We start from the raw sequence: 72,089 nt of genomic DNA, 5'->3' as shown, positions 1-72,089 counted from the left end.
AATTATGGATAATTACCAATTTAACAACTGTAAATATGGATAATATCAAATATAACAACTTTTGCAAGATTTGATTTTATCCCAAAACAAAAGATTTTATCTAAAATAAAATCGATTTTATCCCAAAACAATTTTGTAATTATCTTGAAATATTTTTCCAAAAAAAGAATTTTTTTTTTTTTGAAAACCGTACTGCACGGCTGCTGGCCACCGTGGCAGGCTAGCCACGGTGGCTGGCTGCTTCGCAGCAGCCACTGCCGCAAGGCAGCAGCACCCCGTAGCAGTGGCAGCTACGGCAGCAGCGTGCAACGCTTGCACAGCTGCTGCCGCAGCCACCTTGGACCGCCGCCCTCCCCTCCCCTCCCTCTTGGACTGCCACCAGGTCGGCAGCCGCCGTGGCTGCGCCACCCAGCCACGCTGCCGACCTTAAAACTATTTTTTTTTAAAACCGCAAGCCACCACTCCCGGCCACCGTGGTTGGCTAGCCGAAGCTAGCTACGGTGGCTGGCTACCATAACAGCGGCCACTGCAGCAAGGGCAGCAGCGTGGCAGCAGCTATGCAACGCTTGCACGCTGCTGCCCACAGCCACCACGGACTTCCTGCCCTCCCTCTCTCCCTCTGGACTGACAACCAGGTCGGCAGCCGCCGTGGCTGCACCACCCAGCCACGGTTGCCGACCTAAAAACCTTTTTTTTTTTAAATTTAAGTAAAATAACTTTTATAAAAATTAAATCAAATCAGTTCAAAAATTAAAATTAAATCACATTCAACTTTAAAATTAGGGTTCGTCATAAAATTAATCCCATTTAATTCTAACACTTAAAATTAAATCAATGATCATACACAAAACATTTTTATGCATAAATCAATCCGATTAAAATTACGAATCATAAAACAAATCGAATTAAATCAAAATCAAGCACAAAATCACATTTTAGGCTTTGAATTTTCGAAAAATTCGAAAACTAGGGTTAGGGATTTTCGAAAATCCGAAACTAGGGTTCTAGGGTTCGAAATTTTCGAATAATTTACCTTAATTCGGTCCTTTTCATGGCTATTTTGAGCGTAATTAAATCGCATTTAATCGATTCCAAAAGTTTAATTACATTAAATATAACAATTGAACCATAATTAAATTAATTTCTCCCTCTTAATTGATTATAAAATTAACATGGACTTCAAATTAATCGTATTAATATGATCAAGTGCGTTTATGCAAGAGGCTAACTGATACCACTGTAGGAGTTTATAGGTACTACGCAGCGGAAAAATATGAATCATATTCAATCAAGTACCTAATCCCAAGATCACATGCATAACACACAAGACACATAATCATACCTTTGAACCGTGAATCCCACGTAGAAATTTGATTGACAAATCAGGGAGAGAATAGAGCCCCAAGCGTTGCTTCTCTACTTAGTCCACGAGCTTCGAACGAGCCGTCCACCAATACTAGATTGGTCGAGTGATTGAGGAAAACCGCGATCACCACCTTTAATGGACTAAGCTGACCACCAAGATCCACCACCACCACGAACCACCACACTGGCGCCGAGGATGAGAGAGAGAGCCTTGAGATAGAGAAGAGTATGAGAGGGGTTGGTCTCGTGTTTGCTAATTAAGGTTTGATCTCACTGATCAGTAAATTGCATACATCAAACCCTAGGCACCTAGTCTATTTATAATCATATTATAACTAGACTAGGGTTAGGAAGCCCAAAACCCTTCAATCCACTCCATGTAGCTGGGCATACTAAAGGATGAGGCCCATCATGGGCCTCGTCCTCTTGTGCCCGATCTAGACCCTTTGTGTGACCTTATAGGATTCGTCCAATTGGGCTTTGGGCTATTTTACTAGCCCAAAGATCGTTAGTACCTCTACCTATGATAAAACGACAACCCAAATGTCCGAACTTAATTATCTCCATAATTTGATCCATTTATACATCTAGTAATTGCACATGACGAAGACATAAATCCTTCAAATGGTAACTTTATTTTCGGGAAGTTCCGGGAACATTAGGTTGTTGTCGTTAGTTGAAGACATGATTCTACAATTGGAAGAATTTGAAATGAAAAACCATTCATAATACTTAAATAAGATTGAAATCATGCATATTTATCAAACTTATGTAAACGTCTTATTCACACATTAAATTATCCCCATTTGGTGATAATAAGTAGATTCCAAGATCCAAAGAATCAATGAGTAGTTAAGCATGCTTTGGCTTGTCTTAACACTTAATATTCTAAGGTAAGCAACTTTTTGCTAATGGCTCCAAGCCACTCATCGCATCTAATGCTCTCTCAACAATTTATCCACTTTTCCAGGACATGTTAGGACTCCATCACTCATATCGTTGAGCATAACCAAAACCAATATGCATACCCGGTATGCCATACGTATCCTAGGAGTAATAGTGATGCCTCGCTTTGGCGTAGCCCATCACTACTCTCAATAGGTCGGTAAGTGTTGTTTTGGAATGGAAAATTTTACTCAATATTTTAGGAACCTAAGGTTTCTATGTTGGTTGATTTAAGTGAACTTAATTAATCATCGCAACATTCAAAATCCTAAACATGCATCTAACATATTATGCATATATATAATCATAAATATATATCAAAAACATAAGTAAATGATGCATTTGGAAACTAGCATGACCCTTTGAGTCTTCAAGTCTTCAAGGGTCTTCTTTTGCAACTTCATGGCTTCGTCTTCCAAGAACCTCCGTCTTCAAGACATGACCAAAATAATGCAAATACTAGTATCTACAATTAGGACTAATCTAAATATTAAGGTACAAAAATATTCAATGGTTCGCACACCGTATTTAGATTTACAAAAACACATGACGAAACGCAGTCCGTATTTTCTATCCTGATCGGGCCCCACTAGTTGCCATTTTATAAAACCTATGAGAGAATATACATTCCATTCATCCATTCACTATTTGTGAATGGTCCATGCATTTTACAATGATAATCAAGTAACAATGCACAAACACGTGTAAACTAGTAACTAACTTAGGTGGTTAATCTGATTAATGCGCCTAACTAAAATAGTCAAAGTTGTTTAACCGATTATGTAATTAAGCGCAATTAAAAATTGAAGCTCCCACTAAATTCTGCATTCATCTTAATTAAGCCAGTAAACCCAAAATTTTGCCAAAATAAAATTTTGCAGGTGCCGCTCAAAACCGAGGCCTAGCCTCCAAAATTTTAATTAAAATTAATAAACATAATTAAAATAAATAAAACGGATAAAACGCAAAATATAGCCCAACGCTTTCGTGTGCCTAGCACCAAGCAACAATGCTTGGTTTGCTAGGCACCAAGCCTCGGTTAGGGGGGGTGCGAGGCTCCTAGTGTTGGCACTAGCATTGCTGCTGTGCTGGGCTTGTGCTGCCTAGCAGCCACGCCCGCACAGCCCTCGCTCACTGTCCTCCCTGATGCACCAAGCAGCGCACACGCACGAAGCAGCAACGCACGCACAGCCGCAGCATGCTACTGCCTCGCTGCTGCTGCCTTGCTGCGCACCAGCCACGCACTTAAGTGGGGCACGCACCAAGCGCAGCCATCGCTTGGCAGCTACAAGCTGCTGTGCAACCCGGCTAGCCGAGGGTGGTCTAGCCTTGGTTTGTGTGCCATACTCTCGGGATTAATTCCGAATATTTTGCATGACTTAATTAATTAATTCCAAATTAATTTTAGAATTAATTTAATGAGCAAAATGAAAAATAACAAGTCCAACTTAATAAATTCATTCAAGTGCACAAAACCAAAATTATTTCCAAGAACTATTATTTAATAAAATTTGTTCAACTTGATGCAATAAAATGAATAGGGCTATTTTCAACATTAATTTAACCAACATAAATTAATTATGAGATTTGACAAAATTAAAGAGAGAGTTGGAATTATGAACACAAATATTTAAATAAAGATTCCAACTTTAACTTGTGAATCCTTGAAAATTATATCTTCCAATATAAAGATAAATTAAAATTCTATCACAAGATTGAAACTTTTGATTCCAATCAACTTAATAAATGATTAAATCAAAAAGTTCAACAAAAATTCATGGACTTTAGTAACTCAAAGTTCTAACCACTTAAAACAATTAAAGATTGGATCTTTAGTACTTAGAAGCCCCAAATAATAAATTTTTCACACTTAATGCAATGGATTTGCAATTATGTGAAAATTTAACCAATCTTTCAAGCACTAATTAGTACAAAGTAACCATGCTTAAAGAGGTCCAAAAATGCAGAAACATTAAGTAAAGAACCAAATACATAATCACCATAAATATGCCATTAAGATTCAAGGTTAAAAGATTTAAAAAATTTCGTAAAAAACGAAAAACCCTCGAAAAAATGCATTTTTGGTTAGATTTTGGCTTTTTCACAGCCCATAAAGGGTTGAAAACTTTCCAAAACGCTGTTTTCACTCAAAATTAACTATTTTTGGTCGAAAATCTAGGTTCGGGGCCAAAAAATCTCATAAAACAGGATTACAATTAATAAAACCGAGCTACTAATCTAATCGGTAACATAAAACCAGAAAAATAAAGGCATAAAAACACCTTGAAAATTTTTAATTATAAAAATAAATGAACCTGGCTCTGATACCACTATTGGGTTTCGATGAGTCCAACTCACCGCGGAAATAAAATTTGAGCCCAAGGAAAAACTCACAATTAATATAACCAAAAGACATAAATAACAAGATTAGAGAAAATACTAAATTACCCTTGTAGCGTGCTTTGCTCGACCAACGGAGCTCTTACTTGAGATATCCACAAGCGCAACGGCCTCCGAGGATATCCACGCATAACACGACCCCGACCGGTCTCTTAATTGGAGGTTAGCCAAGTTGGACCAAAACACTACACGAGTAATTAATGAGCTTAAAGGTTTTCTCTCAAGTGGAGATGCCTTATTGAGCTCTTACTCAAGTTAGTTTTCCCAATTTCTAAGTGGGATATTTATAGGGAAATTCAAGTGAGAAATCCACTCTCCCATCAATGAGGGAGAGTTGGTAAAATCAATTTTCCCCTTTTTATTTTTAAATCAAAAATAAAAGAAAATAGCCAACAACTAATTAATCAACAAGTGGCATTCATAGGAGGGAAGGTTAGGTAAGGATCACAAGGGGAGGGGACCATGCCTTCCTCCCCAAGCTTCCCAATTTCGGCTGCCCTCACAACTCGCCACGTGTCACCCCAGCCTTGGGCACCAAGGCGCGCCTAGTTGGCGGCCTTGTGCTAGGCTGGCTGTTGCCCCGTGCGTGCTAGCTAGCGATGGGCTACTGCTGCCCTTGGCCCAGCAAGCCACGCACGCTTGCGGGCTGCTAGCACTTTGCTAGCTGCTAGCTGCTAGTCGCTGCTAGCATGGTGCGCACCAAGCACGCACATCCGCGCAGCACGCCACGCACCAATGCGGACTGCTGCTTGCAAGCGTGTGACTGATGCTGCTAGCTAGGCTAGCTATGCGCCAGCATCTAGCTAGCCATGCGCAGCTAGCACCATTGGCCCCTAGCACTCGGTTTGCTCGGGGCATTCCGATGCTATGGGTTTTTTGGTAACTTGTTGATGTATTATTAATTTTACCGTCTCGTCTTTTATTTATTCGACTCGACTTACGACGCTCGGTCTCGTCGCTCCTAGCTACATTTCCAACGTCTAAATTTATATTACTCGAGCGACTCATTAATTCCTTCCGGATTAATTCGTCGTGTCGGATCGTTAGTAGCTTAGGTGTGACCTGAAGGGTTCAGTCAAGATTAACCTGTAATATTAATTATTCATTAATATTACTGATCGGAAGTGGCCTCCACCTAGGCATTCCGATCACTTGACCTTACTGAATAATTAGCTTTCTAATAGCTCCGAACCCTCTATCGGAATAATATACTTGTTTGAAGGACACCATTCCTTTCAAAATCAAGCAAGATAAAGAATTTGGTTCAAAGGAAATGAAAGCCCAATCCCAAGATATCAGTTGCTGGCCGTGAATAAGCGGGCCCGATCGAGCGGATCAAAGCCCGATCGGGTGAGCTTGTATTTGGGCAGTTAGGATACGCTTCAAATTTATTGGGCTGCTTCTTGGTTTCTTCCATTTTATTGGATTTGGGTTTGTTGTTTTTAAAACCCAAGTAATCAATTTGGTGGGGTAGTTGGCAGAATTTGTTTTTAGTTAGGATTTCTTGTCTTTATGCCTATTTATTAGGCTTAGTTTTAGTTTTACGGGGAGGTTAGCTTTTAATTATTTTGATTAGTTTTCGTTTTGCTTTTCTTAGTTAGTAATGAGTACTCCGTATTCTTTTAGCTTAGTTTTTAGGAGAGCTTTTCACTAGATTATTTCTTTAGTTTTTGTTCCCTTTTTCCTTACGTTCTTTTAGCTTGAGATTCTAGTTTATATTGCTTTCTTGTTTTGTTATTATTAGTTTAATTTTCATATGTTTATTTGTTTTCATTTTTCTTTCATATTCTTCCGATATTCGTTATTTCTCCATATTATTTTAGTCTTATTTTATTAATTTTAATTATGTTTACTTTAATTGTTTTGAGTAGTTTAGATTTAATTATGTGTGAGTAGTTTAATTCTAGGGTTCTTGGGGATCCATGATTAATATAAAGGGATTATTTATTATTATTGATTGTTAATGTGTTGGGTTAATTTCCTATTGATTGTTATAATGCTATGCAATTAGATTAGCGTTGGTTTAATTGTATGAGTTATGCAATATTGATTTGAGATGAGAATTGATGTTTAGGATTAATTTCAATAGGCAGGTTAGTTTATAAATTAAATGGTTAAGTCAAGATTCGAGAGATGCGATTTAATACCGATAGATTAATTCTGTGATTATAATACGTAGCGAAAGCCATTTATAATCTGGTTAATTTTTGCATTGATTATTGATTGTTATGTTTTATCCCGGAGTATTAATTATTGGTGAACCTATGACCCTAGATCTCTTTATTATTGCTTATTCCCTTAGTTTAATTATTGTCATAATATAATTCTCACAATTCTTGTTACTTGATAATTTTGATTATAATAATTTATTAGGATTAAAAGAATATTGTTTCCCCGTGGATTCGACCCTACTTCCCTATCTATTTTAGTTAGTGGTTTTAAGAATTACTTTTGATTAGGTGATATGAATTTAGCCTGTCAGCTCTATTATCTTAGCAAACCGGATGTGGTGCAACGTGTGTCTGTTGTTGAAGCGACATCGGAGTTGGATCTTTGCCATAGACGGATGGGACACCCTTCGGAGAGAGTAGTTAAGTTGCTTCCTCACATTAGCAATAATAAACGTAGTTTAGCAAAAGGATGTGAAGTTTGTTTTCGTGCTCAACATTCTAGAGAAAAATTTCCATTACGTGACAATAAAGCTTCTAGAATTTTTGAAAAAATTCATTGTGATTTGTGGGGTCCATATCGACATGTTTCGTCGTGTGGAGCTCGTTATTTTTTGACAATTTTTGACGATTATTCCCGGGCCGTTTGGATTTATTTGATGATTGATAAAACTGAGGTTTTTCAAATGTTTATGGCTTTTGTTGCTATGGTCGATAGACAATTTAATCAGACAATTAAATTTGTGCAAAGTGATAACGGGACTGAGTTTAATTGTTTGAAAGATTATTTTGCTGCAACTGACATTCTATTTCAAACCTCATGTGTGGGAACCCCTCAACAAAACAAGAGAGTGGAGAAAAAACACAAACATATTCTCAATGTTGGGAGGGCCTTGAGATTTCAAGCCAAATTAACAATTTATTTTTGGGGAGAGTGTGTGTTAGCCGCTGCTCACTTAATAAATCGCACCCCTACTTCTCTTCTACAATATAAAACCCCTTTTGAAATGTTATTTAATAAATGTCCTTCATTTGATGCCATTCGCACCTTCGGTTGTTTGTGTTTTTCTCACAATAAAAAAAAACCAAGGGGGATAAATTTGCTAGTAGAAGTAGGAAATGTGTTTTCCTAGGATATCCGTTTGGTAAAACGGGGTGGAAGCTTTTTGATCTCAAAACAAAGGAATTTTTTTTCTCTCGTGATATAAAATTTATTGAAGATGTGTTCCCATGAAATATTCCCTACAAACGCCTCAAATCTCGTTTTTGTGTTTGGCAATAATTAGAAAGCAGGTATTGATTATGATGAGACTTTTGCTCCGGTGGCCAAAATGACAACATTTCGTACATTTCTTGCTAATGTCGCCTCTAAAAATTGGGAGCTTCATTAGATGGATGTACATAATGCATTCTTATATGGTGATCTAGCTGAGGAGGTTTATATGAAACTTCCTCCCGGGTTTGAAAGTTCTAATCCTTACTTGGTGTGCAGATTGCGCAAGTCTTTATATGGCTTGAAACAAGATCCCAGATGTTGGTTTGCCAAACTTACCAAGGCTTTGAAACAGTATGGTTTTAAACAATCTTACCCTAATTATTCTTTATTTACAAATACTAAGAACAGTGTTCAAATTAACGTCTTAGTTTATGTTGATGATCTCATTATCTTTGGGAATGATTCCGCTGCTCTTACTATTTTTAAAGCCTATCTCATTGATTGCTTTAAGATGAAGGACCTTGATCCTTTGAAATATTTTTTGGGCATCGAAGTTGCTCGTAGCTCTGCAGGTTTGTTTCTATGTCAGTGTAAATATAAGTTGGATATCATTTCAGAGGCGGGGTTGCTGGGTGCTAAGCCTAGTGGATTTTCAATAGAGCAGAATCACAAATTGGGTACGGCTACGGGTGACTTTCTGCCATATCCTGAGCTGTATCATAGGCTAGTAGGGAGATTGATATACCTTGCTATCACTCGACCCAATCTTGCTTATTCAGTTCATATACTATTTCAATTTATGCAGGCTCCTCATACCGAGCGTTGGGATGCCACTTTAAGAGTGGTACGTTATTTGAAAGGCACCCCGGGACAGGGTATTCTCTTGACTTCCGCTTGTGACTTGACTTTGCAGGAGTGGTGTGACTCTAATTAGGCCGCTTGTCCCTTAACTCGGCATTCTCTCTTAGGTTGGCTAGTATTTCTTGGAAAGTCTCCTATTTCATGGGAAACGAAGAAGCAACCTACAGTTTCTCTCTCTTCGTCTGAGGCCGAATATAGGTCCATGGAAGGTGTCACTTGTGAGCTCAAATGGCTAAAGGCCTTGTTGTTAAGTATGGGTTTCCAACATCCAAAGGCAATCAAATTATTTTGCGATAATCAGTCTTCTTTGCATATTGCAAAGAATCCAGTTTTTCATGAACGAACGAAGCACATTGAGGTTGATTGTCACTTCGTCCGTGATGCAATTAATGAAGGCTTGATCTCTCCATCTCATGTTTCTACAAAGACACAGTTAGCTGATATTTTTACTAAAGCCTTCGACAAGTCACAGTTTGATTGTCTTCTTTCCAAGTTGGGCATTTCAGATCCGCATGCTCCAACTTGAGGGGGGTATTAGGATATATCGTATAATATATTTTGGGAAGATATTGTTTAGCAAAGATTATCTTTTGTATTATAGTTAACTTCCTAGAATTCTAGGATATCTTGGATTCTAGGTTAAGGAAAGTGTAACAATTATATATTGTGTGCCATATTTAATGAGAAAGCTAAGCCATTCAATTATATTTCTCTCTAATTTATCACTTAATCTCATTTAATATTAATATGCATTCGTAATATTTTATTACTAGACCAGGTATTGGTCATGAGATTTAGTCTTTTTGCTGTTCGATTTTCTTTTTGTAGTATCAAATTTTTAATCACAATTTTAATTAACTCTACCTCTTATCCCTGCCCTACTACCATCTGCATGCTTGATGATAGAAGATTGAGCTGTTGACTCAAGGTTTGGACCGCGGAACTAGCCATACAATTCTGGTACTTTCTCTCTTCTTTTGTTTTGCTCTCTAACATTTTGAAATTATGTGTAGATACGTTAGTTTCAAGCTGGAAATAAATAAGTAAAATGATGTAATCAGGGTCGGCTAAGGGCCTGTACAAACAGACTCTTAATATAGGGCCCAAGTTTTGAGGGGCCCAATTTAAAGAGGAGCCCATATGTTAATAGTTCGTATAAAAAATTGCTGCTTTGTGTCTGACTTTTCATCTTCCTCCCTTATTTACTCTAACTAGAGTGTATCCGTCGTAACGCACGGTATATACGTAACATGTGTATTAAGAAAGAAAAAACAATAGGAGATGTGGAAGTTATTAGAAAAAATGGAGAAGTTGATGTTATTAAAAAAAATGGAGAAGAGAAAATTATTATATTGGAGGTTATAGCCAAAAAAAAAAAAAAAAACCAATGCATGAGATTTGAGAATTTGGCTTTTGGAGGATTTTAGTTAACTGACTGTGCAATTATATAAAAGATTTAATGCCCATCTTCTCCGTAAATTACTCTAAACTTTCTTAAAATTTCTAAAACTTTCCATCATCATTTATTAATAATTTGTCATTAATTTTCTTACTTTACCCAAATTTCTAAATTTTTTCAATTAAACTTTTTTGCCTTCCTCCATCGATTACGTATTTCGGCATGAAAAGGATTTTCTCACCTTTGATTGCTTCTAATGGAGGCATAAACTTGGTGTTTTTCACAAATATATCCCTTAATTTTCATACAAAATATTTTTACGGCTAAATTTTTACCCCCTATAAATTTCCTTTCAATTTCATTTCTTCTTCCGTAACGAATGATAGAGTAATTATTTAAACTATACGAAGTATCATACTCAAATTAATTTTGAGATTAAAATATATACTCCATAGAATTTATAAGAATTGAAAGAGTTGAAGTTCAATTTTCAAGGAATTTGCTCAATCAACGAACTGATCAAGTATTGCGTAGTACTGTACTTATTTTCATATGGTGTTATTCAGATGCTATTTTTATTAATACTATATTATTTTTTTTTTTTTTTTTTTTTTTTTGTTCTATTTTAGTTTGCTACTATAGCTTATTATTGCCAATTTACTGTTTTTAAGGTAGAAATTTAAAGGCTCAAAGCAATGCTGAAATGTGTTTTTTTTTTTTTTTTTTTTTTTTTTTTGACAAGGCTGAAATGGGTAGCTTGGGTACTACATAATTGATTAATTGTGTGTACAAATATTTTTCTTTTAATTAGGGCCCAATTACTAAGATTAGAACAAGGCCCCAAAAATGTTTAAGACGGCCCTGGATGTAATATGACTAATTCGTTAAATTTAATGTATTTTATTATTTTTGGAAAATTGGATTTGAATGAGGTAAGTTGAGTTGCGTTAGTCGATCAGTGGTAAGAGTTGTGCGTTAGCTGGAAATCGATGTTCAGAGAATGACTGAAGTATATTGATAATAATGTTTGTCATAGAGAAGTGAACATTGTGGCTGACTGGTTGGCTAACTATAGGGTGAATGCGGAGTGCTCGGGTGTTCCCTCTGAAGCGGTTCCAAAGGATCTTAAGACGGTTTTATTGGAGGACTTGAGCGGGGTGGCTTGGCCAAGGCTAGTTACGGAGAGTGGAAATAATAGGCTTTGAGCTGCTATCGTTTGGGGAGGCAGCAGACTTGGTGTTTTTTTTAGTTTCTTAGTTTTTGTTTTTTATATTTGTTGTTTCTGTGCTTTTTTTGTTAGTGTGTTTTATTCTGTTTTGGGGCTCTGACCCACTATTTCACCAGAAAAAAAAAAAAGAGTTAAGGTAATAATTAGGGACTAAAGTTTTATACTTTTCACCTTTTGAGACCTGAACTTTTTTCTTTCACCGTTTGGGACCTGTGGTTAAATTTCAAGCCATTTAACCCATCTGAAAAATTTACTAACCAATTTGAGCATTGATTAGAGTTCAAAAATTATATATATATATATATATATATATATATATATATATATATATATATATATATATATATATATATATATATATATATATATATATATATATATATATATATATATATATATATATATATATATATATATATATATATATATATATAATTCCAAAGCAAAACAACATTGTGAACATCAGTTATACATTTTTTTTAAGAAAAAAAAAAATTCTACTTCAAAAATTAGCCTTCTATGTTCCAGTTTTTTTCCTAAAACTAAAATAGCATACTACAATGCAAAATTCCAAAACAAAAACAACAGCATCTAGCTTCCAACATCCAAAAACAGCAACAAGCCTTCTTCATATCATCCCCAAATACAAGCACCTAAAAGATCCACCTTACATAGCTAATAGCAGCACCTTGCATTGGCCTACAACTATGGGTAATTCCCTGTTTCTCTTCTTGATAAACATAGAATGTATCTCATAGGGTTAAATTTGTCTTTTCAACTAATAAAACTAAGATAGAAATGTAATTTTCTATTTTTCATTTTCTTTTGCACAATTTATAGTACTTTCTAGTTGTACGGTTGAAGCAGCTTCTCTCCTCCATTGAAGCACCTTTCTCTCTACCATTGAAGCAGCTTTTGAGGTTAAATTAAAAAACGAATAACACCTACCATCTAGGGTTAACAATGCCCTTTATTTCTCCACTTTTTTCTTAGGGTTTTCGTAGAATTCGGCGGCGAAGCCGTCGGAAACTGCCAGAAATGGCTGTCGGGATGGTGGGTTGGGGTTGGTTTATGCCGTGGTGTTGGGTTGTTGTCTAAAATCTTGGTAAAGATTTCACCATTTTCACGTTGAGAAGCCATGGGAAGCTAGAAGAAGGAAGTAGGAGAAAGAAGGGAAGGAGAGAGAGGGGTGAGTCAGCACCCAAAAAATAAATAAAATATTGATAAAGTTGTTTTTATTTACATTTCTTGCCATTTGAGAAACACTAAATGTTTCTCAAGAAGAGAAACTGGGGCTCACCCTACAACTATCACAACAATATCTCCAACATTAGCATTCCTCTTCATTAGATGGTGAGCATTATCTATTCAGCCATTATAATCCTTCAAACACAATTCTAAAGTAAGATTTAATTTAAAGAATAACATCGAAATTTCACAATTTCTTTAGAAATTTATTTTCAGAATAACATCAGATTTTAATTATTTCTTCTTAAATTTCATTATCAGAATATAATCAAAATTCCAGAATTTCTTGTCATTTTCGAATGGATACATTAAAATTCCAAAAGTTATGTTCTATTTCTCATTAGTTAGTATGGTTCGGTAACTAAAACCATGCATCGATGTATGATCATTTGATTTAGTTTGGAATGGTTAAGTAGTTGATCATCTGATCATTGAACTATATAATTGAAATTAAATGTTAGAATGTAGTAAACTAGCTGCCTAACTTTCAACCTTTCGTTGCAAAACTATATACTTGGTAATTCTACTAGTGGTGTGGATGCTATCTTGCCAAACTATATAATTGATAATTCTACTAGTATTGTGTCATCTAGCAAGACGAGAATTGCAGAGCATAAATTGACTGGGCATACATTGACCCCAAACTAAAATTCACCATTCTAAAATACATGAACAAACAAATAAATTCAACACTATAGCAATACTAATCATTAATCTTGCAACATAATTCATGAATACCCATAATTTTATTTTTTTTTATTTTTTTTATTTTTACAAAACATCCCTAAACCCAGCGAAAATTTATGAGAATATGAGATAAAACAAAATTGAAGTAAAAAATTTGTACAAGATTCATAGACAACTTACTTGTGTTAACATGCTTAACACACCGCTAATAATTTGCACCAAAATCAGCATCAAAGCTTTAATTTTTCTTCAAAGTGAGGTTGATGATGAACAGGAGTGCTCTGATGAACAATAAGAGTTGAAAAGGTTTTTTTTTTTTTTTTTGGGTAAACACGGCTTACTCTATTTTTTTGGAGAAACCAGTAAAAATTCTATTTTGCAAATAAATTAAAACCTAAAACAATTAGTGGATCCCAACGCTTAACCATAGTTAATTTATTTGTTTGAAATTCTCTTTTAGGTCCCATACGGTGAAAAAATAAATTTCAGGTCCCAAAAGGTGAAAAGTATAAAACTTTAGGCCCTAATTATTATCTTAACTCAAAAAACATATATATAATAATGTTTGTCATTTACTAAGTCAGAAATCTATTAATAACTTGTACGTATTTTAAGGTTATAATAAGTCACTTTGATTAAGGAGTCAAGATTTTGTCTCAAAAAAAAAAAAAAAAAAAAAAAAAAAAAAAAAAAAAAGGAGTCAAGATTTCTCTAATGTTAATCATTAAAAATGAAATTATTCTTGTTGATTTATCATTTATCAACGTAATAAGAAATTAAAGTGAAAAGGAAATAACTTGAAAAAATACTAATGTAAACAAGATATAAATAGACGATGCAATAATTATGCGACTTTGTCATTTTATGTATTTATATCAGGCCCTCAATTTTTTAGCAACTCTATTAAGTTAAGCATCAGGAGTAAATATATAAAGCAACTAATTAAGCATTAGTTGGACACAAAGATAAGACCTCGTATATGCTTGGTAAGGGCTGCGATTTTGATTTATTTCACCAAGCTTGGGTGGATTTATGGGGTTTGAAGCCTCACCGAAGGTACGACATTTCCTATGGAGAATGTGCACCTTCATGCTCCCAACAAAGCTGCTGCTCTTCTCCCGGCATATTATTGATTCAGCTTTGTGTCCATGGTGTGGCATTGGTGAAGAATCTGCTTACCATGCTATATTTTTCTGTGATCATGTGTGTGAGTTGTGGGATGAATGTGGTTGTGCTGCAGCAAGACCGAAAGAAGATGAGGGGGTGTGTGACATGCTGGTTAGATGGGGTCAGCTTGGGGATAGAGTGAAACAAAAGGCGGCTTATCTTGCTTGGGTTATATGGACCGAAAGAAACAACAAGGTGCACTCTGATCTTGTGACACCGAATGACATTTTGTTTGCCCGAGTCCGAAGACTAGATGATGAATATGGCGCCTATAGCAAGAAGGTGTATGCAGTCCCTAAACACAAGACTCGTTCTAGTTCGAGCAGGTGGGTGGCTCCTCCTGTAGGCGTGGTAAAGGTAAATGCTGATGCTTCACTGTACGATGAAGGGTGGGTGGGAATGGGCGTGGTTGCTCGTAACCATGAAGGCAAGGTTCTGTTTTTAGCGACAAGGAAAGTTAGAGCTTGGTGGCCCCCTGAAATAGCAGAAGGGAGAGCTTTGCTGCTGGCTGTGAAGCTTGCTCAATGTTTTGGGGTGGACGAGGTGATCCTTGAATCGGATTGTCAAGTGTTAATCAATAGGCTCTCAAAGGCTGCAGTAATTTTTACCGATTTTGATGGTGTGTTGGAGGGCATTCTGTCGAGTAGTTGTGATTTTAAGTCTTTTTCTTGGTCTCATGTACGAAGGGATGGGAATTATGTTGTCCATCATCTTGCTAAGCTAATGCCTTTTGGTGTCGAACAAGTATGGATTAACCATTGCCATGAAATGGTTATCCCTTATGTACTCTCGGACACTTTGTCCCTTGATTAATAATATGCATTAGCTCGCTTTCTCTCAAAAAAAAAAAAAAAAAAAAAAAAAAAAAAAAAAAACCAGAGTCAAGATTTCTCTAATGTTAATCATTAAAAATGAAATTATTCTTGTTGATTTATCAACGTAATAAGAAATTAAAGTGAAAAAGAATGAACTTTAAAAAATACTAATGTAAACAAGATATAAATAGACGATGCAATAATTATGCGACTTTGTCATTTTTTTTTTTTTTGACAGATGGGAAATAAAGTAAGCCAGGAATGTAACTCCTATCCCCATTTCCTAGCTTTTACCGCCAGGTCATGGGCTCTAGAAGTAACAGTCCTGGGAACATAACAAAAGAAAAAGTAAGAAAGATTAGAGGTTAAACACAGGATATCCAAGATTAGATTCTGTAATTCCTTGGGAGCCTGATTCGGGTTCCTGATGGCTTGTACATTGAGCTTGATGTCTGTCCTTATTTCCAGCTGACTGAAGAGTTGATTCGCGATAACAATACCTTCCTTTATAGCTAACAGCTCACATTGGGCCGAAGTACCTATCACACACCTACCCCCCTCCCGTATTACCGCTCCCCCTTTCGAAAGGACCCAACCTACTGCCGCATGGTCCAGCCTTCCACAAGCCTTCTTCCATGCCCCATCCACAGTTACTTCCGCGACTTTGTCATTTTATGTATTTGTATCAGGCCCTCAATTTTTTAGCAACTCTATTAAGTTAAGCATCAGGAGTAAATATATAAAGCAACTAATTAAGCATTAGTTGGACACAAAGATAAGAAAAGGTCGACCATATCGATCTATCAACATGGGAGAGACCATGGGAGAGCTTAAGGAGAGTCTTCCATTCTTAGTTGTGTTATTCGTCGGTTTCTTAGCTGCTGGTCTTGCTATTGCCGCAGAGTCCACAAGGATTAAGGTAAGATTTTGCAATCTACTCCCTTAGTATCTAAATACTTGCTACATTTCATTTTTTATGATTTTCAAGACACAACTTCGAACTTTTATATCTTGAGTTAACTTAAATGTAAGAAAAAATTACTTAATTTAAATTTCTTTTATTTTTTAGATGTTACACTTTCCTTATAAGAAGTTTGGAATTAGGCCCTGTTCTCTTCACCTTACAAAAATAATATTAAGTAAAAATAATTTCAGTTCAGTAAAAATAAGTTCAGTTCAGTAAAATTAATTTCACTTCAATAAAAATAATTTCAGTTCGGTAAAAATAAGTTCAGTTCAGTAAAATTCAGTTTTCTTAAAGAAGAATTATAATAGAAAATCAGTAAAAATAATTTCAGTTCAGCAAAAATAAGTTCATTTCAGCAAAAATAATTTCAGTTCAGTAAAATTAATTTAAGTTCAGTAAAAATAATTTAAGTCCAGCAAATATAATTTTGTTTCACTAAAAATAATTTCAGTTCAGCAAAAATAAGGTGAAGAGAACGGGGCCTTAGATGTAGGAAAATTTGCCCAGAATAACACCACCTTTGGACAGTTTTCCAATAATAGCACGACCTTTTGATTATTCCAAAATAACACCACCTTTCACATGCATCTGCCAAAAATGATACAAAACCAGTTGTTAACCTGGTTTACAGGTACCTGAGACACGTGTCACAATCTCATTGGTTAATTTTTTTTAATTTTGATTTAAAAAATAAAGGAAAAACATAAAAAAATAATTTTAAAAACCTTAAAAATAAAAAAATAGAAAAAAAAAACCCAACCCAACCCATCCCTCCCCCCTACCTCCACTACCCAGCCCCCTAATTCACCGGAAAACACTAGCCTCCCAACCAGAAAACAAGGGAGGGGGCTAACATCGGGAACAAATTAGGGAAGGGGATGAAATCGGGAAAAGGGAATAGAGGGGCATCGAAAAAGGGTCGGGAAGGGGAGGGGGGCCGAAAACGGTGTTAGGAAGGGGAGGGGGTGCTGCAAAGGGGTCGAGAAGGGGAGCAGGGTGCCGGAAATGGGTCGGGAAGGGGGGGGTACCGGAAACAAACAAGGGGGTCGAGGAAAGGGTGGTTTCAGGTTGGTGGTCTTGGTGGGGGTGGTGGATGCCAGTGAAAGGGGGTGAGCAGGGGGGTTATTTTTATTTATATATTTTATTTTAGGTTTTTTTAAATCAAAAATTTAAAAAAAAAAATTGACCAATCAGACTGGGACATGTAGGGCATATTGACTATCACAGAACAACTTGATCACCTTAGGGTGTTGAACCCCCAAACTCAATATCAAAGCTTTTAACCATTTCAATTCATTTGTGATTGACGCCATGGATCAATACTCGGCCTCAGTAGAAGATGTAGATAATGTAGGTTATTTCTTGGCTTTCCAAGAAATAGGAGAATGACCAAGAAACACAAGCCAACCTGTCAACGAACGACGAGTAAGAAGACACGCCGCCCAATCTAAATCACACCAACCCTGCAAAGTCAGGTCACTATCTACACTCAACAAAATACCATGTCCTAGGGTGCCCTTCAAATAACAAACTACCCTCAAAGCCGCCTCCTAGTGCTCAGATCGAGGCTCTTGCATATATTACGGGAGAATATGAACAGAATACGCCTAATTTGGTCTAGTAACCAAGAGATAAATTAACCGCCCTACAAGTCTGTGATAAAACTCAGGATTTGCAAGTAACTCACCACTAGCAAGGCTAAGCTTGTGATTTTGCTCAATCAAAAATCCGCTTGGCTTTGCCACTAATAACCCTGCTTCTGAAATAATATCCAATGTGTATTTTTGTTGACACAAAAATAAACTGGATTTACTACGAGCAACCTCGATGCCCAAAAAGTACTTCAAAGGACCAAGATCCTTCATCTTGAAACAATCACAAAGATAAGCCTTGAATACAGTCATTGCAGCGGAATCATTCCCAGAAATAATAAGATCATCAACATAAACTAAGACATTAAGCAGAACATTGCCATTAGTGTATGTGAAAAGAGAATAATCATAGTAAGACTAAATAAAATTGTACCCTTTCAAAGCCGTAGTCAGTTTTGCAAACCAATACCTCGGAGCTTGTTTCAATTTATACAAAGACTTTCTCAAACAACACACCAAACTCGGATCCGAGCTCTCAAAACCAGGAGGTAATTTCATGTACACCTCCTCATCTAGATCACCATGTAAAAAGGCATTATGAACATCCATCTAATGAAGCACCCAATTTTAAGAAGTGGTTATAGCGAGAAAAGCCTAAATTGAAGTCATTTTTGCAACCGGAGCGAAAGTCTCACTATGATCTATACCTTCTTGCTGATGGTTACCAAATACAACCAAGCGAGACTTGAGACATTCAACATCACCATTAGACAAAAATTTTGTCTTTTACACCCATTGACTGCCTAGAGCCTTCTTGCCGGGAGGAAGGTGCACTAAGGTCCAAGTCCCGTTATTTTCTAATGCCCTTATTTCTTCTTTCATAGAATGTTGCCAACCTTCAGATTTCATAGCTTCTTTAAAGGATTTTGGATCCTTTCTCAGAACAACAGCTGTAAGAAACTTGCGATAATTCACAGAAAACATGTCACAATTTATATAGTGTGCTAAAGGATAAGGCGTACCTGAAGGAATGATGGGAGACGGAGAGGACGGAGACGGACTATTAGCAAAAATGGAACGCGTCACATAATCACGGAGTTCGACCGACGAAATCTTTTCACGAAACCTCCTACCCTAGGGTTCGACACTCGATTACTGATCGGCGGTAGCTGGACTAGTGATGTTCTCGCCAGTAGGGGTGTTGCTGCTTTGTTGTTCACTGAACCCTACGCCCGATGGAAATCCATCAGGGGAAGAAGAATCAAAGGCCTATTGCTGCGAAGGGGAACCCGCGCCCGCGGGATTACCAGCGGAAGATGCAGGTGCTGGGCGAGCAATCTGCCCAGTCGCGGTTCACCTACGCCCTCAGGTTGCTGCGTGTGTTAAGTTGTATGCTCGACGTTCGGGGGAGCTGCTCATTGGTCTAAAATAACACCCTCATCTCCAATAGTCACCTCATTGTCATCAAAAACCTCATACTCCACAAAATCCTCATGAACATCATTATTTTAATAAAAAACCATGGGATCTATATTCACAACATTCGGACTACCACAAGGATACACTCCCTCCACAAACTTGACATCACGAGAGAACAAAAAAACTTTTAAATCAAGATCATATGATTTCTATCCCTTATTTCCAAAGGGATATCCCACAAAAACACAATTTCTACTCCGACTAGCAAATTTATCCCCGTTTATTTTATGGTTATGAGCGAAACAAAGGCATCTAAAGGTACGAATTGCATCAAAAGATGGAGTTTTATTGAACAAAATTTCAAACGATGTTTTATTTTGTAACAAAGGAGTGGATGTTCTATTAATTAGATGAGCAGCAGCAAGGACACACTCCCCCTAAAAATAGATAGGCAATTTGGCTTGAAACCTCAAGGCTCTCCTAACCTCAAAATTGTGTTTGTGTTTTCTCTCAACGCTCTCATTTTGTTACGGAGTTCCCACACAAGAGGTTTGGAAAATAATACCAGTAGCACCAAAATAGTCAAGCAAGCAATTAAATTCAATATCATTATCACTTTGCACAACTTTAATGGTTTGAGAAAATTGCCTTGCAACAAAAGTCAAAAACATTCGAAAAACTTCACTTTTATCAACCAACAAATAAATCCAAACTGCCCGAGAATAATCATCCACAATAGTAAAAAAATAATGAGCTCCACATGATGACACATGTCGATATGGACCCCATAAATCACAATGTATTTTCTCAAAAATCCTAGAAGCCCTACTATCACTTAATAGAAATTTATCTCTAGGATATTTAGCACGCATACATACTTCACACCCCTTAATAAGTGTAAGGAAGGTATGCCCATTGTAGGGGGTCCTTTTCCTTATATGCCCATGGCCCTTTAAAATCCTAGGATTTTACACTTGTTAAGGTGTATTAGGATTTGAATTCCTGGCTATTTGGGGGACCTTGAATTAGAGTTGATCCTATCATTATGTTTTTTTGTAAGAAACTAGTAAGGATTCGCCAATGAGTTTTAGGAAAACTCATAAACCTCGTTCATGCCTTTCTCCCAAGTAGAGTTCAAAGGATATTTAGCACAAATCGTAAGTTTACCCATGCCCAAATTGGTCTACTTATACCAAAAATGAGTTCGGGAGCGAGGGTTCTAAAATAACGTTCCCTTTAGGGGGGAATCGTTATTCTAGCCCTAGTGCGGCCTCTACTAGCTCTTCCTTTTTCACAATTTCATCACCAAACAATATATGCAACGTGATACCTAAAAACTAAGTTAGTTGATTTTATTTACAAACATTTAATCACATAGGAATTACATTGCTTATTCTTTATTTAATTAATATTCGTGAAAAGAACGATAAATAAACAATATTCGCCTTGTCTTAAGGGATCAAACAACAATTAATTATTTAATTCTATTCTTTATTTAACGCAAGATAATATGTGAAATCAATTAATTAAAGTTTGTTTAAAGTGATCAAACAACACTAATTAATCAATTAAAGGTTCGTTTAAACAAAAAAGGAAAAGATGATTGATCTATGTGCTTGGGAATTTACCACTTTTCCTTGCTAGATCTTCGTTTAGAACACTTACGGAATCCTTCTTGTTCGGGAACCTCCACCGTAGTAATAAAGGGTTGAGTGTTTAGGACAAGAGGGTTAAGACTTACAAGTTCACAAAGTTTCTGCCAGAGTTTCGGGTTATTTTCTATGTGTTTTGAGCCTCACATTATGCCTCTATTTATAGGGAATGGGTGCGTTTAGGGTTTCGAGGGTTCTGCCGCAGCAGGTGTCGCGGTCATCTGAATGGGTTGCGCTCGACTGCCCAGTGCAAATGATTTGGATGCACTGCTAAGGGCAACGCAACTGAATGTCTTGCGTGCGGTATTATTGTAAGATTCAATTTTATATTTTTATGAAATTATGAATCTTCCGCGAGCACATCACTAGAGGTTGCACTGGGTGTCATGCGCAACCTTGTGAGTTGCGCTGCCAGACCAGCACAACTCATTGAGATGCGCGCGGATTTTTCTGCGACAGTTTTAATTTTTAACCAAGGCACCTCTAAATCTCAAAATTAGGTTTTAAGCTCAGGCTTAAGCCTAATTATGATCGGGCTTAGTTAATTTGGACTTTAATTCATTTTGTTTAGGGTTAAGCTAGTCATTTTGTATTCTTGTGATTTAATCTGTTGTCCATAAGTATTCTTCACATTGATCCAACACAAAGATGGTTTTATTTATCGTCATAGCACTTCCTGTCGAGATAGGAGGCCAAAAGTAGATGTCTATAGTTAGCCCCCACTTTGATCGAGTCTTGGATAGACGAGGATCAAAGTAGCCAAGGAAATAAATTCGAGGCTCATTCTGCGAAGTTCCCTAAGAATAGAGAATCTTCCAGTAATGTTAAGGATGTCGAAATGAACCTTGATTCACTAAGTGTTTGAGACAAGTAGCCATTAAGGCTAGAAAAAGTATTTTCTAGTCTTAACGCGCTAAAGAATCTAGATTGATCCTTTGCAAATGTAGAACACTTTTACAAGTAAAGGCTGTCCTAAATGATGTCACGTCATGAGAAGATATCGGTTTAAAAAAGAGTAAAGAAGATGATATCTTCTCAATTATGGCATCGTTGATCTAAAGTCCCTCGATATGTCATTGAAAGTTTAGTCTATGATTTTAACAAGTTTAAAAGATGATAAAATAAAGGTGTTTCGGCATTCGTAGCCTAACACATGAATAGAGGTTTTGACACTCGCTTGCCAAAATGCAGTATTCAGGGTCGACAAGATAGAAATACATGTCTCAAGACTGGAGGCATATATCCAATTCAAGGGAGAGAAAAGAAAATTGGCAACTCTCTCAGCAGTTTTGTCCACAAGATGAAAACACGCGTCTCTGGGGGCACGTGTCTAAATAGGTGCTACTTCGGTATGTCGCTCTTTATACAGGGGGTTGACGAACACCCTAACTGTCCGATAAGCCAGTAACTCACTAACTACTGTATTTGCTTCCAATCGAGAAGTGTCTGTTCTCGATGGTTCGGCACGCCAGTCGACTCGTTTTAGCTAACGCCTAAAGTTTGTAAAGAAATTCTATCGTTTTCGTTACGGGAGGTAGATCACGTTGCTGGTAAGAGGTGAAATTTTACGCAACACCTACGCCATACAATTTTACGCTGTACGATATGCCAGTCTTTTTGTTGTGGACGCCAAAAAGAAAGAAAAGAACGTGACATTTCTAAAGTTAGTACAGTAAAATGACAAACCTGTTTATGGGAGCTTTTACGCAAAGCACCACTACGGAACGTTTTAAGACACGCTCACGAAAAATTCCAAAACGTATGCTTGAGGCAGGCACAAAGCACGGCGTGCATGCAGGATGATGCAAAAAACTATCAAAGAAGAAAATAAACTACAAGATGCAAAGCAATTAAAATATTTCGATAATTTGTGCCCCATTACGTCTAATAATGAGCAAGAACCGTTAGAAATAAATCAAACGGATCGAAATCAAAGTACCCGTCTTTTAAGTGACTAGTATCCGCGTGCAACTCAGTGGGTAGTGCTGGTCAGGCGTGAGCATCGTTCTGAGTTGCGCTGGGCTGTCACGTGCAACAGATTCAGTTGCGCGCGACATTAAAGTCAGCAAAAGGAAATTGCTGAACGCGATTTTCATTTCGCTCTCTCTCTCTCTCTCCTTCCTTCGCCATTTTCGACTCTTTGTCTCTCTACAAAGCTCGAACTTTTTTGTTTTTTGAAGCTAAAGGAAGTTGATCTCGCCCCCTATTCATATTTGCCACAATCCAATGTAAGTTTTTGCTTGTTCCACTTCGTTTTTTAGCGGAATTTGTGGAAAATCGAACCATAAAACTCTAATTTTCGAATTTGGGGGTTTTTGATTCGGTTCATTATTCTTGAAATTGTTTGTTCCATGTTGTTATGCTATGTTTAAGGAGTGTTTTGCAACAAATTTCATGAAAAATGATTGAGTATTGAACCTTGTATGTGCACTTTTTTGTTTAAGTACGTTCTTGGCATTATTCTTCGAATTTGGTTTGATTTTGTTGTTTTTTGCTTGCTCATTTGGTTATACTTGTTTATTATGAAGTGAATTATAGTATTAGAACTACAATTACTTTCATGAATCATGTTTCGAAAATTTTGAATCCGAAAAATGGCGCGAAGTGTACACTTTAGCTTGTTTATTTTAGCTATGTTCGAACCTTAAGATTGTTTGGTAGACGATAATTATGTTTAAGTTATTATTATTCGCCTGAAAATAGTTGATTCTTTGAGATTTATGAATATAATTTCTAGAATACTTTAGTTGAAACTGGTATAGGATGGCTTTTGTGGGTGTTAAAGCCCCCATTTACTGAGTTTAACTGCATGTATCGTAGCCCCAAGTGTGGGTGGCATTCGATTTTTGTGTTTCGGCCCTCTCGGCAGTCGTTATGCTGCCGAAATGGGTCTAGAACACGTATATTAGTTTTTTTTTAGGAAAGTAAACTAATAAGGAATTTTTTCGATTATAGTATGGACTCTCCTCCATTCGTCAATGCTAAGGAGGATCTAGGAGTAATTGTGCCTGACGAGGCGGTTCGAAAGCAACGCGTCAAGGCTGATCGACGTCGTCATGAGGATGTGGTCTGAGAGGCTCCTCCCAACTAGGACCCTCAGGTCCTTAAGTGGGACCCAAACCATCATGTTTCGATTCGGTGTTGGCGCGGCATAGTGAGTTCTTTTGCGCCTCCGTCCTTTCATCGTTTCTTTCTTTTTCTCTTTTTTTTTGAAAAGTCATAATCGAATTTTTTCATATATTTTCTTTAGAGCGAGCCTAGCATGCGTCTATACGGCTCAGGTGACTTAAGAGGTCGTTTTGAGAGTTTACCCAACATGGTAAAGGAGGTGATGGAGCTTTCAGGGATCAGCCCCCAGCTGGTGGCTCTTCGGGATTTATTGAGTCAGCCTGCATCATCATCTTTCCTTCGTGGGTTGCTGAAGTTTTGGTGGGATTCCACCAACACTATCCACTTCCCATGGGGAGATATGATGGTTACCCCTTTCGACTTCTCCATGATTATGGGTTTTCCTTTCGGAGGTGAGCCTGTGGTTATGGAGACCGTGAAGGGGTCAGACGAGAGGCTGCATGACCTTGTGGGGGACTATCTTGTGGCGGTCCTTCATATGTACGCGCAGTCTTGTCCGTACTCGGTTCTTGCCAACGAGCTTTCGACTGACGAGGTTGATCGGCAGTGTACACCTGAGCAGCTGGCTCGGATATACATTGCCCACGTTCTTTCCGTCACTATTCTGAGTGATCGAGGAGAGTGTTTCGTCATTGGTTACTTGTTTGCCTTAGTGATTTGGGGCAAGTAGGTAACCTGAGTTGGGCGAAGGTGTCGTATACCCGTATGCTTATAGCTATGGGAAAGGCGACCCGGGTGATGGATTCCGCGGCAGCTACTGAGGTGCCTCAGATCTCCATTTCGTTGCATGGTCGTATCCTCGAGGTGCGTACTTATCTTAATCTTTTATATTTTTTCTTATCACCATTTTGGCTTTTTGACTAATTGTATTCTTTTTTAGGCTTGGGGGTACTCGTACCTGCCTTTTCTAGCCCCCAGGACACTTGGGGAGGCTCGTTTTCCTATCAGCCATCGTTTGGTCACGATTAGGAAGAGACGAGCGACTTTCAGCCATCGTCGGTGAGTATGATTTTGACAAGACACATTTTCCTTATATTTTTTGGATGATTTTGTCATGTGGTTGTGTTTCATAGATCGATCTCTGTCCTTGGAGTTTGATCGTCGGTGTCCCTGAGCTTGTCTAGGCAGGTATGGTTTACTGTCGTTTCTGAGCCCTTTATTAGGGACTCTCTGTGCTCCAGAGGACGGATGCTTGGTTCTTAGGCGAGCGTGTCTTATGGCAGTTCTCGTCCGAGGAACCTTTGGTCCCTGCAGACCCTCCGATCCAGATGCTGCGTCCGGACCTGCTGTCTATTGAGGATCGAGCTTAGGCGATCCTTGGTTATCCAGCGGAGCAGCTGGAGCTACCGAGCGCATCTTACCCGACGTTCGTTGCATCCAGGCTGACTCCTTTTCCAGTTTTCGTTTCGGTTAGTATTTCTTCTTTTCCTTTACTTTGACTTTTCTTCTTTTCCCACGGCGGAGATCACGTATACCGACGCTTTCAAGTCGGTAATTCGTGAGATTCTTCCATTGGCGGAAGATGAGGACATACCATTCGTACCTGAGACGGTTGAGTCGGTATGCTTTATTTTGTATATGTATATATTTTCTTTTCCATATATCATATACGTTTGTCTTATAACTGTCCTTTATTATTATGTTTTTGTTTTGGAACAGGTTCCGCGAGAGACCGTGAACGGCATGGTGAGGACTATGCGTGCTTTCCGAGCTGCTTATCGGAGAGCCCTCGTGGCTTTGTCATGCCGTGATCATCGGATGGTCGCAGCAAAAAAAAATCTCTTTTTTTTATATCAAAGTTATTACACGTTTTGTGTACTAATCTTTGTGTTGGATTTTGCAAGATGTACAGCAGCCTTCCAGGAGTCGCCGAGCATCCTAACTTCAATTTTATATTTTTTTTCTTATGGAAAATGCACATTTTTTATTTTTACAGTTGTACATATGACACATATTTTTTGTATATATCATTATTATTATTTTTTATTTTCATAAGTTTTTAAAAACGAAAATTTATTCCGAGGGAGGGAAAGTGTTCCCGACTTACCCCCCTCAAAAAAATAATAAAAAAAACGAAAAAGAAAACAAAGGGGAAAGAAAAAGGATGAAAGAAAAAAAAAAAAGAACTTAAAAATTAAAAAAAGAAAATAAAAAGGAAGTTAGAAAAAGAAAGGAGAAAATAAAATAATAAAAAAATAATAAAAAAAAAAGAATAAAGAAAGGAAACGAAACTAACAAAGGCAAACGTATGGATTAGTCATAAGATTTTGTTGATATTCCATTATTTGGTAGTTCGAAATACGAAAATAAACCAATCAACGTGTCGCAACAGAATAGGGCGCGCCGCCTGCGGGTGTACTTTCCTTTGGGCAAAAATTGCCGAAAAATCACCCCGTTTAGGTATATTTAAACGTGGTTTCGTTTAGGCTTTTGATCATCTCACATTCATTCGTTGATAGTTTTATTCATAAAGAAAAATATTGCTCTCTTTTTTTATTTATGCTTTTTCACTTTCTTTTAAACAATGGTGAAAACATTTGAGCAACGTTTGAAACAATGGGTCACTTCCCATTCTACCGAGGATAAATTGGATTTTAAAATATACCATCTTGATCCCCTATTAAGTTACATACAACTCAACATAAATTTCGATTTCCTCCATGCTGCAGTTAATCATTGGGACTCGAACCATCATCTTTTCCTCTTTAAGGGGGATGAAATTGTCCCACTACCTGGTGAGTTTGAGGCTCTACTAGGCTTCCCTGCAAATACTCTCCCCGTGACGTATTCCCCTACCTTGTCAGATTCAAAACCTATGTTTTAATGATTTTTTGGCTTGAATGATTCTCATCCCTTGGGAGATATTTAAAGTCAATATAATCAAAATGCTCGATGAGTTGCTCTAGGTGTGCTTGGTATAATATCATTGTGGAGTTTTTAATTTTCCATTTTTTTTAGTATATGATTTATTATCAAACTTGAATCTCCATATACCTCAATTTTTGCTATGCTAGTTGTTGCTTCTAATCCAATAATGCACGCTTCACCACTACTAGAAAACAGGCGATTTCCGACGGATTGGTTCCGACGGATACGAAATAAAAAGTGAATTTTCCGATGAATTTTTGTTCCATCGGAAATTTCCGACGGAAATTAAATCTGTCGAAATATATGTGCTTTCCGACGGATTTTTCCGTCATAATTTACCATTTCCGACGGATTTTTCCGTTGCTATATATTTTTAAAAAAAATAAACCCATTTTTTTAAAACCCTAAGACGCTGCCTTTACCCACTTGTATTTCCGCTACCTTTTCTTCTCTCCTCTTCTCCTTCTCTCTCCTATTCTCCTTCTCAGCCCTACTCTTCTCCTTCTCTCTCTACATTTCTGCTCCTTCTCTTCTCTCCCCTGCTCCTTCTCTTCTCTTTCATCTTCTCTTTCTTTCCTCTTCTTTCCCCTTTTTCGACAATCGCCAACAACACCACAATCACCGACATCAACAACACCACAATCACCGACATCAATAACACCGACGACATCAACATCAACAACAATTTCGGTCAAGGGTTTCGCCCTTTCTCTCTCTTCTCAGGATGAAAACAAATTAAAGGTTTTTAGGCCAAATTCGACCATTAAAAGCCTAGATCTAGACTTTTAATGGCCGAATTTGGCCTTGTTAAACCGTTTCCGTGGTGAAATTCGAAGCATATTTCAATTTAAGGTATGTTTTATGTTTTAATTTTTCGATTTTGTTTCTGATTTTTTTTTTCTTTTTTTTAGATCTGGGCTTAGGTTAGTTTGGGGAGAGTGGCGGCCTGAGTGGTGGTGTGGTTCAGGTTACGGTGATTGGTGGTGGCTGGGTTTAGGGTTAGGGTGAGTGGTGGTGTGGTTCGGGTTAGGGTGATTAGTGGTGTGGTTTGGGTTTGGGTGAGTGGTAGTGTGGTTCGGGTTTGGGTGGGATAGTTTAGTTCTGGACTTAGGTTTAGTTTGGGGTGGGTGGTGGACTGGTGGTGTTAGTGGCTGGTTGTGGCTGAGTGGGGGGTAGTGGCGGTGGTGGTGTGGTTCGGGTTAGGGTTAGGGTTAGGGGCTGGTAGTGGCTGATGTGGGGGGTAGTGGCAGTGGTGGTCTGTTGGGGTTAGGGTGGTGACATGCCCTGCCAAGGGTGGTACGGCGTGTTTTTTTTTATTTTGGCTGAAACATTTTCTAACGGAATACTATTTCATCGGAGATTTATGATGGATTTTTCCGGGTAGGAAACTTTCTTCCGACGCATGAATTCCGACGGAATTTTCGTCGGAAAAGGTCGATTTTCCTACAAAAGGTTTTCCGACCACAGTTTCTGACGGAATTCCGTCAGAAACACATTTTCCGAGGGATTGTTTCCGTCGGAAAATAGCAGTTTTCTGGTAGTGCACATTCCGCGGCATTATTAGTAGCCTCAAAGTCTAATTTGGCAAAGATTGGAGTATGTGCTCCCTCTGGACCTATGAGTAATACTCCTACACCACATCCTTTTTTATTGGACGCATCGTCAAAGTACATTACCCACTTGTCATCTTGTGTCATAAGAATCTCTTCATCCGGAAGATGAGTAGTTTCTGCATGACTTGTTTGAATAGGATGTTGAGCCAGAAAATCGGATATTAATTTTCCTTTTATTGATTTTTCAAGAATATATTTTAGTTCGTATTCGGCCAACATTACCAACCATTTGGATATTCTTCCTTGTATGGGTGGTTGTTCAAACAAATACTTTATCGGATTTTGATGTGAAATCACATGAGTGGTGTGGGGTAGCATATAATGTCGTAATTTTTTGGTTGCCCACACTAATTCTAAACTTGTTTTTTCCAAGGTGCTATACTTTGTGTCATATTGGATGAATTTTTTACTTATAACATTCTACTTTTTCTACCTCTTATGCTAACATGGCTCCTATGGTCGTATCTGTAACAGTGATGTATAGCCTAAGAGGTAGTTTGGGTACTAGTGGTGCTAAAACTGGTGGACTTTTGAGATAGTTTTTGATTTTCTCAAAGGCCTCTTGGCATTGATCGTCCCATTCATGTTTTTCTTCTTTTTTCAGTTTTTTGAATATTGGCTCACAAGTCATTGTCAACTTGTTGATGAGTCGACTAATGTACTGTAATTTGCCAAGGAACCCCCTAATTTCTTTTTTTCTTTGAGGGGGAGGCATATCAACGATTGTCTTTATTTTAGAGGGATCGATCTCAATACCACGTGTGCTTACTACATATCCGAGTAACTTACCGGAAGTCACTCCAAAGGCGCATTTTTGTGGATTCAATCGCATTTTATTCTCTTTTATGTGAGTGAAGAATTTGCGTAAAGCTTTTATGTGTCCCATTCTTTCTTTAAACTTCACGATCATATCATCCATATATACTTCTATTTCCTGATGCATCATATCATGTAAGAGAGTCGTAGTCGTTCTTTGGTATGTAGCTCCTGCATTTTTTAGACCAAATGGCATGACTATATAGCAATAAGTACCCCAAGGGGTAATAAAGTATGTCTTTTCTTCGTCTTCTTTTGCAATTAGAATTTGGTTGTAACCTACGTATCCATCTATAAAGGATAACATCGCATGTTCAGCCGTGTTATCTACCAATATGTCAATATGAGGTAGAGGAAAATCGTCTTTAGGGCTAGCCTTGTTGAGGTCCCTAAAGTCGACACACATGCGAACTCGTCCATCCTTTTTAGGGACTGGGACGATGTTTGCTACCCATTCTGGGTAATTACATACGCGAATGAAACAAGCATCTAATTGTTTTTGTACCTCTTCTTTTATTTTCAAAGCGACATCAGGTTTCATTCGTCGAAGTTTTTGTTTTACTAGTTTAGGGGTAGGGTTCAAGGGAATGGTGTGTTCCGCGATTTCCCTATTTATTCTAGGCATGTCCTTGTATGACCAACCGAACACGTCTTCAAATTCTTTAAGCGTCGATATGAGGATCGATCGCTCTTCCGTATTTAATGTTAAGCCAATTTTGACTTCTTTCTTATTTTCATTAGTTCTTATATTGACTGTTTCAGTTTCTTCAATTACAGGATTCTTTTGTTGTCGTTCATTATTCATTAATTTAACCAGTTTATTAATGTTATCATCTTCATTAGATTGATTATTATAGCATTTAAAAGATTCAAGAGAAGGCATATACTCGAAAATAGAGCTCATATTTTTGAAATCAAAAGAAAGTACATCGAGAGGAGAATCCTTTTTGGGATCCTCATCCTTAGAACTAGAAAATAAAGACTTGGTAATGGCCATAAGGCCTAAATTCTCAGCTTCCTTAAAATCTAGACTAGACTAATCATCAGACTCTTTGAACATCTCCCCTTCGCCTGTGGTGATCTCCAGCTTGTCACCTTTATGGTTAATCCACTTGAAAGTCTTTCTCCATCCATGCTCGAAGGTTTCGTTGGAAGGGGGGATTAATGAGGTTGGGTCAAAAGCTTCATCTTGGATGGCATTTTGATTAGTCATTGTAGCAACATGGTTTTTCTCTAGTCCAAATAGCAAGTTAAATGCTTGCCTATCATAGCACCCTGGAGTTGGGTGTTTCGATTGGACGATTTCGAGATCGTCATTCAAGAAGTAGTAATCGTGGAATATTTCAAATCCAGGCTTCTTGATACCTTCTAGAACTAGTGGTTATGGAAAGTCATAGCATGGGTAATCTTCTCCCTCCTTAACGAATTGTCCGTTGAGGGTTTGATTGTAGGATGGGACTAAAGAGATTATCCCTTTCTTGTTATTTTCCCTACGTGCTTTGATCTTGGCATCGTGAGATTTGAGTTCCTTTTTGGTTGGCTTATATCCCAATCTAAAAGAAAAGCTTTTCTTTGGGATAAGAAGTAAGATAGATTTCTTTTTTACTATTCCCAAAGGCATCCCAGGAAAGTAACTACTCTTGAATAAGATGTTGTTTACTATTGGGGTAGAATATGGATCAAGCTTGAATGGTTCTTCAAGGCTTTCTTCCATTTCTAGTGTGCAAATTGCCTCCGCGGCGAATCCCCACTTGTGAGGGGATCATGGATTCGTGGTTTCGGTTTCGGTCTTGGCGGTTGTCGTTGTCAGAGGACAAAGAAGGAGGAGCAGTGGTCGATCGGGGCTCTAGTTGGGCGGTGGTCGAGAAATCAAAAATGTGATGGGTCGGGATGGTGGCTAGGATACTGGAGTAGGGTCGCCGGCGGAGGGGAGATTAGACACCGGCGGTGAAGGGGATGGGGAAAGGGTGACTGGGCGAGTGGAGATGGTGGTGGTGGCGGCTAGGGTTTTTCAATATATTTTATTTAAATTTTTTTATAATTATTTTTTAGAAAAGTAAATAATTTAAAATCAACCAATCATATGCTACCACATGGCACAATTAACCCTTAATGATCAACGGAGTTGATGTCCATTAGTCATTTGTACATTAAGGACATTGTTGTAAAACTTGGGGGGTATATGGTGAATCTAGAAAGTTTCATGGGTATATGGTGAATAAGCAAATTACTCAAGGGTATTTGATGAAAAAACCGTTAGTTTTATTATATTTTTGATTAGTTAGTAATTGATGTACCTTGGTAAAATGGTGACGATTAAATTATGTAGTACGCATGTAATGGCTAAAAAATATTAGTGAGAAGGTTCGATTAATTAATTAGAAAAATAATAGCAAGTTTGAATTAAGCTTGAAAAATCAGATTTAAATTTCAGATTAAGTTTGAAAAATCAGAAATATCTAAAAATTAGCTAAAATAATAAATAATAAAATATTGTTCGAAACCCACCCGAAACTTTGAATTAGAGTTGAACATTTCTCAAACCGTGATCCAAAGTAAACCCGACCCAAAATAATCTGTGATGCAGAGCTACCCAACCCAAACCTGACCCGATCAATCAATTGACAAATTTAGATTATACCAAAAAGTCAAAATCAAGACTGTTTCGGAGTAATTATTTAAATACGGAGGGAGTCCACATTTTTTTTTTTTGGTAAATAGAGATTTTATTACCAAAGTAAAATGTTACAACCTACAAAAGTTAAGTTGTAACAAACACCAAACACCACAAGACCAATCAGGCCAAACTACCCCAAAAACAGTTCCAAGTTCAAACCCGGCCATCTTCTAGGAAGGGTTCTGAGCAGAACCAAGAACAACTACTAGACTCAGGACCTAGGCACCTTCTAGGAAGGGTACTAGGAACTAGGACCAGACAACATAACCTAAGCAGAATACAGCAAATATCTATCAGTACTATTACATCTGCAAGCAACAAGGAAAGTAATATCCCTAATCAAATTACAAGCTGATTTACAATTTTCTGTGAACATCAGAGCATTTCTCTGAAGCCAAATGTTATAAATAGTTTCATAGAAACACATAACCACAATTCTGCTTCTTACATCAATTTTCCTACACTGTCTAAGAATCCACCGTTGTTCATCAGAAAAACCAAGCATAGGTCTAGTGAAACCCAGAATCTGCAGCATTGAAGACCAAATTCCCTTTGAGTAACTACAGTCAAAAAATAAATGCTCAATTGTTTCATTCTGATCAGCTCAGAAAAAACAACAAGGATCACAAGGAATCTGCTAGGACAGAAGTCTATCCTTAGTAACTAGTCTGTCCAAAATTGCAAGCCATGTTACAAATATGTTCTTTGGAGAGGCTTGATTGTTGCAAATAATTCTCTTCCAAGGAACCCTAGGTCCCTAGGGCTTAATGACACTGTACAACTTCTTAATCTGCATTTTCCCATTGACAATGACACTATCCCACCCACCAATATCATTCACATTATCTCTAGAGGCAAGGATTTTCTTCAAAATCCAAGAAGCTTTTTTTAGGAATAGGAGCAGTCCACAGATTCTTACCTGCAAAATAATAAATGTGAACCCATTTTACCCATAAGTTGACAGATTTACTAACAAGGTCCCACATAACCTTAGCAATAGCTGCCTTATTCCATTCTTCCAAGGAAGCAATGTTCCAACCCCCACAAGATTTAGGCAAACATAAAAATTTCCAAGCAACCAAGGCTTTCTTAGTGGGGTTACTCTTCCCAGTCCACAAAAAGCACCTAAACCTGGACTACATTTCCCTTATAATTTTCTTTGGTAAAATAAAGATCTGAGCCCAAAAAGCTTGGATACTAAAGAGAACATTTTTTACCAGTTGTAACCTACCAGCATAAGACATATGTTTGGCAGCTTAAGTGTCAATACTGCAAGTAACCCTTTCAACTATAGGCCTACACTCAGAGATAGTAAGCTTTTTAAAAGAAAGGGGAACACCAAGGTATCTAAAAGGCAGGGAACCATTGGCCATTCCAAGCACCTACTGCAGATCAGACTTCTCCTGCTCCAAGATACCCCCAAAATAGGCATCACTTTTATCCCAGTTTGCAGATAATTGAGAAGCTTCAGAAAATTTCTGAAAAAGAAGCTTAACAAACCCCAAATCAGCTCTAGCAAAAAGCAACAGGTCATCTGCAAACATTAAATGGGTAATCCCAAGCTTCTCACACCTAGGATGAAAATTAAAATCTGGATTCTTAGTCATATCCTGCAGACATCTTGACAAATACTCCATACACAAAGCAAAGAGAAAGGGAGACATAGGATCACCTTGTCTTAACCTTTTCTTTGCTTGAAAAGGAGCAGAAGGGTAACCATTGATCATAACTGAGTAAGAAATTGAAGTTATACATCCCATGATCCAGCTTATGACCTTGTTAGGAAACCCCAACCCACCAAGCATAACCTCAAGAAAACCCCATTTAACAGAGTCATATGCCTTCCTAAGGTCTATTTTTAGCATACACAGGAGTGACAAACCTGTGAGAATAGCCCTTGATCAACTCTGTAGCAAGCAAGATGTTATGCCCTATGTGTTTGCTAGGAATAAACCCAGCCCGAGCTTCATTCACAACTGACCCTACAACCCTTGCCAATCTAGTAGTAATGACCTTAGAAATCAATTTATAGACTAGAGCACAACAAGCTATAGGCCTATATTCCTTCACATATGAGGGGTTCTGAACCTTTAGAACCAGGGTAACAGTAGTACAACTCTAGGAGTTCTCTAACACACCGGTATCAAAGAATTCCAGAACAGCTTTATAAACATCAGATTTCACATGATTCCAGACTTGTTTAAAAAATACAGCATTAAACCCATCTATGCTAGGGGCTTTATCATCTCCAATACCAGCTAAAGCATGATCAATTTCAGAGTGAGAGACAGGAGAAGAAAGAATATCAATATCATCAGAAGACAGTTGTTTCCCAACCCTAATAATAACAATATCAACAGCTGGTAAAGTACTGGCAGCAGAACCCATAAGATTTTGATAAAAGCTAAGAATTTCAGCTTGAACCAAGTCAGGATCCTTAAGCAAAACATCATCATTAGTGTAAATGGAATCAATTCTATTCCTATTCTGTCTTTGCTTAAGAACAGAAAAGAAATAGTGAGAATTAGAGTCCCCAAGCTTGATCCAGTCTACTCTTGATTTTTATTTCAGGATACTTTCATAAGTATCCATCCAATACTTCACTTTCTCAATTCCAGCAGCTTCTTGAGTTTGGAGAGAGACATTAGTGGTATCATCAGCAAACTGGGCCTGAATCTCAGCCGGTGATAATCTATTTTCTTCTAATCTTTCAGTTATCTTAGTAAAATGCTTAGTGTTCAAACTTTTAAGACCAATTTTAATAGATTTTAGCTTCTTCCAAACCTGCAACATAGAGTTACCTGAAACAAGAACATTCTAATGAGAAGACACAACCTCTTGAAAATCCTTATGAGAAGCAAGATAATTCAAAAATCGAAAAGGTTTGCCTTTCCCAGCAACAGAATGAGCAACATCCACCAGAATAGGATAATGATCAGAGAGAGAAGGAGGAAGGTAGAGAGCTTCAGTTTGACCATAAGCCAGCATCTAAGCCTCATTAACCATACCCCTGTCAATCCTAGATGCAGTCCTATCCATATCATGACCTTTATTATTCCAAGAGTAAAAAGAGCCTTTACTCTTGATTTCAACAAGTTCCAAGTCATGCACAAAATCCTGGAAATCCCTAATCTCATAATCAGTAACTAGATTCCCACTGAATCGAGTAGACAGAACAAAATTAAAGTCACCAATACAAAGCCAGGGTAATTGGATATTACCTAAACCCTTAATACCAGTCCACATAGAAGATCTATGCTGAATAGAATGAAGCCCATAAACAAAGGTACAAGCAATCTCATGCTGCAGATCCTTAGTAGTGACAATAGTATGAATGAATTGTTCAGTAACATCAATTATATCAAGAGACACAGCATCTGGTTTCCAGCCAACCCAAATCATACCTTTGGGAGAGAAAGAGTGGTTGCAAATCCACTCCCAAGCCCTGCCAAACTTCTTTTTCACAGCATCAAACTTATGTAGTTTGACTTTAGTTTCCAAAATAGCCATAACATCAATAGAGTGATACCTGAGTAATTGCTTAACGGCAGTCACTTTATTGGGATCATTAAGACCCCTAATGTTTCAAGTTGTAATAATCATGGCACTAGAGGGGGGTTACCATCACCCCCGATAGGATTAGCAGCTACCTCATTAGCCATTAAGACATTATAAGCATTAACCTTGGTAACAACTTGCTGAGTTTGCCTAATTTTATGAGATTTAGTTTTTTTCCCCATCAATCTCCACCCATTATCAGAATTAATCAAGTGATCTTGAGCAGGAGTAGACATAGGTGGCTCACCAGGTTTAACAACATTTTGCTGAATAACATTTGCCCGAGGAATAACAGCCTGAGTCTTTGGAACCCAGACCTGCTTCTGTGTCTGAGTAACCTCTTTCTGTGAAGGAGCTGTCTGTTTATGAGGAGCCTTAGGAGCAGAACAATCATGGCCAGCCTTGTCACATTTCTTGCAAAATGGGGGTTTCCATTTAAACTGAACCTTGAGCTCAACAATATCACCAGCTGGACTCTCAATCCAGACAGAATTAGGCAAAGCTTTAGTCACATCAACCTCAATAAGGATCCTAGCAAAAGACACCCTAATCTGTCTAGAAGTGCATTCATCTGCACAAATAGGCACTCCTAACAGGCTGCCAATTTTGCTTAAGGTATCAGTACCCCAGCAGTTCAAAGGTAAGTTTGGGAACTTTACCCATAAAGGGATTGTTCTGAGCACTTCAGAGTGGAAATCAAACTTCTCACTCCAAGGCCTGACAATTGCAGGTTTTCCATAGAACATGTGGGGTCTAGAGCACAAAACAGTATTCACATTAGCAGCAGAATGTAAATTGATGATAAAGTAACCATCATCATGCCAGAATATCTCTGGCTTTTCAATATCACTCCAATTCTGAGCTATAAACCTATGAACTGCAGCAATTGTAGGGTAATACCCCACAACATAGAATATCACAACATTACACCACTTCTTATTACCCTCAAACAAATCAGCAGAAACTAATTTAGCAACAGGCTTACCTTCCTTAATAACAGGAGCTACATAGGACAAAGCAGACCCTTTTGCAGCAAGTTTCCCCCGGAATAAGGCATCCCACCTCGAATCAGGAGCTACCACACCCTCAGGTTATTTAGGAACATCAGCATTTGGTATGGAATCACTCGGATTAGGTAAAGAAGTAGTATCGAGATTAGGATCCAATGGAACAGTAACCGCAGAAACCCTAGTTACTTTTCGATTGGAATCCTTCAAAATCGAGCCAAAATTAAGCCCATGAGTTGAAGCAATGGTATCATCATCACTTTGGAGTATGAGTCCAACAGATGAATGAACTGTTCCAGGCACTGGAGTAACCAACTCATCTACTTCATCAATCGAAGCTGGGTTAAATGAAGTTCTAGAACTCCTTAAATTTTCCAAAATCTTATCAATCGGACATGTGAGTCTTATTCAGAGCAGTAAGGGGAAGAGGAGTAGCTTGTTTCTTCTTTCTCGCCATTATTAACAACCTCAAGGAAGAAAAACCATCAAAATCGAAGAACCACGGAGAAGAGAGAAAGTCAACGCAAAGTCAATGCCCCAATCAATATGCTTTAATTGGAGGGAGTACACATTACTCCTGCATTATGACAGGTTTTTGTTTGACATTTCTAAAAAAAGAAAATTAAAAAAAAAAGTTCATTTGTTTGCATACAAGAACCCTCTCAAAATACCAAGAACTTCGGCGATGGAGAAGCAGTCCTCATCCAAGAGATCACCACACTACCCCAAGAAACTGAAGCAATCCTCATCTCACTCTTGGTCCTCTTCCATATCTTCATCAATCAAAGGCAAATCATGCCCAATCTGTCTCACTCAAATCTCCGGTCACCGCCCCGCTGTTATCACCAACTGTATGCACGCCTACTGCCTCCGCTGCCTTCTCCGATGGTCTAATTACAAGAGAAACTGCCCTCTTTGCAACTCCCACTTCGACTCTTATTTTTCCACCAATTCTTCCTTTTCCTCTTCTTTTCCCAAGCACCACTTGCTCCCCCTCTCCCTCCGCCGATCTCCTCATCGTCATCGCCCTCTTCGCCCCCGTGCCGCAGATGTTCCAAGGTATGGTATGTTATGCTTTCGAATAATAATTATAACCAAATTAAGTATTGTTACGACTTATGAGGGTGAGAGATAGTTAGAGCTTCCTTCCCGATTTTAGGAGATTCGGGATCGATTTTCATTATCTGCCCTTGTGGCTCACTAAGTATTGTTATTATTATTTCTAGTTCAACTAGTGGTTGTTTAGAATTATAAGGCTTATAACCAATGGTTTCCAAGAATTGTTGCCAATTGAATTTGGTTTTAAAGAATTATAAACGATTTTAATTATGGTTTTGAAGAATTGTAAAGTAGTTTTGCTTGTTTAATGTAAAGGGCGAAATTCAATTTTTAGTTTTGTTTTTATATGTAATTCTTGTTTTTTTTTATTTTTTATTATTTTTAATTTTTTTTTAGGTTTTCTATTTATATGTATGTATCTGTGATAAACTTATACATTAGTATGTTTTTATTGTGAATCGACGGGCTATTTCTTGATGTTTTGTAACGTAACCTATCTGAATTTGGAGAAGTCTTTGTTAATGGGGATGTGGGTTTGTTATACTTGGTCATTGCAGGTCACTTGGGAGAAGAATGGAGGAAATAAATGCAGCTAATCGGTTGTCTAAACCGGTGCACGACGACGGTTATTTGGTCCAGTAGGCTCTGTTTCTTCTGAGGTTATTGCAGAGAGGATTCTTCAGTGGCGTGCCAGGTAATTTTGTTTTACAGTTCTGTTTATTGCACTTATGTTGGGAGTGTTTTGATTGTACTATATGTTTGGATAACAATGGTATAGGGAAAGGGAGGCAAAGGAAAGAAAGGGAGATGAGGGGTGGGAAATAGTGAACTTTCATTTTCCGTCAAAATCTCACCTATGATGGAGGGATTTGGGTTGTTAAAAGGGGAAGGATATTAGATATCTTCATTTCTTTTTCCCTTTTGTCCTACGTCTTTTATGAAATAAGGGAAAATGTATCGCGCACTTTCTCTTCCTTCTCAATCTTCCTATCCAAACATAATGTTATTAATGACTAGGGGCGAAGTTTAAGAGATTGTGTTTATACTTAATGAAAAGTCCTTAAAATGACTTCGTTTGTGTTTGATTTTTATTTATTTGATTGAATTAACAGCCATTTGCAACTCTTTTGAACCAAGTCATGGGAGTTTTGTTTGTGTTGAAAAAAAGCTTGAGCAATAATTATTTGAATTTGAGAAGCTTGTTGGTATTGGTTGCTGATGCTTATAAAAAAATGCATGATCCTTGTTTTTGACTGCTAGATAAGTATTGAAGAACGATAAACATATGTAAAACAGATTTTGGGGAATTAAATTATGAATCAAAACAAAAGATTAGGAATATATATAGGGATTCTTTTGAGTCTTCAAACTTTTGATGCATCTCAGGTCATTGAAACCCCAAGAAGAAGTGTATTTGAATGTCCACTCTTCCATTGAAATATAAGAAACAAATTTTTGATAGACACGAACTAGTAACTAGAGGATTGGCCTTGCTTTTATAAATTTAAGGTTGCATTTGAAAATTAAAATTTTATACATATATCTTGAATTCAATATCTAAAATGAAACACAAAATAGAGTTCAGTCTATTGTTTGCTATACCTTTAGCTGATTTTCTCAAAATAAGTCAAGGTTTTGATTAACTCATAATAAGTTAACTTTTATAAAATATTTTTCTAAAATGAGTCAAAACCTGTCGAGTTAAAAGGTAATCGGTTGTTTAGGTAATTTATGCCACTTTTCATAGTGCGTTTGGTCCTTTTTGTAATTTATGATTTAAATTAATTGTTTAAAAACTTTTTTTTTTTCAATTAACCAAAATTAAGGAAAAATATTTTTTTTTAAAAAATACTTTGTACGCTTTCTCCTCCTACTGTCCTACTCCCTCCCCGTTCCCCATCCCTGCCGCCACCCCCCCCCCCCCCCACCCTGCTCACATCCCCACCGGCTACCATTGGCCCATCACTCCGTTTCCCCTGCCTCCCATTCCTCCTCCCCGCATCCCCTAAACCACCACTTCGTTTCACCCCCGCCCCGAAACCACAACTCCTTTCCATCACCTCGAATAAAATTGAAATGGGGCTTTTGTTGTCAAACGCGCGGCTCGGTGTTGTTGTTGGGCGGTGACCGGAGCTACGGGTGACGCGCAGCTTTGAGCATTGGTGAGAAAGAGTTTGAGGTGGGTTGTTGTAGGCCGTTGGTGTTGCTCGTTGGGTTTTTGCAGCTACCGCAGTCCGCAGTTTTGTGTGGTGATGGTGGTGCAGTGGAAGGATAAGAATTGGTCTGGTGGAGGTTTATAGGTGGGTCTGGTTGGTTGGTTGGTGGGTGCATGAACAATGAGGGTGGTCAGGTGGTTTTTAGTGGTTAGGCTACAGGAATGGAGGTGTTGTTGCCTATGATGATGATGGAGATGGTTAATTTCTTTTTTCAATTTTTTTTTTTTTTTTTTGGGAAAAAAAAAAATACCTACTAATAACATTGTAGCAGGTCATCGGTAAAAATACACATTTAAAGTTAATGAGTAGTAAAGGTCAACTTATTTTGAATTAATCAAGAACTTGACTTATTTTGAGAAGACCGGCTAAAGGTTGACTTATTTTTGACAAATTTTCCTTTTTTTTATTATTTTTTTTTTAATTTAATTTTATTTTTTTAATATAATTCCTTTGACATAGTTTAATGAACACTTTTTAATTTTAGAATTTTTTTAAAAAAAGACTTCATTGACATTGTTAGACTGAAAGACCGTATGTTTAACCATGCTGAAATAAAATATGGATTATCTGATCACTTCTAATTTCGTAACCCCTATAATAGGCCTATTGTGCAACTTTGATATGAACTTTCATTTTTCTAGTGATTTATGTTGCGATTGCTAGAACGCACTTTGAATGTAGTGTAATGAAGTATGGGTGAGTGTAAGAACCATCATACATGTAGTAAGGCACTTGTTTGGAATGATTGTTACATGGAGCAATTGGAAGAGATAGATAGAGAGTGTGATAATTTGCTCTAATTTTTATGTATAAATGGTTATTACCACATTCTTTGTGAATCTAATATATCTTATAGTTCTCTATACATGGGTCATTTTTATTGAACACACTTTGCTAATGCAATACTTTGGCCATTAATATTTTTTACTACATTTTAGTTGGAAATTTTGTCCAAAAAAACCATTTATTATAACTCTTTTGTTGGGAAAAACCTTTTAAAATTTTTTTGGCAAAAAGAAACCAAATTGTAAAGTTTTTTTGTTGAAAACCACAAAGGCTCACATTCCAGCATTGACTTGGTGTTTTCTGGAGTTGACCCTACATGTGCAGGTCACGTGACCTCCATTTTACTATTCCCACCCAATTTCTTCTAATTTCCCTTACTAATTTCCCTCTAACTCTTTCGTTTTTCTTCTTCCCCCTTTTCTTCTAATTTCCCCATCTTTTCTGTTGAATTGAAATCTTTCAAGGGCATTGTTTTTTGAATTAATTGCAGAATTAGTTTTCGGGAAATAATTTCGACGAAGGATACACTAATAGAGTTGTTTAATTGTTGCCTAGTTCATCATATTTAATTTGCAGGTATACTAAAAATTAGTTTTTTTGCCCCTTTTTTTTATTTACGCTAATTACTCTTATTTATCTCAATTACGCAGCATCCGTGGCTCCATCCTTTTAGCTTCTTAGAGCAAGACACAACTCCTACGCTTACCTCCTTCCTTACTTTGTTCTTCGCTACGACATAACAATTGGAAAAAAATTTCAGAAAAAATATACCCAGAAAAGGAAACCCGCATTAGTTAAGTACAAAGCAATAACTAAACTTACTGTTTATGGTGGGTGAAACCGTGAAAATTAACTTCCTCGATTGATTTCTAGCTTTAGGGTGACGCCATGGCAAAGCGGAGCGCAGTAGAGAAGAGGATTATTTACCTCGTTTTTGGAGAGAGGAGAGAGAACAAGGAAGGAAATTAGAAGAAAAAGGGGAAGAAGAAAAACAACAGACTTAAAGAGGGAAATTAGGGGAGAATTAGAAGAAATTGGGTGGGATTAGTAAAAAAGAGGTAACGTGACCTGCACATGTAGGGTCAACGCCGAAAAAGACCAAGTCAATGCCGGAATGTGAGCCTTGCTTGTCTTTAATAAAAAAATTTACAATCCGGTTTCTCTTTGCCAAAAATTTGTTAAAAAGTTTTTCTCAACAAAAAATTTGTTATAAATGGTTTTTTCTGACAAAATAATAATTACATTTTGAAAATAATAATAATAATGATAATTACATTTTGAAAATTTACAATGGAATAGTAAGTGTGAAATGTTTGGAAAGGATGTATTATTTTCCTTTTGTTTTTTTTTTTTTTTTTTTTATTTTTTTTTTTAAAAGAATATTAAATCTATCGAAAAGGTAGTAATTGACAAAAGTACTAAAACAACTAATTAGATTTCTTTGCAGTGTATCTTTAGTTTTGATATCAACCATTAGGCGATTAGGCTTCTTTTCTTGAAAAATTGTGTGGTTAACATCAGCTTAGTAAAGACTATTATTGCATTAATATCAAATTGTGTGAGCTTTTCTAAATTAACTTTTGGAGAACTCCCAAAGATCTTTTAATTTATTAGATGATTAAGCGGGATGTAGCTTGTGGGTTGGACATTGACTTAGGATTTAGGTAGAGTGTTGCAAAAGTAGGATATGTGTGACATAGAGAAGAGGAAGGAGAAGGCAATTATGGCAGAAAAGGAGTGAGGGTAGAAAGGGTTTTATTTTATATTGGAATCCAGAATTCTTAGTTTTGAGTGTCTGTGTCAAATAATTGTTTTGTACACTATGTTGGTCAATCACACACACACATACACAATGTGCACTATTATGGCAATTCCCAAATTGTTGTTTCACACGTGCGCACGCGCACGCGCACACACACACATACACTCACACACTCTCATTCCTCGAACTAATATATGCACACCCTCCTTCCTCGAACAATCGCACATAATATACACACACCCTCCTTCCTTGAATAATGGTACATGATTGTCTTGTTACCTTTGATGGATGATTCACCTTAACCAACTCTTATATTTAACATGATGTGGATGCCACTTCTAACTACATCACATTTACTCTTAAGGATAGTATGTGAACATATATACCCTAAAAATATTTGTTTACATATATCCCTTATTAATATTGCCAACAACTGAAAGAGCTCTCTAGTCTTGGCTAGCTATGGCACTCCATGCGCCCACGTTAGTCACCGTAGTATTTATAAAAGAAGAGGGAGTGAAGATGAATGGAATAGAGGATAACTTGAAGTATTGAATAGATGAACTTAAAAATAAGTTTTGCAACATTACAAATTAAGAATCTTAAGTCCAAACATCTAAGTATGAACAAAAGAAAAGAAAAGATTAGTGGTTTTTTTAAAAAAATCTATTGATGAGATTTTGAAGTGTTTACAATGTTAGGGTGTAGTTTAAATGAGGGGATGAGGGTGGGGGAGGGTGGCATATATATGTATCACATTCAATCGTAATATTGCGTTATGTGCATAGTTAAGAATGGGTCTATGCTGCCCATGCTTCTTGCTGTAGTTTGTTGTCACTTGTCAGCCTGTTGGCAACTGTCTTACGAAATATTTGGCTTTTGCATTGCGCACAACCTAGTGCATCAGTTTTCATCATTCCTTTCTCTGCTAAACTTTACATTCTCGATGGTAGTATGAAAATAATTGGTCTATGCCCAAGCCGAGCCAACACTCATTTTTCTTAATTCGTACTACACTTTTGTAACCTTGGCCTAGGCATTATATATGGCCTCCATTCAAGCCTGGTGTCATGCCATGCCTGTGCTATACTCATGATTGGCCACCCCAAATTCATTTTTGCATGACCTAGTGCTGACTTTTTTCCATAATTCCATACTTTTGATTTGATTACCTTACCCCTTATGTTCTACTTCTCTTCTTGTTTTTGACAGTGTATACAAACATGGTTTATCAGCTGTTCCCTTTTCTGGTAGGAATCTTCATAACCTGGTATGTTACCTTTTCCCGACATGTATCTGAAATGTTACTTCACAAACTTCATAATATTAATCTATCTATGAGATTTGACTGGCATGATAATTTGTCATAGAAGTGTTCTCCTATAATCTTATAGGTGCTTACTCTTATTGATATAATCCAATACTACCATGGAAATTGGTATGGAATATTCTCTAAGGTCTTTAGTTGTAGGAATGTCAACTCGAAAATAGAACTTTTGCATTTAGGTTTTCTGAGACCTTTTGTGCAGCCAGCTCTTAAGGGCTTTCAGTATATCATGCTCTCTGCAGTATGGTTCATGGTATAACAATTATTTCTTGTACACTTAATAGATTGAATATGATTTGAAGTAAGATTTCATTTTTCCTTGTGGAATTTTCAGAACTTGTCAGTGAGTAGAGAAAGTATATTGCATAGAATAGAACCATGGATCCATAGGGAGTTGCGAGCTATACTTCGGGATCCCGATCCAACCGTTATTGTTCATGTGGCTACTTCAATGTATCTGTCAAGCATTGAAAAGAAGACTAAAGGCCTTTCAACATCAGATGATAATCAAGACGCCTTTCTTGCCCCACTACAACCATTTTTGCATGAATGGACACATCAGTTCTGGCATGAGCTTAGGTTTGAAATTTTACTAACCTATTAATATCTCCTCGTTGTTTAACAGTCCTTTGAAATTTGTCAAACTCTGCTTTGATGATTGGTGACTGCACGTCTGCGCCCATTCTTGCTTGCTATTACTCGCTTCTAAATTGTTTATTCTTGTCCTTGAAAGAATGATTAAGAGTTTATTGAAATCCAGTATCATATTATGCTATTCTTCGTAAAAAACAAGTGCCAAAGCCCATGAGTTCAAAATGGTCCGTGGCATATTTTCTAGATCAAATTCTCACTAATGACTGCTTTTCAGATGCTTTGCTGAAAGCCGTTTTACAATTGATACCTATGATGAGGTAATTGAGTATAGAAATGAAATTAGGTAGCAGAACTGCGGAAGTGATGGACATAACGCAAGCAACAAGCATTAAATTGGATCTCGAGTTGTCAATTATCAATATTGCAGTAAATCTGCTACCTTTGTATCTGAAGTCTCCATGCAAGGGATTTAGAACTGAATATATAGAGAAGAGGCACATAATTTATCTCAAGAAACCAATCTTGAAAGAGATCTGAAATGTGGTTTCACAAGTGAGGTGCTGTCTAGTTCATAATCCTGGTGCTCCATTATGGCAATGCTGAGTCAGGTATTGTGTTTATCCTTGATCTCCTATATCAACTGTTACTTGTTATAGGTGTTAATTTTTTTGTATGCTATAGGCTTTATCAGGATATCACCTTTGTCTTGACAATGTGTCCATAGAAATATATAATAGCAAAATTTTAGGGTGGAGTAGTGACTCCGTATTTTTTGTATCATTTTTTGAGCCCTTTTACACCTCACTACTAATGCTCATGTAACACTGTATTGTTTATAAAACTTGTGGGGCGTTTGTTTCACCATGTGGTATCATGTAGGCGGTGTTTGGAAAATTGGAACGGGTGATACCTAGAAACTCATACATAATTACAAGTGTTTGGTTTATTTAGTAAAACTTCAGACCCCTTTTTAAGTGACAAAAGAAGAGCTCAAACCCTCGTCTGTTTTTGTTCTCTTCCATCTTGTTCCTGTCCAGTCCCTCCTCTAAGATCCCCGTCTTCTCTCCACCACGATCGCTGCATCTCACTCATTTTCCTTCTTTTTGTGGGTTATCTGTTCCTCTGCAATCTGCGCTATATGTCTGATTTACATTGGAGTTGGGGGAGAGGGGGGTGGGGGGTTTTGGTGTCACTGCCTTGTCATGGTCAGCAGTACTCTGGTCTCTAGCCATATGCCGCTCTACACGAAATTCCAATATGACTGAGAGGGCAGAGGGCAGTTGTGGTTCACTATGTGCAGTTGCTGTTCTCATACTCCACTTTGGAAGAGGGAATGGGTGATTGCAGTATTCACTCTACCAATACTCCACATATTGGGCTGTGCAGAACAGGAGGGGCCGGAAAAGACTGCAGTGGGAGGAGGGTTGGGCCATATTTAGCGTAGGGGAGGTTGTGATGAGACAAGTGGGATGGGTAGCTGTAATTACTGCAAAGAAATATTTTTCATAATATTATTGAGTGATCGCACTTTACCAATACTCCACATTATGGGGTGTGAGGAAGAGGAGGGGGGAGAGGAAGGTTGGGGCAGATTTAGCATTGTGGTGGCAGGTTAGCAGAGGTTGTGACGAGACAACAGTGACACCGGCAGGCTGCTGTGGTTTTTGGGGTGGTAATCGGTGTTTTCGGGGTGGCAGGAAGGTGGTTTCGGGGTTGCCGGCAGGCGGCACATAGAGGGGGGAGGGGGGCTAAGAGGTGGCTGGAAGGTGATAGGACTATAGCTTGGCCCTACTAACGGAAAGTTTAACATAAGTTGGACGGAGGTACCAAAACCTATAATTTTAAAATTTGATAGGTACCAATATAATTTTTTTTTTTAAAGGGTACCAAAAGTCAACAGGCCCCATTTTTGAGGTACCAAAAGTCAATTTTTCCTAAATTATATTAAAAATGTAACATACAAGAATTATTAAATTCAAATGAATAACATAGCACATCACTTCTCATTTTTATCACAATCAATCAATCAATCAATCAAAGCCTTAATCCCAAAAGTGGGGTCGGCTAACATGAACCAAATTTGATTATTCCGTGTAGTCATCAACATAAATCTTTCTCCTCCATCCCTTACGATCCAAAACTTCATCCTCACGTAAATCCATGCACTTCATATCCTTCCTCACTCCTTCCAACCAAGTCATCTTTGGTCTCCCTCTTCCTCGTTTAATCCCTCCATGGTCCCACTCTTCCACTCTTCGCACCGGTGCACCCTCGGGTCTCCGTCTTACATGTCCAAACCAACGCAGACGATTTTCCCTTAATTTATCTACAATGCCCGCCACACCTACTTTCTTGCGAATAACCTCATTTCTGATTCTATCTCTTAAAGTGTTTCCACACATCCACCTTAACATGCGCATTTCCGTAACCTCCATCTTTTTAATATGCTCTTTCTTAGAAGCCCAACATTCTGTACCATAGAGCAACACTGGTCTTATGGCAGTCCTGTAGAATTTTCCCTTCAACTTTAAGGGAATGCTGCGGTCGCATAGCACTCCCGTGGCCGCTCTCCATTTAAGCCACCCTGACTTAATCCTGTGGGTCACGTCTTGATCAATGTCACCATTCTTCTGGATGATCGACCCTAGGTACTTAAAACATTCACTCATGGTCAAATCCTTTCCATCCAAACTCACCACTTCATTGCTTGTCCCCCTCTGAGTGCCAAAACGACATACCAAATATTCAGTCTTACTCCGACTTAGCTTAAACCCTCTAGATTCCAACCTTTGCCTCCATTGCTCCAACTTGACATTAACCCCATCCTTAGTCTCATCCACCAAAACGATATCATCTGCGAACAGCATACACCATGGAACCTCATCTTGAATTGGTCTAGTTAATTCGTCTAGAACCGTTGCAAAAAGAAAAGGGCTTAATGCAAACCCTTGATGCAATCCGATTGTAATAGGGAAATCTTTTGTCAACCCTCCGCATGTCCTCTCATTTTTATCACAACAATTCATTTTTCTCTATGCTAACAAATTGTCCCTTTTTTCATCAGTACCACTCCATTTTGATTGTATAATATATCTTCTTCTCTTTCTCTTTTCTTTCTTTCAAACAATACAATAAGTTAATAATCAATTAACTGAAAAAATATAAAAATGCCATATAAGCTGTAAAAAGAACATAACATACTACATTACTTCCTTCGAACTTTGATGTACAACAACTCAATAACAATACAAGAGTCAAGCTTGCAAAATAAGCTTGAATTGTTTGTCATGTAGGATGTGCACCCACTGTTAATCAACCATCTTTCCTTGCTGCTACAGGCGCTCATCGCTTGACGTGTATAAAGCAAATAGTCTTCTGATTCATCGGAAGCATGAGCATTTGTATTTGATGGTTGTTGCTTCTGTTGTGCCAACAATCCTTCTCCAAATGGCCTAGTTTTTTTTTGCAATGGCTGCACTTCGGTTTCCCCTTATGATAGCAATCTTTTTCAAGATGATTTGTCGTATTGCATATACCACATGAAGGGAATTTCCCTTTTGATTGTGGCTGCTCCTATCTTTTCTAACAGATCGTGGGGCTCCTTGCTTCTTCCGGTTATTGCCTTTGTTGAATGGAAATTTTTGATGAGACTTTAATAGGAAAGCAATCTCCGAGGGTGGGGATTTCCCTAAGTCATCCTTTGCAAATTTATGCTCATGGGCAAGTAACGAACCCATCAGTCACACCGAGTTTTGTGATGTCCTTAGATTCAACAATTATTGTGGACATTGAGTAACCTAAGATCTTTTGCAGTATTTTTTGCATCTGAAATCTCTTCTCCATAAATCTTCATTTAGTTTACAACTTCCATGAATCTAGAAGTGTAACCTTTTATATCCTCATTCTCCTTCATCTTCATATTATCATATTGACTCCTCATGAGTCAAATATTTCTGATTTTTTCATCGCCATGAAACTTCTCTAGAAGACTCCAAGCTTCTTTTGCTATGAGGCTCTCATGATCTTGGGGAAGATTGTGTCAGAAACACAATTGATGATATGAGATAAGGCTCTAGCATCCTTCATTTTTTCATGACTTATCTTTTTTAATTGTGCTTTTGTGTACTGCACTCCTTGTTTTCGTACAAAACCAATTTCCACTATCTCCCACAAAGCACTTGCTTTTAAAAAAAGCTTCATTTTTATGCACCAATAATCATAATTCTCTCCTGTGAAAGTAGGAGGTGTGAAAGTAGGAGGTGTTGGCATAGAAGTTGTGGAAGAGGTTGACGTTGAAGCCATACTTTAACTCCTCAGTTTCTTCTTCTTCCTATCTTCTTTTTCTTTTTCTTTTTTTTTCTTTTATTTTCTTTTTAGGCCCTTAAGATCATAAGGCTCTTGATACCAATTGTTAGAGTAAGCTGGAAAGTGTATGTAGAAAAGAAAGTAGGAAGATTGCTTATATTATTTTGATATGTACAAGAGTACTTTATATAGGGGTGAGGGATGCCTTCTACATTATTGTGATGCAATGAAGAGTCACAACTTTTGGCATTTCAACTACTCCTAATAACGATAGTACATTCAAGTTTATTTACTAATTTCTTCACTAATTGCTGAACACTAAAAGTCTCATTTACTAACGGATACAATTTAATTACTATTTATCACTCCTATATTAATCGTTGGGGATTTTCCATTTGATACCACTATAAATTTGTCTTTTCCATTTGGTACCCAAATTTTTTCTTTTTCCACGCGGTACCATCGAAGATTAGTATTAATGAATTCAATAATACTCTGCTAATTAGAACGTTAGGGTTAATATTCAAAGGGAAAGGGAATCAGGCTTTTTTTCCTGGTGTTTGTTTGTCACTTTTAATCATTCTCTTTACCCATTTTTATTTTTGAGTTTACCCAAAATTACTCTACATTGATTCCCACACCCCCCCCCCCCCGCCAGCCTTTTCCATTCCCTTTCCTTTGCCACCATGCCTGTACCAGCAACCACCCTTCTACCCTATTGCCACCACCCATCCACCTCGTCACCTTTCCCCCGGCCATCGCGGTCCCTTCTCCGCCACTCGCCGACCTCCGGTAAGCTCGCATCTCCCTCGAAAATCTTCCTTGACCCCTCGTCGGAACTCACTTCCCCTGTTCACACCTTCTCCCCTATCCCTCAAAAACTTTCCCCGACCCCTCGTCGGCCATCGCTGCCCCTGTTTCGATCCAGCGAAGTTCGAATTGAAGAAAAATGAGATTTCATTGTATTTCTTAATTGGGGTTTTCTAGGGTTTGGAAGGTATTGATGATGGATAATTATGGTTTATGAGCTTAGAATTGATGGCAATGGCTAGAGAATGAAGGAATGGTGAAAGGGATTAGGGGAAGGTCTTGTGCGATGGGCTCCGGGAGATTCCGACAAGGTGGTGGCTGGCGGTGAGGTGGCCGGAGAAGTGGGAAAGTGAAGGAAAAAGGGGTTGTGTGGTGATGTTGGTGGTGGTGCTGTGGTGGTGGTAAATCTGGTGATTCCCTTTGTTTTTTCAATACAAACAACACACTACATGGAATGGTTTTTCATTCCATTCTCTTTCATTCCCTTTGTTCATTCCATTCCGTTTACCTCGTGCGAACCAAACGACCCCTTAGGGCTCAGTTTGATTACCCAATGTCATCTACCATCCACACATTAAGCAATCATTGTCATCCTTACCTTATTTCTGCATAAGTTGTTTAGTGATTCCATCAAAACAAGGTATCTAAGCCCTCCAAAAACAAATTTGGCAATAATTATCAAAGGAAACATCAAAATTTTAGCTGATTTGTAGCCAAATTACAGCTCATATCTATTTTTCACCAAATTTTAAGCTAATTCGTACACAATTATTAGCCAAATCAACGCAAATATCACTAACAGCCGAGCTTTAATACAACATCAAACATATAATTCACAAACGAAAATCAGCCTGCAACGATGAAATTGACAAAAAATTCAAACAAAAAGCATACAAAAGCATATTAAAAGCCAATTACCAGAACAAATAAAAACTATAACTGCAGAAATTTCAATGGAAGAAGCACAAATGAAAGAACAAATAAAGCAGAAATTAAAGCAGAGGGAACAAAAAGACTGAAGGCAAGGTCGGATTTTTCGTGAAGGACAAAGCATGCAAGAGGAAAGGATGAGCAAAATGAAAGGATGAGCTTCATTTTGCCATTAATGACCATACATTAGAGGAGGAAGAAAGACACCATAGAAAAAGTAAAGGGTGAGGTGAGTTGTCCAAAAGAGAACCCCACTTGTCATTTTCAGGAAAGGGCAAATAGCAAATCTAGTAACTTAACTGAACTTTAAGTATAACTAATAGAGTATTACGGTTATAATTAACATTAATCTTCGGTGGTATAACATAGAAGAATGGAAAAATTTGGGTACCATATGGAAAAGACATATTTATAGTGGTACCAAATGAAAAATCCCGAATCATTATATACATACAGTAATAGATATCTTTGAAGGCTATTAAATCTCCAATATAAACACTTTACAATCGGTTAGATCTAATTAAAATAAAAATTACAGCAAAATAAAAAATGCAGACTATCGTGCATGTTAGGACGGCTAGTAACTATTCAAAGTGAGAACTTATGAGTTTTTTTTCCCTTAGTAATAGTATAGTGCCAATAAGAACCCTCAAAAAGTGCAAGTACTCTTGTGCCCTTGGTTTGCAATGGAGATGCTCTTTGCTTATAGTATACTTCCATTATGACCTTGAAAATGGTTTTTTTTTTTTTTTTTTTTTTTTTTTTTTTTTTTTTCCTGAATTTTGTCCTTTCCTTTCCTTTTCCCCAGCTTTTCTCACTTTCCTATCACATCCATGCATTTTCCTACCTTTTCTCTCTACCCTAACACAGATGCATCTCCCTCCATTTTCAGTGAGAAATGCTGAATGCTGTCACTGCTTCTGTTTTTTCTCATCTCACATTCTCTCTCTAGAAATGGGTGTTTTTGAGGGTTGTTCAAAGAATTCAGGCAAGAAATAGCACTACATATTCCGATTATTCCATAATAATTATTATCATTTTCACTTGATTCATTGTTTTGATGATCCATTTTTCAGCATTAGCTCATGGATTTCTAGATTTTAATCTCATCAAATACCAATTTCACAATCTTGAAAAGGTTTTTTTTTTCATCCGTTAAATATAATTCCTACATTTAGCAAATTTAAATGTTTTTTTTTTCCGTTTGAGTGTTGTGGATGATGATTGTTTGAGTTGATTTCATTCTATATTTTTAAATTTATGTTGTGTTAAATTGATTTATGTTTCTGGGTGCTGGATTTTTGGGGTCATTTTGGTTGAATTTATCTGGGTGTTTGATTTTCTAACTAATTATAAATGAGTTGTATTTGGGGTTTATAATTGTTTGTTTGCATTTAATGATATTCCCAATCTGTTTTTGCAATTATATACTGGCAATAATCAAAGTGAGTACTAAATATCCACTCAACCAACTATAACAAAGACTGAAACTAATTAGATCCTAACACAATTACCACATTTATTTGCATTACCTTGATTCCTATAGCAAGTTGCTCAGATTTATGCATGCAACTTTATCAATGGTGGTTAAGTACGATGAAAGCTGATTTAATTTGACAACTATGGTAGAATATAAACTTAAATTTAACATCACAACTAATGGTTAAAGTTTAAAAAAAAAAAAAAAAAAATCATACAATTGAAAAGTCGTGAAAGTTACCCATCTACTACACCTATCAGCCTAGAGACTGCCATGAACTCAGTCTTATAAGAGGTGCATTTAATTGGGTCAGTATAGTTTCTTTTACTGTGGATTTCTGAACTTTAGTTGTCAATTTTCAAAACCCTCTTCTTCTTGTTTACGTTTGCAGTGAAAATTAACTTCGACCTAGGTTGAATCACTTCACCTATAAAGCATCGTGCTGATGGATCATTCATTTTCAATAAATTAACTACTAAAGTCATCTTCTTTCTCCAAAAAAACCCCAATTTCTCTCTTCCTCTTTGTTAATTTCCTCTATTTTCTTTCAATATTTCTCTGTATAGTATCTCTTGTTTGGTTTTTTCATGGATTTACATCAATTTCGCAGGTTATGGGAATTTCTTCATTGTCCACAATGACCATGTCATTGAAGTTAACACATGTTTCGTTCTATTATCTCTTGTTCTAATTGATTTTTTTTTTTTTTTCAATTATCTTGAGGTCTAAAATTGATAATTTGTGGCAATGATAAATGTTTTCCTTCTCGTAGATGCATAAGGCAGTAAGGTATTGATAAAGATTTATAAGAAGGCTGGAGCGGTTAGTTGATTAGAGGCCAGGGGTTCTAGGATTTGCCTTCTCCCTAGAAAAAGATGGAATATTAATGTGTTTCTGCATCTAATATAGCTGTCAAAAATTTATGTTAACAGAGCTTTTCATTGGAGAAATTAACGGGCAAATAGAGCTCCATTATATCTGAGAAGAATCTGACCATTATTTGAGCTGATACACCAATATATTGGACATGGCATTCTGAGCCTAAGTGGAGGTACATATGGAATTTAGATCAGTTATCATACCCAAATCATCATCGAGCACTGTACTACCTTCCCTTTCTTTGATGGGTTGGTTTAGAAAAACCATCTTATTTGATATTGCTAAACAATGTCAACTAATTGTTGTTTAATTATTGTTTTGGAGAAAAGCTACTTATTACCTTTCAATTTGCGTTTTTCAAGTTCTTTAATCAAAATTGAACTATTGTAATTTGTAAATCTTAGGTTTAATCTCCTTTTCGGTTTGTGGGAGAAGATTGCATTTTGGTGGAGTGCAAGATATGCATTAGGGTGGATCAGGGAAGGATAGAGATAGTTGGACATTTACTGTTGTTGGTGCACTCTTGCAGGGAAATGGATTATCCACGTACTGGGTCGGGGTGTGAATTATGTGGGTGACATTGGAAGGTAATTTATATCCATCTTTATTTTGTGTATTTGACATGTTTGAAAGTGAATGGATTTTCTTAGTGTGAATTTGGTTGTTACGTTCTTTGTTTACAAAGCAGATTATGATGTAGTCAGATGTTTGGCTTGAAAATAGTATGTGTACCTCTAAATATGTTTAGGACTTGCTTTTATTTCAAGTATACTTGTTCTGATTGCATGCTATTATAATAATTTTTAAAACAAATACTTCGTATGATTAGTTTTCAGGTCTTATATATAATTTCTATGTAAAATTGATGCAATTTAGGTAGTCTTAGTATTGAACTTTGATTTGATGAGCTTGGAGAATTTTTGCTCTGTTTCGCATTCTTTAATCCGGTGTTGTTGCTTTTCTTGGGAAAATTTCCCTAATTTTTAACATTATTTGGAAACCTTAAATCTTCGATTTACGTTTAATTTTTGACAGACTTCGAAAAGTTCTTTCAAGCTTCAACATTGTCTTGGTAATTTCTGGATATCTTTTCCGGTTAATTTGATAAATTTATAGTAATTTGCTCTTTGTCCTTTATCTTTTGAATTTCAGTATTATATGTTATATTTTAATTTTCTGGGTTTTTTCCTGATTAACATTTAGGCTTCAAAGAAGGATACTGGTTAGATCCGGGGGCAGAAAGCAGGTCAATTTTCTTAATTATTTATCTCCCATATTTTCAATTGTTCAATTATATGTAACTTTTAGTTTAAGATTAATAGAAAGGATTTTTCTTCTCTCTTTTTGGTAAAAATTGCTGAAGTGGAGTAAGGGAAAGCAAAAGGATAAGGTGAATAGCTAAATGGATTATATAGTCAGCCAAGCATGGAGTATTTGTCTTCCTCACTTTCTTCTTTTAGGACCAGAGAGTGCAAAAGCATGCCTCATAATGATGTTAAAAGGCCCGTTGTGACTTTCGTGACTCTCATTCATATGATGATGTTGATGAGGAGTTGGTTTATCGTGAGGTTGAAAGACTCAGACAAAAGAAGGAAGTTTTGCCTAGATCTAAGAAAGGGGTCTGCTATTGGTGTCTTAAAGGAAATCATTTCTGAAAAAGAGGCTTGTATTGTCTGCAATGCAAAGTATTGTAGCAATTGTGTTCTCAAGACCATGGGGCCAATGCCTGAAGGAAGAAAATGTGTTGCATGCATTGGATATTCCACTGATGAGTCCATGCGAGAGAATTTGGGAAAGCTCTCTAAGATACTCAAGAGGCTGTTAAATGATTTGGAGATTCGACAAATATTGAAAGCTGAGAAGTTTTGTGATGTTAATCAGCTGCCAACCGAGTACAACTGTGTAAACGGAAAGCCTCTATGTCATGAGGAGCTGCTGTTGTTACAGATCGCTGTTGTTACAGACCTGTCTGTCGCCCAAAAACATCAAACCAGGAAATTTTGGTATGACAAAGTATCTGGACTTTGGGTAAAGGTGAAAATTGTCTTTTGCCTTATGGTTGAATTTATTTCAACTTTCACATGTTTTGCTTATCTGTTATTTCTGCACTGTGCAATTAGCAGGAAGGAGATAGACCTTTCAGATTATCAGTTCACATCTCCAAAGTGACGATGGTTGATACCAAGAAGAGGGACAAAAGAACACCAAAGGCCACACCAAAAGAAACACCGTTTTTGTCACTTCTCCTAAGTTTCCATCTAGGCTCTACCAGAAAGCTCCCATATATTAGGCTTTTATAATATTTTTGGCAATAATGTTGAATTTTGTTACTCTGTTGATGAAATTAGCAAACCCTGGTAATAATTTGTTGATGAATTAAGCAAACGATGATATGGGATATGTGAGAATGTAATTTTGATGTTGCATGTAATTTGTGTCTACTAAGGTTAGAATGCTCAGTGGCTTAGTGGTGGATGAACTTATAGATAAGTGCTAGCACTTAAGAACGATTAATGATGGTTTTGTGTTTGCTTATATTGTGGTTATCGATAGTTGCTCAACTCATAGCCCATAAAAGTCGTGTTTGTGCAAGTGGTAGTGGAATAGATAAAACATGAGGAACTGTCTTTCTATTTTCATTAGTCATTTATGTATTCTTATACTTCGCTTAGAAAACAAACATGTTATATAAACTTTTTGTGTATATTTTTCAGGATGAACCTATCAAAAGATAACACAAATTTTTATATGTGGCTAGTCATACCGTGTGATCGGAGTTACGTACTTAGGGATTCCTTATTCAGGAGTTACTCGTTTTGTCAGGGATTACGTATTCAAGGGTTATTCGGTCGGTCAAGGATTACTTTCACACAGAAAACGCGCTACCCGACTGAGTAACTATAGAATAAGTAACCCCTGACCGACCGAGTTTCCCCTAAATAAGTAACCATGGAATAAGTAACTCTGGCAAAAATGCATTAATTGACTGAGTCACCCCAGAATAAGTATACCTTGATCGACTGAGTAATCCCTAAATAAGTAACCCCTGAATAATAAGTAACCTCGGCCACATAGTGTGGCCAACCATGCAGAAAAAGCACTGAAAAGATAATTGCTCGCCAACCTAAGAACGGGCAATTAGCAGTGAAAAGCGTACGTGAAAGCATGGTACTGCTAAAAACAAGCCTAAACTGTGCAGAAATGAAATTAAAAAATTTTGTGTTATAATTTTGAGCTTCAAAATTTATTTTTTTTCTAAGTAATTTTATAACACCGGAAGGTTAAGTTGATAATACATGAGTACATATATTTCTTTTATTATCAGAGCAAAATATTTTAAGTAAAGGTTTAATTTCACGATCAATCTTCAAAGTTCAAGCCTCATATTTTGTAATGTTGATATGTATGTGTGTTTGTGTATCCTGATTGTATGATGGGAATTATAGCTTCAAATGCACATAACTTCTTTGTTTCTCGCTCAAATTGGGCGTATGACTTATCGTTAGAAAGCTCTTTTACTCTACTCCCATTTCTTATTTGAATTACCTAGCAATTCTTTGTAACATACAAGATATAGCTTTTTGAAGTTGAGTAATATGTTTTGATCAAGTGCAAGTCTGTCATTCTTTCACTAATGTTCTTATGTTTCAATATCCAACCATCACATGCAATTTCAAGAAACCACGATCACTATTATACATCTAAGCCACATTACGAAATGAGATTTTGTTCTAAATATTCGTTTGGAGCCCTAAAAAAAGTCACCAGTCGGATGTTATCATACAGACGCTCTAGCATCAAAAACCCTTTCGATTTGTTTCCTTAGTTTTAGGAAGGTAGCTAATACAAATGAGTTGGATATAAATACTATAATTTGTATAATTTAACAATAGGACCTTATAAAGAAACTAACAAATTGTGCAAATTGAATTGATTTACCAAAGAACACTGTATAAATATATTCAATCACTACACTGAACAATATACATATATACAGAGAAATATAAGAAAACGTACCACACGAGTTACGCCCAAAAAGGACATAATATGCACTAGATACACCCCTAAACACCAACACCAAATCGAAAATCTTTTATAGCACAAAGGCACAGATTAAACTAGCGTCCGTACATATGGATAACACATGAAGTTATGACTAAAAAGAACATTCATTCCGGGATGCGACGGTAAAGAGAATAGCCATTAACGACGACAAGGAGCATGAGCGCCACGGCAGCAAACAATGAAACAAAAATCGAGCCTCCAATGTGGCGGCAAAATTTGCCATAGAGGTTGCATATTTTCATCCATTGTACATGGGTGTTTCCCTTTAGACCAATGTATCCAACTCCACCAGCTGCACCTGTTGCTGCAGCTACTATTCCTAGTATCAACTGCAAGTCATAAAATGTTGTTAAATGTCATTATTTTGCGTCAATTTTTTAATTAATTTCTCTGGTATGCAATCAAAAATATATTAATTGCAACATTCTTCATTGACTAATTAATCTAACAGTCAAAATAATGTATCTCTTACCTCATTAAAAGTTTTATGCCAATGATATCCCTTAAAAATCTATTTACATATATACCCCTATTTATACATGTAAATCACATGTACGACATTTTTTTTCCTTTTGTTTTTATCATACCAGCTTTATGGCTTTTTTTTTTTTTTTTTTACCCTTCACTTTTAAAAAAGATTGAGATAACTCTTATCAATAGTGTTTGAACAGTTATACCCCTTAAAACTAAAATTGTAACATAAAACCAAATTAAAAAAGGTTCCAGAACATGGCTAGCTATGTGCTCGCACATTAACCACCCTAATTTATTTTAAAGTAGATAATGTATCTCAAAATTATCCTAGTTATGAAATTGTATTACGTAAAATGTCATTATTCAGGGTCTGTTCACATTTATTGAACTGAGCTAAACTAAAGTGAACTGAAATGATTAGAGCTGAACTGAACTGAACTGATTAGAGCTTAAATGAATATTTTATGAGAGAAGTAATTAGGAGCTGAACTGAATTGAACTGATTGGAGATAAACTGAAAAGAAATTAAGCTGAAGTGAACAGGCCCTTAGTGCCAATTATTTAATTAAATTCTGTTGTATACAATCAAATCAAAGATCAATATATTAATTAATTTGCAATATTCTTCATTGACAAATCTAACAGTCAAAATGATGTATTTACTTAAAAATAGAGAACGTATTTCAAAATTATCTTGAAATTGTATTACGTAAAATACTATGAGATTCTATTATGAAAAAGAATATACATTATTATGTACAGATTTTGTCCTAGCTTAGATCGCTACATTATTCTGCATTATTTGTTTCTTGCCCACTAGGGCTGCAAACGATGCAGGCCGAGCCGAGTTTTAGTCTGTTCGAGCTAAGCTCGATAAGAATTTATTCGTGTTCGAACTATCTCCGGAACGAGCTTTTAAAAGTCTTGTATGAGCTCGGCTCGTTAAAAAATAGGTTTGTTCGAGCTTTGTTCACAAACGTACTCGTTTGCATTTTGAGTTTGAACCAGTCTAAAATCAGACTTGATTAAACAAACGAGTCTTAATCTATATCTATACTTTATATATTAAAAAGCATTCCTAAAACAGAATATGTTCCACGTGTCACATTTATTAAGTTCGACATGTTAGCAATATGCCTCAAAACCAAGAAGTCTTAAGTTAAGAGTCTTACCATCTTAGCCATTCATTATTTGTGTTTTTTATATCCAACAAAATTATAATTAACTTAGATAAGTTAATTTGTGTCTTATTATACTATTTGTTTCCATTATGTAATGATTGAGTTTGACAACTAAAAAATATTTATAGCAAGACTTAAACTCGAAACCAACAAGTCTTACTCTCTAAACAGTTGAATTTGATTAGCAAATTAAATAAGTACAAACTAGCAACCCGGGACATCGCCTGGGCCACACACTAGTTTATCATTAAAAATATGGTTTCTTTCAAAATGTTAACACATCCATTTAATTTTATATACTTCCTCCGTTTTTATTTTATTGCACCATTAGGACTTTTACACTATTCACTTAATCTTCTTTGACCATCATTTGTGATTTATACATTAGGAAAAATATAGTCATGTGGGATCTAGTTAGATTCGTATTAAACTCCACTTTTCAAATATCAAATTTTTATAATTTTTACAAAAGTATAATTGAAGATATTAATAGTTAAAGTAATGCATTAGCAAGCGTGAAATCCCTTATGGTGCAATAAAAAAAGAACGGAGGAAGTAAGATATTTATATTCTTTCTATAGAAAAAAGTAATGAGGGAGTTTTTCATGCCTTTACATGATGAAATAATTAGTATTTTTTACAAATATGTATGAATAAAAGATATATAAATTTTCCAAGTATTAATTGGGTATGAAAAAACTTATTTATGGACTTAGACGAGCTGTTCATGAACATTATAGAGTTGAACATGATGTTCGAGCTTTGTTCATCTAATTGATGAGCTTAAGATTTTTGTTTAAGTTTGTTCGTTAGCTTAACAAACGAGTTTTGATCAACCTTTGACAGGGCTTGTTCGCGAGTAGTTCACAAACAAATCGGCTCATTTACACCACTATGGCCAGAGCAATATGTTTCTTGGCCACATCATTACCCTAGCTTATACGAACTAGCTTAGATCACTAAATTGAAATACATTTTTATTTTTATTTTTTATTCTGCATTATTTGTTTCTTGGCCACAGCAATATGTACTATGTAGTTACCAAAGAATTTGTACGAATTAGCTTAGATCACTATATCGAAATGTGTTATGCACCGAAACATTAAATTGAAAAATTATATTCCAAGAATGAAAAGATTAAAGTATACCACATCATGAACGAGCAAAATCCAGAACAACTTAGGAGGGACAATGGACTTCCTGAAGAAGGACAACGATGCAATTGCTGTGATGATACTGTACAGACCAGCAACCGATAATGCTACCACAAAATATCTGTAAACATACTAATTGTTAGAAGTTAGAACTTTTTAATGAATACTCCTTTCGTGTTTTAATAAGTGTTACACTTTGACTGACATATAGTTTTAGGCAATATAATTGATTTAAATAAAATAAGAGGTAAGTTAGATAATTGGAGCATTAAAAAATTGTAAAAGAAAAATAGCACAGTTAATAGTTATTAAAAAAGTAATAAGAGGAAAAAATAAACTATTTTTTAAACATCCGTTCAACTTAAAACCGCTAACGACATTAGCGATTCTTGTATGAAAACCGCTAATGCCATTAGTTAGTGGTTTTAATTTAAAGATGCCAATGACATTAGGCGCTTTTCCAAACTAAATTACTACCTTCGATTTTTATTAATTGTAACTTTGGAATATTTTATATCTCACAAATAATACCCTAAAGTTACAACTAATAAAAATCGAAAGTAGTATAAAAAAAGACCCTCTATAATCAATTCTAAGTGGACAATATTTTACAAATTTGTTTTATATGGGAATTAATTTTTATTTTAACAATAATATTGGAAATCGTTCTCTTTTTTAATTTGTCATATACTGGGTACTTTTTTTTTAAACTCATGTACTCCATACTTTGTTTTACATGTACTATACTTTTTCGGTTTTGTCTTAAAAACAGTACAGTCTATATTGAGAAGTAATAAAACTCATTTCATTGAAATATTTATTCTAAAAATCTAAATGCCAATATCTTCTATAAACAACAGTAGAATTACAAGTATATCATTGATTTTTATTGTAAAATTTCACTTCTAAGGTACAACTATTTTTTTTTTTTTTTTTTTTTTTGCAAATATTTTTAATTATTTGTAATGTTATGATGAGCATGAAAACATGGTGATGTTTCACGTGAGAACATAACTCATGATTAATGACGAGTCGAACAACTGGACAAAGCTTAAATAACAATAACTGCCAACTTTATTAATGTCTCCTCTATCTTCAATAATCTTATTACAAAAACGTCAATTATTGCAAAACCGTTAAATGCTGAAACACTGGCCTAATTATAGCTTATCTTTCTTTAAACAATTTTGTATCTTTATGTTTGATTAGCTAGCTCGACAAGGCCATTTACATGCTCTTGGAACTTTGTTTAGCAATGTAATCTTTTCTTATAAGGCGGCGGGAAAATCATTTAGTATTAGAAAATTTCCAAATTACAGTCAAAAATTTGTTTCTAATGGTGTTTAGAATTTTCAACACTAGCTAGCTATCCAAAAAAAGGCAAGCTGATAATGTGGAGACAAGAATGATGAGTAAAACAACAAAAGGATTGAGTTTTGTTTTCTTTGTAAAACCTACTTCCTCCGTGTTTTAATAAGTGTTATAGAAAAATAATTTATTTAATTATATTTTGATCAAAAACGTATGTCAAGACATGATTTTGACCATTAATTTATTTAATTATATGTTTGTAAAATTATAGAAAAATTGATATTATAAAATTATACATTAGAATCAGGGCCAGCTAAGGCCCTGTGCATTCTGGTCCTCAACACAGGGCCCCGGATTTGAGGGCCTCATAAGTATGGAGCTCAATTACCAAAGGATAAGAAAATATCATGCGTATTTAACTATTTTTTTATTCTGCCAGTATTGTATTAACTATCCTAGGAATCCGTGCACAGAGTTTGATTACTTTTTCGTCTTTCCAATTCATATACCCCGTAATCTAATATATATAAATAAAGTAGGTATTTTTCGGGAGCATTTGGCGCGCCACATAAAAAAAGGTATTATTTTGTCCAATGAAAAATTAGATTAATAATATATTTTAGAATTAAAAATTTTACTCGCCACCTAAGCAAAAGTGACGAATAAGATTTAAGAATTTTAACACATAGGTAAAAACAACGAATAGAGAATAATTAAAATTTAAATTATTTTTAAAAACCAATAGTTATCTTCTCTAAAAAAAAAAAAAAAAAAAAAAAAAAGTAATAATTATCTTTTTTTACATATAAGGATGCAAATTTTTTATCGCAAATTTCTTTAATCTCTCCCTAGAAAATATTGTAAAAGTTTGATTCTAATAATATACTCATCGAGACGAATAAAACTAAATCTCATATGACTAATTTTCCATAATATTTTATAGTTAAACGATTATAAATGAGACTAACATTTTAAACATAACGAGTATATTAAATAAACGCATAGGCAAAAGACTTATTTTGATCAATAAAATAACGAGATTTGTCATTTCTTTTTTTGAATTAAAAATTGAAATTGTCACATAAGCAAAATTAATGAATAAGGTTTGAGATTTTAAATTCAAGCGTCACATAAATACATAAAACAACAAAAGATAACTTTAGTGTTAAAAAATTATCTTATGATATGAGGAATTTTATCCATATATATAATGAATGATCTTCATAAATATACACAATTTTAAATTAAATAAAATGATTACTAGAACCGTGCATCGCACGGGCTTACATCTAGTAATTCTAAAAGTAATAACTATGTAACCTTTTGAATTCCATTCAACTTTTTTTTTTTATTTATCATACCATTTTTTTTAGGAAATTTTATCATACCATAGTATACTGTATTTTCTTGTTAAAACCATTTTTATAAATTATTAGCAACGACGAAGATTTTTTTTTTTCTTATTCCTTTAATAAATTGGGAAATTATTCCGTGTACCCCTGAGGTTTTGAAAAATGCACCGTGTACCCTTGAAAACTTTCAAATGCATCATGTACCCTTGAGGTTTGTAAAAAATTGCACCACATGCTCTGATCATCTTACAAATGCATATATCATTCACTTATCCAACTAAAATTATGCCCACACACTGACTTATTTTTAGTTTTTATATTTATGGAGTAAAACCACCTAAAAGCATAAATTACATTCAAAATTTGAACTCCATCGATCATTCTAAATCCTAAACTTTAAGGTGTTAGAATTTGATTTATCAATTAAGTTTGCTTGATAATTAAATGCTTTAGCATCATACTAGCATTACACTGTAACAATTTAATAGAATTTGATACTTATAGCCTATAGGGGGTCTCAATTTAACAAAATTATCATTTGTTATATGAGTCTAGAGGTACTTGGTGTAAATTCTTACAAACCTCAGGAGTATACGGTGCATTTGAAAGTTTCAGGGGTATATGGTGCATTTTTTAAAACCTTAAAGATACACGGAATAATTTCCCTAATAAATTTTACTTCTTTTAAGAATCCTTGAATTACCATCAACCGAAGAGATTCTCAATCATCTGTTTTAGAGGGAATAAAAAATCTGCTTTATATTATCATACATATCATTCTTGATTCATTATACGATTTATACCTATTCTACAATTCTCCAATAATTTTTTTTATTAACCTTCTGCTTTTGGATTGCTGGGAAAAGGAAAGCCACCCTAAGTCCACTATACATACGAAAATTCAGATTGCATTTTATGTCAATCTTTTCAAGGTTAAGATTAATTGCAGGGCATTATCATGTTATTTGAGTTTCTATTTTTTTTTTTTTAAAAAAAAAAAACAGATAAAGTTATTTAAGTTATTAATTAGAGCTTAATTTGGTAAGACAAGTGTGTAATTTTAAAATTTAGGGCCTCATCTAGAAGAATAGAAAAAGGCCTCCAAAATGTTTAAGACGGCCCTGATTATAACGAATGTATTATATAACAACATTTGTTTTTTTTATATATTAGTAAACTAATCAAGTCAAAATCATTATGTGAATAGTGAAAAAAGTCAAAGTCTAACATTTATTAAAACACGGAAGGAGTATAAAACATGCATTATTATTATTATTATTTAATGTAATAGATAGTCATTGAAGAGCTAGAAATAGGAAAAATAAAAAAATTAAGATTGAAAAATGAAAAAAAAAAAAAAACAATGTTAATTGATTTGTGCATCACTATATAATGCATTCTTGTTTGACGTTATCAACTTGCTTTTATAGGACTTTGACTTTGTGATTTGACCTTATCATGTTATTATTAACTTAAATATGAACGAAAAACGAACTTGTATTTTTATTGGGTGAGGTGGGATGATGATTGTAGGCAACCTTGAGTAGGTGCATTGACAAGAAAAACTCTTTTTTTTTTTCCTAAGATAAAGAACCCTACTGAGCTAACACCTCGGTCTCTCACAGGTAAAGATAGTCCAACTCTACAAATCAACGCCTTAAAATAGAGGGAGGAGGTAATGAAATTCCCCTGCTCCCAAGCTTATGACCTCGAAATCACAAAGTGAGTCCCAAACTAACTCCACCAAGTTTTGCATGGTATGAAGAAAAAAAAAAAAAAAAACCTATTTTGTTGGGTGAAATAATAAGTGACATAAATAAATATAATTGTACAAAAGACGAACTATTATTACAATAACTTTAACTACTACCTCTGTTTCTTACTACTGGTCTTTATAATAAAAAAAAATTATTTGTCTCACAGATAACACCCCTTTAATGCAAATAATAAGAATGAAAATAGTATACATACTTCAATTCAATTCGTATAAACTACTGATATAAAGAAAATGTTACAACAACTTTATTTAACTATATACTGCATCTAACAAGTATTTCATGTGTCATGCCTTACACCCCCAACTATGGACTACCTCCATTTCAATTTATTTGCAATGATGTGACACTTACTAAATATCTAGGTGAATTTGTTTGCGAGTAATAAATTATGGGAGAAAAGGATAGTTGCATATGAGACTCCATTTTTAAATACTTGCTCCACTTTCCTTTTTCAGCCGTTTTTAAATACTTGTTCTATTTCTTTATTTGAAAAGCTTTTACAATATTTAATTAATTTATCTCACCTAGTGATCTACCATGGTCATATTTTATTAATTTCATATTCTCTCTCCTCCAATTTTCTCCACTACTTTTACTTTTTATAATTTTTTATTCTTTCACATACCCTATTACCTTCATGTTTTATTATTTTCTTCAATTTCTCCTAAAACTCCGTGCATAGAAAAATAGAACAAGTATTTAAAAATGGAGAGAGTAACAAACTAAGTGGAAAATAAAAACATTTGTTGTAAATAATTTGTAGTATCCAGTCATATTAAATGTTGCAAAATAAATGGAAACGGGGTTTCAAAAATAAAATAAAAATTGAAATGAAGGTAGTAATTTATTTGTAAAGCTGAGCGCACCTGCTTAAATTTGTGTCCAAGCCATATTGGCTTTTGTCCTTGAGGTCAACTTCGTCTTTTTATATTTTCTGATCTATGAATCTACTATAGTGAATATTTGGTTTTTTTTCTTCATTAATTGTGACTTGTGAGGTCGTTGTTAGATATCACCGTACAAAACTAGTTTACCAATCCTATAAACGGTGATTATTTCACAAAAAAGACAAGGATAGAATGATAGATTAAAAAGTAATGAGAGCAACTAGTATATGATAGCACTAAACGAGTATACCCATGCATGGCATGGTGTTTCCAAACACTAAGTGCAAACATATACTAAGAAAATTTAACAAACTTTAAACTCCATAAAAATATTTTGAGCTTCAAGAGCTTACATGAAGGCAGGAGAATGCTCAAATTTCGCCGGAGCGCGGACAGGGCCACGAGGTGTAAGAACAGTCGCCGTTTGTTTACTAGTGACCATCACTACAACCGCCACAATTGACGCAGCCAACAACAAAATCCTTAGAATTACATCAATTCCACGACATTTTTTATCCGTTGTAGTCGCCACTGCTGTCGGAGGAGCTTCGGGTTGTGGCACTGTTCGCTTTTCTGTCTCCATCTATATATGTATGACACTATCTATTGGTATGGCTAGTTTTAGTGGTTTATTTGGTGAACTGTAAGGGTAATTATTGTACGAATATATAGAGAAAGGATGATGGATAGAGTGAGGAAGTTGAGAAAATGATGGGTGTGGAAAAATATTTCTTATTAGAATGGATTAAGTTTAATAATATTTTGGTAAGAATTGTCCACACGTTAAGTAAACTGAAATCAAGGTTTGGTTTGAAAATTCTAATTTTGTTTCTAATTGTTTATATGTAGATTCAACTACTATATCGTTTGGTTGTATGAACACTAAGTTGCTTAGAATTGTGGATGTTTTGACTTGGAATTTCTTATGGATAAGTTTGGGATAAGGTTTATTTTCACTAGCTATACTCTATAAAATTAACATCTCTTTATTTGTTCATATAAGTTGATTGCATTGATGCAATAGAGCGTGAAAGTCAAGTTAGCGCGACACATAAGATAATACACCCTTTATATTTTAAGAGTACTAGTTCAAAACTCATGCTATGTACAATTTTACAATAGTATTTCATCATTCATTTATTAAAAACAGTACAAAATGAAATTATTGTAAGTTAAAAAAATTAAAAAAAAAAAAAAGGGGTACAACAAACATTGTGATATACCATAAGATTAATCTCAATGTCTATTTTTTATAGTATAATCAGTGAGACATGGAAATAGTAACAATATTATAGTATTCGTAATATGAAAGCATATTCTTGTTCATAATTAAAAGGTACTCACTACTCATAACAAAAAAAAAAATATTAATAAAATAATAATAATACTTTATGATAATATCCTAAGTAGTATTTTATAATATTACGTAACATTTCTTATTCGTTACCACTATATTTTTTAATTTTATTAAAATTATTATTGTTGGGCATCATTCCCTAAATATACGGACAAAATTTCTCCCCGAGAAATAGTAACAAACTTCTTTTAATAACAAAAAAAAAAGTAATTATTTTTTTGATGGGAAAATCTTTTATGAGGTAATGACATACACGTGTACTTAAGGGATGGATAATTACGGAGAATACTTTAGTATATAAGAATAGATAACTCAAATTCTAGCTCGCAAATTATTGAGAAATTCCTAATTTATATTATGTTCACAAAATTTATATTATGTTTTTTGGTTCCCTCTAGAATTTTCCCTTGGGAGGGTTTTTTTAACCCCCATTGCTAGATTTTTTTTGCTTTTTTGAAGATTTTCCTTCACTCTTCTCCTTTTTTCTCTTTCTTTTCCATCTCTTTTCTTCTGATCTCAATTGTAAATTTTTGTAGGGGTTTCCACCAGTGTTTTTACCGGTGATAAGCCCCAAAAAAACTTTTTATTTTCTTTCAATAAATGGATCCCATCTTTATGATGGTGTTTATTTAATTAGGCTTATTTTTTTTGTTTGTTCGAGTGCTAAAGATTGAAGATTTAGGGTTTCATCGTCTCCGAAAGTATCTAGAAAGCCATATGAGTTTTTTCATCCAAACAACTACTCATCCGTGGATCTCAAGCCGAATTAGTGCTAACTCACAGATTGTATTGCTCCGGATGAAGTTTTTTATTAAGGCGATCGTTGATCGAATCTGCGATATAACTACTTTTAAGGTGATTTTTACTTGTATTGAAATTTTAGATTTCCTAGGAATTATTTGTTAGTACCATTTGACTATTTTTCATTAATGAAATCCATTTTGTTCTCGTAAAAAAAAAAGTTCACAAAATTTATCAAGTGCTATTTTTGAAATACCGTAAGAACTAATTTGTCACATCTAACAACACAATCTACTTGGTGCATGCTATCAAAGTCATGCATTGATATTAACTCAGTCCGTGTTATTAAGTGAAACGTTGTAACTTTATTCTATTATTTATTTTAACCACTTTGACTAGTGTTAGTGATTTATAAAATTAGAAAAAATATAGTGTCGTAAGTATTTATTTGAGAGAATAATAATGAATAGTTTATTAATATTAAATTATTATACTTCGTAATCTTTACTGATTGACAATTAAAGATTTTATTAGTCAAAATTTTGCATTACCGTACGTGTGAGAGAAACGTTTCACATACTACATTACTGATTGGTATCAAAATAAAGCTTCGGTACTCCTTTTTTTTTCCTAATGCATCGGCTATATTAATGCCGTGATAATTTATTTGCTCTAATATTATATTGTGCAAGTGGAGCAAGTGCATGGTAAAATTAAATTTATTTAATAAAAATACATTGTGAACCATAAAAACTATAGCATTGAATTAATGTATAGTAGTGTTTTTTTTAAAATCATTTCACTAGACAATGAAAAAGAGAACAATAATAAATGCCTAGCTCGGGTTTTAGGAAAGAGACATAAACATTAAATATGGTATAAAGTAAGCTACCATAAAAAGTGATACATTAAAAAAAAAAAAAAAAAAAAAAAGTGAAATTCTATTAGTACTTAGGTCGGATCGGTTGAATATGGGTTCGCATATATTCAGTTCAATATATTATCGGGTGAGGTCAAGCATGTACAAGACTTCAGGTCACGTTAGGGTAAGGTAAAGTTCAGCTCGGGTCAGTTACCTTTGGGTTAAGTTATTTCGCGTATAGTGCTATAGTCGTTATTTGGATCAAAACTTCGAGGCAGTTCATATTGGATTGAGACTTTGGGTCAAGCTCAAGTCCATTACATATACTTACACATTATTAAAAAACAAAAGATGTAAAAATTCAGGCCGATAAAGGCTATTTTTGATTCCAGTTTGTTTGGGTCATTTCGGGTCTAAGCTAGTTCATTGAAATTGATTCATATCATTTCAGGTGTCGATTAACTTCAGCAGGGGCGGATCTATTAAGGTGCACAGTGAGTCACGTGACTCACCAGCACAAAAAAAAAAAAAAAAAAAAAAAAAAAAAATTCAAAGAGACCGCTTATTACAGATAGGCGGTCTCTTTGTTGCTTCTATTTGAATTTAGACCATTGTCTGTTTTATTAAAGAGCCCGCCTATTAAAATATCAAATAGGCGATCTCTTTGCTGTTGCTATTGCCACCACTAGGGGTGCTTATCGAGCGAGTCGATCACGAGCTGAGGGGTGCTCGACTCAACTCGAAAACTTTTTACGTGTGCTCAACTCGTGCTCGCTAAAGTTTCGAGCAAATAAAACCTGCTCGACTCGTGCTCGTTAAAGTTTCGAGTCGAGTCGAGTAGCTCACGATCTGCTCGTTAAAATTTTTGTCCTTCTATTATTATATGCCTTTATTTATTTTTTGTTCAATTTATATTGTTTTCCATATTATATACAGATATTATTGAAGATTTACTCTTTCTTTTCTTATGATATAAATTAAGACTTAATAAGTGTCAAATTTGCTTAAACGTACTAACTTTGTTTGTAAATTTTATATTAATAATACATTATCGAGTTGCTCACGAGCTTATCGAGTCGAGTTTAAGCTTGCTCAACTCGTGCTCGTTAACATCTCGAGTCGAGTTGAATTCGAGTCGAGCTAACTCGAGTCGAGTTTTGACCGAGCGTTGACCGAGTCGAGTACGAGTTGCTCACGAGCTGCTCAACTCAATTAGCACCCCTAGCCACCACGCCATTTTTTTAAAATATTAAAGAGACCTGTTATCTAGATAACAGGTCTCTTTTTTTCAGGCATTGATAATGAATAATTTTTTGCGCTACTTTCATATTTCATTAAAGAGACCTGTTATATTAAATAACTAGTCTCTTAAGTTATTCCACTTTTTTTTTTTTTTTTTTTTTAATAATTCTTGTTTTAATTTATACTATATTTATGCAACTAATTTAATATTTTCCCACAAACTAATTAAGTAAAAAAATCATAAAGTTATTTTAATTTAATAGTTTTATAGTACTAGTATGTATTTTTTATGTCTTATTTTTGGATTGAAATCATTTTGGTAAAATATAATTTTGAATTGTAACAAGTGATTAATTATTGATGGTGACTCATAAGTTCGAAAATCCTGGATCCGCCACTGAACTTCAGGTTGGGTAAAGTCAATTGTGGGTCACTTCTATTATTGGGTCAAAAGAAGGTAAACTCCACTTTGAGTTAGTCGATTTTTGGGTTGGGTCATTGTTTCGGGTCTTGATGATAAGCAGCATATATGCCATTTTAGTAGTTTTTGTAGGTCATTTTATAATTCATTTTCCAATAATTATCTCCTTGTTACCTTTATTGCTCTTATTTTCGTTTCCTGTTAATTTCTCTTTTAATTTGATTATTTTTGTGATTTTTAATAGTTTTTAGTTTAGTTTTGCATTTTATTTTATATTTCGTAATGCCTTAATTTTTTTTAGTTTAAGTTCTTATTTTCTTTTACTTTTATTCGTTTTAATATTTCTATTTTATTCCATATTCCCCTCTTGTCTTTGGTTTTGTGTGTAGGTGATGGTCGAGATTCGAGGTTCAATGCACGTATCTCGAGTTGGATCCATTACAAGCAACATCTTCCCCGCTGCCCTCCAATCCGTTATTGCCTTCACCTTAATGTCACAGGTCATCTCCCACACCAAGAATGGGCGTCAAGAGGGTCACTAGGCAGCAAGGCAATAATCGGGGCTAGGGGGCCTGTCTTGGTGCTCACCTAAGCACTTCCCCCTTAAGAGCTTTATTTTGATATAATCTTGTATTTCTATTGAACACCTACTTGACAGTAACACAACAATGGGCCATTTGGACGGGCTAATGGCTCCAAATGGGCTCAAATTTTGGGGTCCACCATATTTTGGGCCAAGGAAGACCAAGGTGGTGTCGGTTTTCCAAACGGAGGTCCCGAAGTATGAGTTTGGGCAGCGGGCAGTCCGAAAAACGTGAGACGCTTCTAGAAGGTTCCGGGCTTCTCTAAAGGTTTCTTTTGATGGAGTATTCTAGAGGGGATGTCTCTAGAATATTCAAGGGTCATCTTGTACATGGTAGAAGTGTCTAGGGTCTTCTATGTATGTACATAAGAGTAGTGTGTTCTAGAATGTTCTAGGGTGGTCTTGGACATTCTAGCTAGGGAAGGATGTAGAAACCTCCTTGTATGTATGTTCCTTTGGAGGTGGGAACGTTCTAGAGAGTAGTGGAGTTTAGTAGTCTAGAACCCTCCATTTGAGGAGGTTAGGAATTCTCTAGAATTCTTAGGGAGTAGCTTGGATGCCTATAAATAGGCCATCCCATTCATTTGCACATTTCAGCCAACAATTGTAAAGTTCTCTCAAGTAATCAAAGCTTTCCTTTGAAATCTCTTGTGAACATCTTTCTCTTCTTACTAACCCAAATTCGTAGCACACTTAGCCTAGCAAAACAAAGGGGAGTCCTGACTAGGAGACTAACGGGTGCTGTCGACTAGTGGACCGCGTGCAAGGGGACTTAGGCAAATAAGTCACCACGTGACATTAAGCTCTACACTAGTACACCCACACACTTATCCTACACCACATGCCTTCCTAGCCTATACCATGTTGGATATTTATTTTGTAAATATTTTTCTTTTTTGTATCAATGAAGAATTATGTATCTAATGTAGATTTGTGTTGTATGACAATTTGGATTGTATATTTGGATAATTATTACTTTTCATTGATAATTGTTAATGTGAATAGTTGTGTTATTTCATTAACTCTTCATTAGTTATAATGGGTAATTTGTGTCATTTCATTACTTGTACCTTTTCATCCATGTTTCTTTATCTATAAATAGTTGTTGGTTGTTTTGATTTATGGGGATTGAATATATTAGTTTTTAATTACTCTCTTTAAATATACATGTATATAGTTGCGGTTACTCTAATCTAGTTTGTTTGCTGGTTTCTTATAATTACAATACCATTTTATAAGAAACGAAACCCGTTCTATCCTAGGAGACAATTTCTTAATAACCCATAACCCTGGGTATCATAGAGGGAGCAAAATTGTCTTAAGGGACACAACGTGATTCGTTGGGCTCGAGTCATAATAATTTACATTTGAATCAAGTATAAAGGCATGTGTTATGTTTTATTTGTTTTATATATTAGATATATAATTATTTGATTTTTTTAATACTAAGTTTCGTATAGTATCAACAACACACCACGCCGTCAACTCCCCTACTCCCTCTCACACCGCTCCATCTGCCCTGCTCCTACCATGGTCAGCACCAAACTTGCATCAACTTTCCCCTCCTAAATCATTGCCATTCCACCGGCGCACCACCACCAAGGCAACAAATCACCGACTGTCCAGCCACCAAACCACGACCAACAACCTGTAAAACGGAACCAACGATACGGAGATAATTAATCTCCAATAAGCGATCGAAATGTCTAGCTGGAGGTCGCTGTCAATCAGTGAGA

The 72,089-nt window shown here is 35.9% G+C and overlaps 3 protein-coding genes across 3 annotated transcripts; 2 read left to right on the top strand and 1 right to left on the bottom strand.

The window, feature by feature from the left end:
* Nucleotides 1–14,594: 14,594 nt before the first annotated feature.
* LOC145581038 (uncharacterized) lies at nt 14,595–16,015 on the top strand. The gene is made up of 2 exons (XM_081638109.1): nt 14,595–15,428; nt 15,968–16,015. The coding sequence occupies exons 1-2, from the start codon at nt 14,595–14,597 to the stop codon at nt 16,013–16,015; spliced, it is 882 nt and encodes a 293-aa protein (XP_081494235.1).
* A 22,452-nt stretch (nt 16,016–38,467) lies between these two features.
* LOC145581037 (RING/U-box superfamily protein) lies at nt 38,468–55,480 on the top strand (the record flags this gene model as incomplete). Its single annotated transcript, XM_081638107.1, has 8 exons — nt 38,468–38,550; nt 43,833–43,890; nt 44,282–44,526; nt 44,816–45,149; nt 53,475–53,532; nt 53,981–54,017; nt 54,149–54,979; nt 55,069–55,480. Coding segments are annotated over 4 exons (459 nt in total), but the record flags the coding sequence as incomplete, so codon positions are not given.
* A 1,395-nt stretch (nt 55,481–56,875) lies between these two features.
* Nucleotides 56,876–65,895, bottom strand: LOC145583079 (CASP-like protein Ni6). Its single transcript, XM_081640206.1, has 3 exons — nt 65,501–65,895; nt 59,814–59,940; nt 56,876–57,339 (listed from the first exon to the last, which is right to left on the bottom strand). The coding sequence occupies exons 1-3, from the start codon at nt 65,728–65,730 to the stop codon at nt 57,115–57,117; spliced, it is 582 nt and encodes a 193-aa protein (XP_081496332.1). The 5' UTR covers nt 65,731–65,895; the 3' UTR covers nt 56,876–57,114.
* Nucleotides 65,896–72,089: the final 6,194 nt, after the last annotated feature.

This window comes from Chenopodium album, chromosome 15 (genome assembly GCF_948465745.1).
Source record: "Chenopodium album chromosome 15, dcCheAlbu1.1, whole genome shotgun sequence".
NCBI lineage: Eukaryota > Viridiplantae > Streptophyta > Magnoliopsida > Caryophyllales > Amaranthaceae > Chenopodium > Chenopodium album.
The sequence above is the reverse complement of the archived record's forward strand: the minus strand, read 5'-3'. Positions and strand labels throughout refer to the sequence as shown.

Excerpts from the sequence above, each read along its gene's own strand:
- LOC145583079 (XM_081640206.1), bottom strand. The coding sequence starts at position 65,730 with ATGGAGACAGAAAAGCGAACAGTGCCACAACCCGAAGCTCCTCCGACA. Across the intron at positions 59,941-65,500 it reads GAGCATTCTCCTGCCTTCAT|ATATTTTGTGGTAGCATTAT; the intron begins GTAAGCTCTTGA and ends GTATGTTTACAG. Across the intron at positions 57,340-59,813 it reads TTTTGCTCGTTCATGATGTG|TTGATACTAGGAATAGTAGC; the intron begins GTATACTTTAAT and ends TATGACTTGCAG.
- LOC145581038 (XM_081638109.1), top strand. The coding sequence starts at position 14,595 with ATGTGCACCTTCATGCTCCCAACAAAGCTGCTGCTCTTCTCCCGGCAT. Across the intron at positions 15,429-15,967 it reads TGCCTTTTGGTGTCGAACAA|CTGACTGAAGAGTTGATTCG; the intron begins GTATGGATTAAC and ends CCTTATTTCCAG.